The following is a 72,089-nucleotide window of genomic DNA, read 5'->3' as shown; positions in this document are numbered from 1 at the left end:
TGGAAAACCCTGAAAGAACAATTCGGGTTACCACGTATCGTGACCGCCAAATTGCTTAATCAACTGACCAAACTGAAAACGATTAAAAGAGATGATCTCGATAGCCTAAATCAGGTCGTCGTCGTTTTCAAACAGGCCCTTGCGGCATTCGAAAAACAGGGCACGATTTTACAGCAGCGAAATTGGCTGCTAGCCCATACTATTCGAAGCCATTTAGAAGGGCCTCTGAAAGCTGAGTGGGAAAGGTCGCAGCGTCTCACCCCGGACTATCCCTCGCATGTCGAGCTGATAGAGTTCCTGGAGGGGCATGCAAGGGCTCTAACTATGTTAGATGAAGGTCCGAGCAAGCCTGCGACCGAACACCCACCGAAACATAAAGTACGGAGTCACAACTCCGTTCTAGAAAGTCCAGCTGAGAAAACAGTGACGTGCGGATTTTGTGGCCTTGAGCACAGAATGACCAAATGTGGTGCATTCAGAAACTTGACGCCGAACCGCCGCTATCAGTTTATAAAAGATAGCCAGCGGTGCATTCTCTGCTTGTCACCTCAGCATGGAAACGCGCGTTGTCCATCCGAGGAGGGGTGCCCGAAGTGCAAGGGCAGACATCATGCTCTGCTGCATTTTGAGACCTTTCGGAGCGAAACCGAAAGTCGCAAACCTGCGACAACGGTTTCGTCGGACAAACGCCCGAAAAAGCGTTATACGGCTCCACCGAGCCGGCCGCAACCTGCCGAACGAGCAGCTCGTACCACGACGTCACAGGCAACGACGTCACAGCCCGGTACGTCACATTGTACCGCGCTCGGTGCAGACGTACCGAAGGCTGTGTTGTTAGCCACGGCGAGCGTGCGTGTGTACGGAGAGAACGGTGCGTCGCGAATCGCGCGCGCACTGATCGATCAGGGTTCCGAGTCGTCCTTCATCTCCGCGAATTTGACCAATGACCTCAAATTCTCGCGGAGGAAATCCCCAGCCACAGTGACGGGCTTGGGGGGCGGCCGAACCCAACAGATTAAATACAGCGTACAGATGCATTTGGGAACGGTACAAGATACCGCGCCGATAGTCGAGACGAGAGCGTACATCGTACACAAAATTACGAGCTACGCCTCGCCCTTGGCCGGTGCACTCAAATGCGACGCGCTGCGGGATCTGCCGCTTGCAGATCCAAATCCAGCTTCCGGTCAACCGATTGAAGTGTTGATCGGTGCGGACCTGTACGCGCAAATTATTCGACCGGGTTTCCGTCGAATAAGCAGTACAGGTCCAATCGCCCAAGAAACTGCATTTGGCTGGATTCTTTCCGGCCCAATAAATGCTAAGGGCAGTAAAAACAAAACTTTGCGGACGTTGCACTGTAACGTCCTCGAATCGCTGGACACGGCGATTCGCAAGTTTTGGGAAGTCGAAGAACTCCCTTCGACCTCGGTACACACCAAGGCGGAGGAGGAGTGTGAAACGCACTTCCAAAAAACCGTCGCTCGAGATGCGACAGGACGGTTTGTCGTCCGATTACCTTTTTCTTACCCGAGACCGGACGAAGCGTTAGGAAACTCCTATCGAATCGCTCTCTCCGCCCTTGGGAGGTTGAGGAAAAAATTGGACACCGACAAGACCCTCGTAAGAGAATATACGACGTTTCTCGAGGAATATGAGGAGCTGGGTCATATGACTCGCATAGAGCCTATTGACGAGACCAGACTCTATATTCCGCATCGAGCGGTCATACGCACCGAGAGTGCAACGACTAAATTAAGAGTCGTATTTAACGCGACAAGCCGAACTAACGGCGGTCGTTCATTAAATGACATCCTACACGTAGGTCCAAAATTACAGAACGACATCACGTCAGTCTTGACCCGATGGCGTCTGTATGAATACGTGTTGGTGGCTGACATTGAGAAAATGTTCCGACAGATTCTCGTCGCCCCGCAGGATCGTCGTTTTCAATGCATCCTATGGCGCACACCCGAAAACGAACAGCTCAATGCGTTCGAATTAAATACCGTAACGTACGGTACGGCGTGTGCACCATACCTGTCGATGCGAACCCTCCTTGAGTTAAAAAATCAGGACGGGCACAGGTACCCCCTTGCCGCCCCGATACTCGAGCAGGACATTTATGTAGACGACGTTTTTATGGGAGCACCCGATACGTCTTTGTTGGAGAAAATTCGTAACCAAGTTTGCGAGCTCCTACAAAGAGGTGGGTTTAAGCTGCGAAAATGGGCAGGAAATTCGCCATTGTTATTGCGAAATATCCCCCAAAGCGCTCACTCCCACGCCGTCGACCTTACCTTGTTCGATGACAGCGAATTAAAGGTATTAGGTTTACGCTGGATACCGTCCGGCGATTATTTTTATTTCAATCTGCAACGGTTTCAGCCGTCTGCCTTGCCGATGACAAAACGGAATTTGTTTTCGGAGATTGCTAAGTTGTTCGATCCGCTCGGCTGGTTATCACCAGTCGTGATTCGCGCAAAGATTCTGATGCAATCCCAATGGCTGGAAAAAATCCAGTGGGATGATCAAATCTCAGCGAATACGCTCAATACGTGGAATACATTTTGCGTGGATTGGAGCAGCTTAAATAAGCTAAAAATCCCCAGATGGATTAATTATGGAGCCGACACAATTTCCGTGGAAATTCATGGATTTTGTGACGCTTCGCTCGCAGCCTACTCAGCGGTCACTTACTTACGAGTGACCACAATGAGCAATGTCACCTCCTCGACATTGATAATGGCAAAAACGCGAGTGGCTCCAATTAAAACGCAGTCAATTCCTGTACTGGAATTGAACGGCGCCGTGCTGCTCGCCGAGCTTATTGTGCACGTGGAGAAGTCACTTTCATTGAAGGTCGACAGAATAATCTGCTGGACAGATTCCACGATCGCATTGGCATGGTTGAGAAAGCACGCCTCTACATGGAAGGTTTTAATCGCCAACCGTGTGTCAAAGGTCCAAACGTTACTTCCGAAGGCTGAATGGAGGCACGTTCCCACCCGCTTCAATCCCGCGGATCTGAATTCGCGCGGAGTGGAAGCTGCGGAACTCCTTCAATCTAAGCTGTGGATTTCAGGACCAAGTTGGCTAACGGAATCGAAAGATTGTTGGCCGAAAACGCCTTCGTCCATCGAGACCGAAGAAGGGAAGCGCAAAGTGCACGCCCACGTAGCAATTCCGGAGAAAGAATGGGAATTTGTATTTCGATTCTCGACCTGGAATAAGCTACTTCGCGTAACCGCATACTGTCTCCGACTGAGGGGACCGATGCAAGGTGAGCGAAGGTCGTATGATGCGACGATCGTTGACGCGTCTGAGATGCAGCTCGCAAGCGAGAGAATTGTCCGCTACATCCAGCGCACGCATTTTGCAAAGGAATACCGGTGTTTGAAAAACCACCGAAAAATCCCAGCAAAATCAACATTAAAAAGTCTGAACCCTTTTCTCGATGACAAAGACGTCTTGAGAGTCGGAGGCAGACTGGAAAATACAACACTGTCATGGGAAACCAAGCACCCCATAATTTTGCCGAAACATCACGTTTCCACGATGATAATTCGGCAGTGCCACATTGACACGTTGCACGGGGGATTGCAGTTGACCATGTACACAGTAAGACAAAGATTTTGGATTCTCGGCTGTCGAAATGCAGCGCGAACGGTAATCCATGGATGCATGCGATGCGTTAGATGGAGGGCAAAAACCTCCACGCAAATCATGCAGGATTTAATACCTGAGCGTTGCCGCGAGGCGAGAGCATTTTCGAACTGCGGAGTGGATTATGCGGGACCTTTTCGTGTCCGCGACTCCGCCGGTCGAGGAAAAACCGCCCACAAAGCGTACATAGCAGTTTTTGTCTGTTACGCGACACGGGCCATCCACATCGAACTCGTCCACGATTATACGACGAGTGCCTTTTTGGCAGCATTAGATCGATTCATTGCACGAAGGGGAGTTCCGTCCTGCATTTTCAGTGACAATGGAACGAACTTTGTCGGGGCAGATCGAGAATTACGTGAAAATTTCGAAGCAGTGTATAACACGCAAGAAATGCGTAATAAATGCAGTCAAAAAGGAATTAGATGGAAATTTAACCCACCGAGTGCACCGCACTTCGGTGGCATGCAAGAGGCCGGTGTGAAATCAGTGAAATTTCACCTGAAGCGGACTCTGGGTGAATTCACTCCCACAAGCGAAGAGTTACAAACATTGCTTTGTAAAATCGAAGCGAGTTTAAACTCGCGACCGATTGCCGCTTTGAGTGATAGCCCGGACGATTACGCGCCGCTCACACCGGGGCATTTCTTAGTCGGAAGTCCGCTGAACGCGCTTCCGACACAATCAGTGGAAACTGAAAAACTCTCCCGTTTGACACGATGGAGGGCGATTCAAAAATTCCACGAACAAATCTGGAGGCATTGGACACGTGATTATCTCACGCACCTCCAGAATCGTTATAAGTGGCGTACAGCCCAAAAAACATTAAAACTAAACGACTTAGTTTTAGTGCAAAATCCTCTCCTCCCCCCGAATCAATGGGAAATGGGACGAGTAGAGGAGGTATTCACCGGCAGGGATGGAAATGCACGTGTTGTTAAAATACGCACGGAAAAATCCATTTTTACGCGACCTATTACGCGGTTGTGTAAGCTGCCTGTGGAAGAAACCGAGTCGGCGACGGTTAGCGACGCCGACGAGGTCACATAAAAACCATAACATCCAACGGCCGATAGTGATCGAAAGGTGAGAAACGACCGTTTCTAGAAATAAACGGTGTTGATTCTCACCTGACCGTTGTCACTAAAAGTTCAAACGGATTAGTGGGGGTTACGAATCCACCAATCTGAGTTGGATTATTGGTAGGGCGTAACGAGTAATCCGAGCGCCCCCGAATCGTAACGGAATTCGCGGAATCGAAAACCGCTCAGTTCCTAAACGACAGCAATGAGTGACGCAAGCTTTGAAGTCAGTTCGGTCGCCGATAGCCGGGAGGAAGAGCTTTCGATCTCGGGCGACCCCGAGATCGACGAACGGTTCGGACGCATACTTCAGCTGGGCGAAGCTTCTAGATCGGGGGGCTCCACCCAGGTACCCGAACCAGCGGCGGAGCCCGAAATCACACTGTGTTTCGGTAGAGAAACGTTCAAGATCCCGGCACGGATCCCGTTGACCTCCCGAAAATACCACTGCCGGTTTCCCGGAGGGCAGTATGTGATACGATGGGGCCCGGAGGGACAACTCCGGTCCTGTAACTGGAAGGCAGACAAGCCCGCGGACCCCATCCCACCACCCGCGCCGACCACGGCCACGGCCGCCTCCGCGGAGGGAGTCCCGCAGCCGAAAAAGCGGAAACGGAGGAAACCGGCGAAACCCGCCCCGGCCACCCCTGGACCGTCCACCAGCGGCCTGCAGCCGCAGCCCCCAGCGGCCCCGGCCAAGAAAAAAAGAAGGACCTGGCAGCCGGCGTTCGGTCAGATCGCCATGGCGAAAGCCATGGCGGACCAGATGCTGACCACGTCCATGAGGTTCCTTCAACAGGCTGCAGCTGGTCAACCGTAAGTACTTTTGATTTTTTACAATTAAAAGTGCGCGAGTTCTCTCTCTCCGCGTAAAAAAGTGACCGTACGGGACTACCGCGTTCTCCGGGTATTGCACAATTCGTGCAAGGGGGGCGGTATGTTTAAATATGTTAAAAAATTATTTAAAATCGCGTTAGTCTGAAAATATTAAATTCTCGGCTGCGATTCCCGTATCCGTTTGTGTACGTGACACTGCGGAAGGTTAAGCGTTCGTCAGGTTCGTTGAACGTTCGGACGATTTAAAACCGCGGCCGTTTACGTGTTTTTGTACGCCGACCTCACGCGAAGATTCGCTTCACACCGGTTTAAACGGTATCGTGACGTCAGCGTCGAGAGAGAGAACCGTATGATATATTGAAAAGAGATCGACAGCTGAATTCGGCAGCGCCGCGTCGCGACGACAAGGTGCGACCGAGTCTTCGTCTGTCGATCCGCGACGATATTCGCAATGATTCACGAGCCGACTGCCAACGGGAGCGGATCCCAGAAGATCTCGCTCCTCAAGTACGGACTCGCATATAACATTTGGACTTGTTTAACAAAGAATTCTCTCCGTTGCTGCGGTTAGAGTTTCCTAGAACAATCTACCTGCGAGAAAAGGGAGGTCGTCATACACGCTGCGCGTGGCGCGACCGCCTTCGCTAGGAAGGATTGTACGTTGCAGTCGTTGCCGCGACCGCGACGTAAGGGACTCAGGGTGCACCCACCCAGAATCCCTTTAAAGCTATACGGCTTTGGAGCCTCCCAAAGGTCATACCGTTGAATCGGTACCGCCTCGTGGAGTGCTCTTCGTGCAAAGGTCGCCAAAAAACCCTCTCCAAAAACCCGTCGGTGTACGAGTCGACCGTACACCCTACGGAGGAGTTCGGGTTCAAGGTCGCCTCACCTTCCGTCACGCCGCCTACCAAATACGGTCCCCGTGCAACACGGTCGCCGGGTAGGCTTTATAGTGCGGTTGGACCCGCGAGGGATTTTTTGCAAAGGACACTTTACTGTCACGGTCCCCGGTAGAAACGGTCGCCGTGCAGTAATTTTACAGTGTCGCAGGAAATCTCCTCGCACGACGTTCCTACGTCACCCGCACGGAGAGCGTGCTCACGGGATCCACCCATTTGGAGCTTTACGACCTCCATTTGGTGACCCGTCCGTGGCTAAGTCGCCCCCGACAGATACGAGTGAATTCTCTTCTGTTCAGGGCAAAAGTATCGCTGATAATTTCAATAAATAATTATCAGCGTACAAGTACAAATTTACAGTCCACTGATTCACGTTAAACGACAGCTGATTCCCCCCTCCCTGCGCACCGCTGGTCGCTAGGAGAGCGAGACGAGCAGCTGACGAGCGTGTTTACGATACGTGTACGCACGTATTTAATCTGAACAAACCTTTGTTACAGCAACCAAGGTCCATCCCAACCGGGGCAACGCCGGTGAAGCCACACCCCTGGCTGGATTAAAAATTAATTCTTTTTTTGTAATTTATATTTTTTATTTTTTTCATTTCTTTTTTTGTTAAAATTAAATAAACGGCTTGTCGCTTCGCGACAAGCGAAAATTACAAAATAAAAAACTTATCAATCACTCTCCCTAGTATTTCCCTCGTCCGGACCCCGGTTAGAACCCTTAGTTTCTAACAAAATTATAATTTATTAAATTAAGGTTGCGTTAAATTAAAATAATATTTTTTGTGTTTTTTTGTTTTCTGTTATACATACATACATACATACATACATACATACATACATACGTATACAGGGTGTTCGGCCACCCTTGGGAAAAATATTAATGGGAGATTCGAGAGGCCAAAATAAGACGAAAATCAAGAATACCAATTTGTTGATGGTGGCTTCGTTAAAAAGTTATTAACGTTTAAAGTTCCGCCAATACTGAATTTTTTCTCGAAAGTGGGTAAGATTTCGGGAGTATGTCTATTCACCGAAAATAATTATAATTGACCTCCGCAACCGAAAATAATTTTTCCAGAACGATTTGAAACTTTTCAATTTCGCCGAAAAATTTGGGCACCTACCTACCTACCTACCTACCTACCCCCTGTTGAGTTTCCTTAAAAATTCGTTTTTGATTTTTAATAATTTCGCTTGACGTCCTACAGAAAAGTTGTTTAATACGTTTTTGTAGGTACCTATGGGCTCTACTTCAGAAAAAAGTTTCATTGAAATATATTCACTATTATAGGAGTTATGGCTATATAAGTTGAAAATTGGACCATTTTTATGGGGGTTTTTTAACATTACGGGGCCAAGGAACAACCTTTCCAATATTTTTATAATTGTTACATATTCTACACTAAAATACGCGGCGTTTGGCTTTCTTAACATTAAAATCGTCCAATCCGTTCAGAAGTTATGGTGTTTTAAAGATTCGCATAAAATTTACGGGAAGCATTTCTTGCCTGAAATTATATTTTCGGTAAGGAATCTTTTTCTCGAAAATGGTTAGGATTTCGAGGGTATGTCTATCGACCAAAAATTATTATAATTGGTCCCTGCAATCAGAAATAATTTTTTTAGAATGATTTAAAATTTTTTAATTTTGTTGAAAAATTTCACACCTTCTCGAATTTTTTTCTCCAAACTGGGTAGGAATTCCGGGGTATATCTATTCATCAAAAATGATTATAATCGACCCTTGCAATCGGAAATAATTTTTTTAGAACGATTGGAAAAATTTTTTTTTTCGCCAAGAAATTTCACCACCTACCCGAATTTTTTTCTCGAAGGAGGGTAGGATTTCGGGGATATGTGTATTCATAAAAAATGATTGTAATTGATCCCCGCAACCGAAAATAATTTTTCTAAAACGATTTGAAATTTTTTAATTTAATTGTTAATAACTTTTTAACGAAGCCTCCATCAACAAATTGGTATTCTTGATTTTCGTCTTATTTTGGCCTCTAGAATCTCCCATTAAAATTTTTCCCAGGGGTGGTCGAACACCCTGTATACATATAAAAATTGAATTGCTTATGTAGAATTAAAAAAAAATATTCGTTTTTAATAAGTTTTCGGACCATAACTCCCCTTTTCGAGTGAACTGGCTCTGGGTTAGGTCTCATATAACACAGTGGCAGACAACACGGCATTTTATAGGAACCGATCTACCGTGTTATAGGAGGGTTTCAAACTGTATTTCGTTTATTTAATGAAGTTTAATCCTCCTCCGGGGACGGCGGAGCGGAAACAATGTGTCGCGTGAATGGGAATTCGGAACAAAAATCATAGCTTCTAAAGAATTCCAGTCAATTTTCGACCTAAGACCTCTTACACTTTTTTTTTTAAAGAGAATACAAAGATACAACAAACAAATCGATAGACAAAAATTATATATTTTTGTTAAAAAAAAATTGAAACGACCTTGATTTTTTGTTGAATAAAAACTGTTTTGCTAATTTCTACTATTGCAATTTCTTGTCAAGTGTTGTCATTTCTGTGTAACTTTTGTTCGAAAAGTTTTTTCATTGGTTTAGAGGAAGTGTCTGAAATCAGAGGTGCCAGAAGTGCACCGAAGGCATAGTGTGCTCTCTCACACTATGTCAGATCACGCGTACGTGAACTCGTAATGTTTCGGAAAGTCGACAAAGGCAAACTGACGCTGCCCGAAGTAATTTCGGACCGCCTCGTGAGAGTCGAGAGAGAAAGGCTCACATTTGCCTTCTCGCTCTTAACAACTGAAATCCGACCTCCCGTCAACTGCATACGATTTGGAATCTCGAGTCGAGATTCTCGACTGACTGCCCAGGCATTTTTACTTTCCGACGCACATGACGATGTAGGCGCACATAAGCAAAGTACGTAAGTAGTTTGAAATGTTACGTATGTCGAACGTTTCGTTCCTCAAATTTTTCTTGCCACTTGCGTGCATTATGAAATCGCCCTGCTACTTATCTAACCTTTGAAATGGGGGTCACTTCCGTCGCGATGCAGCAGCCTGTTAATTAATACAATTCGGAGAATAGAGCAGCCCGTTAATTAATACAAATCGGAGAATAGTGCACACGGTGATTTCTAACGTACTTTTGAATCCGCCCCACACAGATTTTTTGGTATATAAACCCTGTGATTTCATTACTCGGGGGATCATAATCGTACCATCACGTTAGAGTCAACGTCACGTCTCTTGTCACGCGTATACGATTTGATAGTCAGTGGTATCTTGCGAGATCGGGCTACCGTACCCTTTAGTATCAAACCATATAGAATCCGTGAACCGGCATAAATTCTATTGCGGCCTTTATTTCCAACTGACATACCCCCGCATCGCCAGTGCGTCAACACCGTGCAAGGTCATTTTAGGTAAATATAATCATTCTTTGATCGCGACATAAGATACACGAAACAATTGTATTTTATTTGTTGATTTAAGAATATATCCACTTTTATTATCAAATCAGAGTTACCCAACTTCTTTAACCTACAATTATATAAAGCGATTATTATTAGTTAAACGTTCCCATAATAATATAACCTTACCGCTCGGGTTATATTATATTTAATAATTCACAGTTACGAGTTCAATTAACACATCCCCAAATCCAAATACAACCTCTTACAACCTAGTGGCTCCTCGATTACGCATCGAGTTCGTCCACGCAATCTATTACCATCCTAGCGGCTCCCTGATTTCGCATCAGGTTCGTCCGCATCCTACAGCTCCCTGATTTCGCATCAGGTTCGTCTGTGATTTATCCAACCTCCCAGCAGCTCCTTGATTTCGCATCAGGTTCATCCTCGTTATCAACTATCCTAGCGGCTCCCCGATTTCGCATCGGGTTCGTCCGTGTACCTAACTAACAAATTGATACCATATTCCATACTCTCTCTCGCACTCGCAGGCCACGCGCGCTGCACGGCCCTGGCTCGTAACAGAAACTGGTGACATCGGTGGGATTTAACTATTTTAGAATGGCTACGTAATTTTTGGGTTTCTTGAGAAGTTGAAATTTCTCTTCTTGAATTTAGACGATATACTAGTTTTCGCTAGTTAAGTCAACCAGTTAACTCTTGTTAAGAATATACTAGTTTTCGCTAGTTAATACACATTGTTAATTGGATTTAAATATACTAGTTTTCTCTAGTTGAATTAAAATAAATTATTAAAAATGACAAGTTCACAAGCAAATATTTCGTCGAACGATATTATGAACTTGACATTATCGCTTGCAAATTCAATGTCACTTTTGACACAAAAGACATGCATACAAAACGTTACATCGACGATACCGACTTTCGACGGAGAAACTCCATCTTTATCGCGTTTTGCACAAAGTGTGGAGGATGGGTTAACATTGATACCTGAGGGTTCGGAAGCCGATTATCTGGCGATTGTTCTGACTAAACTCATAGGTCCCGCACGAAGGTGCACCTTAGAGCATAAATTCGTGAGTGTTAGCGAATTGATTAAACATTTAAAAAAGAGATTCGCGCCGGGAAAAAGTTTGTCGTATTTCCAAGTAGACATCGCGGCCCTCAGGAGCTGCCAGCCTTTCAGCTGCAGTACGGGCTTAACGAACCCGGGGTACCCGAGTCATACACACACCGTAAGCCTCCTGTTGGTCGTCACAACGACCCATTCACAATTCCCTATTGGTTTTGTGAATGGTACGTGACGGCAGGAGGAACGGGGGTCTTGGCTTAACCGCCTGGGCCACGAGTATGGCGACTCTATAAAATCGCCCTCCAATCCTAAGCTATGGTGCGCGGCGATGGGATGCATGGTTGGGGGAGAAGGCCCAATCCCAAGCGACCACCTCCGGGGAACCTGCCGAACCCCCGGAGTATTAGGCTTACCCGGGTAAGGCGGCTCTGCCCGGGTGGACCTTTATTTCCGACCATCTCGTGGGATTCTTATGGACACAGAAAATAAAATGGGGATGGGGCGGGTTTTGTCGGTTGGGGAGAACGGAGACGGGGTTGGGGTTAGGGTGGCGGCGCTCGCGCCCCACTCAGCGCCAGGTCCGGCTTCGTGGAGGGTGGAGGAGGACGACGAGACGGCGTCGGTCTCGTCCTTCTCCTCCAGCACGAGCCACATAGGCTCTAAGAGGAAGAGGACGGGGCAGGCCGTCGTCGAGGTGGGCGGGGCGATGAGCCCGTCGGTGAGGCTGAGTTGCCTCAGGGACGAGGTGACCGAGGAGATATCGGAGAGGATCTCCTCGTCCCTGAGGCGGGTGGAGAAAGTCGCCGCTGCCTGCGCCTTTAAGGGGCAGAAAAGCGGTGGCGCGGAGGCCCTGAAGGTCGCGGCGGAGGAAATGAGGGAGGCGGCGCGGGAGCTCAGAGGGCGGAACGCCCGTCTGCAGCTCCTGTTGGAGGAGGAGCGACAGGGGAGGAGGAGGGCAGAGGCGCTGTGGAACAGCGCGGCCCTCCCTCCCATCCTCCCTCCTCCTCCGCCGCCGCGTCCCTCGGCGGAGGTAAATAAGCGGAGTGCGGCGGCAGTGGTGCGGGGCACCGCGGGCCCCTCCACCCGCACTCCGCCCGTGAAGAAGTCCCCGTCCTCCTCAGAAGACGATCTTCTGAGGAGGATTGGGGACATGATTGATGGCAAGCTGGCCGCCTTCCGGGAGGAGCTCCTCGCCGGAAGAGCGGTCAGCAGGAAGGCGGTGCCTCCCCGACCTGTTCCGGTACAGTCGGGGAAGGCAAAGAAGGGCGGAGTGAAGGCTCCGCCCAGCGTTGCGGCACCAGGGCCCCGGGTCGCGACCCCCAAGGGGGGTGGTGTACCCGTGGTCGCGGTGGTCGCGTCCTCCACGGCACCCTCCCAAGGGGGGGTGGCGTGGAGTGAGGTGGTGGGGCGGAAGGCGAAGCGGGCGGCGAGGAAGGCCTCGCAACCGCGGCCTCCGCCTCCGCCGCCGGCGGCCAAGGTAAAGGCCGCGAAGGTCGGGAAGGCACGACCAGGTCGTCCCCCAAAAACGGCAGCGGTGACGCTGACCGTTGCGCAGGGGGGCGACCTGACCCTCGCGGAGGCGATGCGGCTCGCCAGGGAGAATATCTCCCTGGAAGAGCTGGGCATCGCCTCCGTGAGGGCGAAGAGGGCCGTGACCGGGGGTCTCTTGCTGGAGATCCCCGGTGCAGAAGGCGGCGCGAAGGCGGATCGTCTCGCCCAGAGGCTCCGGGAGCAGCTGAGCGAGCGAGGTGTCCGGGTCGCTCGGCCCACGAAGCGCACGGAGATGCGCGTTTGTGGGCTGGACGACTCGGTCAGCGCACAGGATGTGTCCCGTGCCCTTGCGAGGGCGGGGGACTGTCCTGTGGAGGACCTGCGGATCGGAGAGATCCGCAGGTCGCCCTCCGGCCTCGGGACGGTGTGGGCCCGGTGCCCCCTCTCCGCCGCCCGTAAGGTGGCGGAATCCGGGAGGGTGTTGGTGGGGTGGGTTTCGGCGCGAGTGGAAATCCTCGCGCCGCGCCCGCTCCAGTGTCACCGCTGCCTCGAATTGGGGCACGTGAGGCAGTGGTGCACCTCGCCGGTGGACCGCAGCGGTCAGTGTTACCGCTGCGGTGCCAAAGAGCACCGTGCGAGCCAGTGCTCGGCGGCCCCCCACTGCCCGCTGTGTGCGGACATGGGGAGGCCAGCCGATCACAGAGTGGGGAGCAAGAAGTGCTCCCCCCCCTCCCGGAAGGAGAGGAAGAGGCGGGCTGCACCGGATCTTGTCTCAGGGCGGTCGTCGGGGATTATCTCCGCGGCAGGTGGATCGAGTATCCGGGCCGGGATGGTGATATGCGGAGGGAGGTGTACTGCGGTGTTCCGCAGGGGTCGGTCCTCGGGCCACTCCTGTGGAACATCGCGTACGACTCGGTGTTGCGGGCCGGCCTCCCCGACGGCGTCAGCACGGTGTGTTATGCGGATGACACACTGGTGCTGGCCGTCGGGGCGCACTGGGGGAGGGCCATGCGTCGCGCGGAGGAGGGGTCGCAACGCGTCGTCGACCGGATCAGGGGGATGGGGATGACGGTGGCGGTCCATAAGACCGAGGTGATTGCGTTTCATTCACCTCGGCAGGATCCGCCACCCCCTCTGATTCGGGTGGGTGGGGCTGACATCGAGGTGAAGCCCCAGATCAGGTATCTGGGGCTGATCCTCGATAGCCACTGGCGTTTCGAGAAGCATTTCCGCTGCCTGGTCCCCCGGTTGGAAAGGATGGTTGCGGCTCTGGGCCGGATCCTGCCCAACCTGGGGGGCCCGGCGGGCCGAGTTCGTCGCCTCTATGTGGCAATGGTCCAGTCGGTGGCCCTATACGGGGCCCCCGTCTGGGCGGACGACCTGGCTGCCTCCCGGCGCAGCATGACTATGCTGCGTCGGGTGCAGAGGCGCATGGCGCTCAGGGTCGTCCGCGGGTATCGGACCATGTCACATGAGGCGGCGACGGTTCTAGCGGGGATGCCGCCTATGGACCTGCTCGCGCGGTCGCACGCGGTGATGTACCGGCACCGCGTCGACCGTCGCGCGGGGGTGGGGGCGGTCCCGGGCGGGCAGGAACCTGCTTGGGGCGATTTGAAGCGCCAGGCCCGGCAGTCCGTGTTGCTCGCGTGGCAGGAGCGGCTGGCTCTGCCAACCGCGGGGCACCGGACTGTCGGGGCTGTTCGGCCACTCCTGAAGGAGTGGCTGGACAGAGGCCATGGCAGCCTCACCTACCGGCTGGCACAGGTATTTTCCGGGCATGGCAGCTTCGGAAGATACCTGTGCCGGATAGGGAAGGAGCCGACGGCGCGTTGCTGCCACTGCGACGCTGAGCAGGACACGGCGGATCATACCCTGGAGGTATGCCCCGCGTGGGAGGGGGAGCGCCGTGTCCTGGTCGGCGTCGTCGGGCGGGATGTCTCGCTGCCGGGCGTGGTGCGCGCCATGCTCGGCAGCGAGGAGAAGTGGAGGGCCGTGGCCTCCTTCTGCGAGAACGTAATGTTGCAGAAGGAGGCCGCGGGGAGGGAGCGCGAGCTTCAGCGGCGTGCTGAAGCTCGCGCTCGTGCGGTGGCCCGAGGTCGTCGCCCGGTCGCGAGGCGTCGCGGGCGGCCGCCTCGGCGTGGCGGATGACCTAGGCTGGGAGGGGGGTCCTGAGGGGACCCTCCTCCCGCCAGGCGGCGCCGGGTCGGACCGGTTGGGGGTAGGAGTGCCTCCCCCTACCGGTCCGACGCAAGGGGAGGCACCCTCGGCGGTCTGGTGCGGCCATGAACGCCCGGCCGCCGAGGGGTGGAAACGGGGTCGCGGGCGGTTGCGAGTTGGGGCTCGCAGCCGCCACTAAACGCGGCCCCGGGACGGATAGCGGCGGGATGGAGTGGCCCCGTCCCGCCGCTATGAGGCAGTGTGTCTACTGGGGGGACCGATTGTCCCCCCGGGGGATGGGCGCGAAAGCGCGGGCACGGGGAGGATACCGGAAGAATGCTTCGAGCGATTCCCGGTATCCTCCCAAAGCGTGCCGAAGGGTCACCGTGGGGTTTTTAGTGGGTAGGTCCCGCGCCTGTCGTTGTACAGGCGCGGGGAATCCCACACACCCCTCCCACCTCTCCCCAAGGAGGTGGGAGGGAGTCTTTCGAAGATTTTCCCCACGACAAAAAAAAAAAAAAAAAAAAAAAAAAAAGTAGACATCGCGAGTTTACGTATTCGCGAGGGTGAAAGTTTGCGACAGTACGTCGACAGGACTAGTCACCTGGTTTATTGCGCGCGCGGAGCCATTCGAGAAAGATACCGGGACAACGCCGAAGATTTCATCAAGGAGATGGAACGAGATGTTTTGGAAAATTTCATCGAAGGCTTACCGGATCGTATTTCTTGGAAGGTGTCGGCACAATTTAGAGACATACGGACTCTTGAAGATGCTTACGACGCCGTGCTGCATATAGACAGGAAACTAAGGAATCGAAGACAAATGCCCCGGAACGAATCACCTGCACGGTGGTCACGAAAGGATCGTGGAACCGAAGATTATCGCCACCGCGACAATCAAGTGTCGTACCCTGGCTCGCCGAGTCGTTATGACCGAGGGCGGCATGCTAGAACATACGAAGGTCAAGAGGATCGAGAGGAACAACCACATGCGTCGGCATGGCCCGTGCGACAAAGGAGCCCCTCGATTTCCCCTTCGAGGCGTTCTTACGATTTTCCTAAGGATGAAGGAAATCATTATTCCATATTAAAAAATTCCGAAAGATATCGCGAACCGAAATTATATTGTTGGTATTGTGAAACTACGGGACACGACGGGAAATCCTGTAGGAAAAATCCGCGTAATCCAAAAAACCGACGCGACTCGCGGGACTCGTCAGCCGAATCGAACGGGTCTTTAAACTTCAATCGCGCTCACCGTACCGGCGACACGATGAGCGGCAACGAAACCCGTCGTCAAAGAACAGTACACTTCGAAAACGACTCCTTATCAAAGAAACACCTGCCCCACGTCTCGAAACCAAAGTCCCAGAACTGGAATTAGGAAAGGGAACATTTTTAATCGATTGCGGTGCAGCCATCAACTTAGTACGTCTCGATGTTTTAGGAACAAAAGCAATAATAAATTCTCGCGAAGAAATAGAAATAACAGGATTAACCACAACTCCAATTTACACGTTAGGAACCACAATTCTCCATATTCACGATACACCCGCATTTTTCTATATAGTAAGAACTCTTGCAATAGACGCTGATGGACTCATCGGAAGCCCATTTTTAATGCAAGAGGGTGCCGAAATTTCTTATTATCATGGGACCATGGTATTAAGGGACAAACCTATTAGACCATTACGTTTTTCAAACCGCAATGATTTGTTTTCATCTTTAAACTCGCAAACTCCGACTAAACACAGGCTCGAAGCTCGTACGATACAACAAATCGCGGTAAAAATAGCAAACCCGACAGTAAAGAAAGGATATTTACCACGTATTAAAACTCACGATCAACTGTACGTAGGGGAAGCAGCTGTAACAAATAACAACGGAAAATGTCACGTCTTAGCAACGAACACCAGCAGCGAAGACCTCGACGTAGAGATAGAACCACAGATAATAGAACCGTACGATTTTCTAAGCACATCGGACGAAGACCTTTGCTCATATGCAGAACAGCCAACAAAATTCAGGACCACCGAAGATAGGATAGAAAAACTCGTAAATACACTAAATACCAATCATTTAAACAGGGAAGAACGAGCATCCGTCACTGATTTAATAAAAGAATTTCCAGACCGATTTTTTCTGCTTGGAGACAAACTAGGAAAATCAGTCGATTTTAATCATTCGATTCACACCATAGACGAAATACCAGTAAACACAAGACAATATCGATATCCGCCTGTGCATCAGGACGAAATACAAAAACAGGTTAGCGCATTATTATCACAAGGCATAATTACTCCGTCAAAATCACCCTACAACTCACCTTTATGGATCGTACCGAAGAAAGCTGACTCACAGGGAAACAAACGTTGGCGTATGGTAATAGACTTTCGCGCATTAAACGAAAAGACAATCTCCGACAAATATCCATTACCACAAATCACAGAAATTTTGGACCGATTAGGAGGAGCAAAATATTTTTCCGTTTTTGATCTCGCCAGTGGATTTCACCAGATAGAAATGAATCCAAGGGATAAGCAAAAAACAGCATTCACCACACCGCATGGACATTACGAATTTTCAAGAATGTCTTTTGGCTTAAAGAACGCTCCACCTACATTTCAACGCCTCATGGATCAAGTTCTCACTGGATTACAAGGAACAGACCTCTTCGTTTACCTGGACGACATTGTCGTTTACGCTTCATCATTGCAAGAACATAATATCAAAGTTAAAAAATTATTGAACCGCCTTCGGGAACAGGGCTTAACCCTACAAACTGACAAATGCGAATTTCTACGCAAAGAAGTGGCATATTTAGGACATATAATTTCCGAAAAGGGGGTAAGACCGGATCCAAGAAAATTAAAAGCTGTGCAAGATTTTCCCACACCGAAAACGCAGAAGAATATTCAACAATTTTTGGGCTTAGCAGGATATTACAGAAGATTTATACCAGATTTCACCGTGAAGTCAAAACCGTTGATCAATTTACTAGGAAAGGGCATTAAATTTAAATGGACAGAAGAACAAGATCAAAGTTTTAATCAATTACGTAAAGAACTTTGTCAACAACCTATATTGCAGTATCCGGATTTCACCAAACCCTTCATCGTGACTACAGACGCATCCGAATACGCCATAGGAGCTGTACTTAGCCAGGGGGAAATAGGAAAGGATTTATCAATAGCATATGCATCTCGAAGCCTTAATAAACCTGAAAAGAATTATTCGGCAACAGAGAAGGAATGTCTCGCAATGGTTTACGCAGTAAAGTATTTCCGACCCTATATTTATGGAACAAAATTCACCCTTGTCACAGATCACCGTCCCTTAGTCTGGCTACATTCAGTTAAGGACCCGACCTCCAGGCTAATAAAATGGAAATTACGACTTTCGGAATACGAGTATCAGGTTATCCACAAGTGTGGAAAAACGAACATGAACGCGGACGCGTTATCGCGCAACCCCCCATCAGTCTGTCTACCGCTCATTCCACGGGAGTCAAAGGACGATCCCGACTTCCGGGCTCAAGTACCACCGACTACCGATAAGCAATTCATAAGTCACCGTATACAACAGTTACGTCGAGATAGGGAAAACCGACCCAAATACCGGGAGGCTAGTAGTAGCTCGGACGAAGAACAAGGCCCCTCTTATGGAAAAATTCAACACTCGCCGATAATAGCTAGACACCGAACTCTACCCAGCTTATCGCACGAAGTAACATTGCCAGACGAATCTCAGGAAATCATAAACAACTTACTGCCAGCAGCAAACTCTACAAGGAACACACTACCGGAGGAAGATAACAATTTACCCGATGACCTAATGTCCTTTGAAGAACCACTTGAAATCACCAATAATGAAAATACAATTATGGAAAATCCTCGTAAAAATGTATTCAGTACTCCACAGGTAACACCGCATGTTACAGACGAAATTTTACAACTAGCCATAATTCATCCACCTGCAAGGGTTGCAACCGAAGCAAGTGCAGAACGGCTACCTGACGCCTTTGACCACACGCCTGACCCTTACCTACCATACGCATCCGACACAGATGTTTTAACCGACGAAAACGAGCACCGATACACTGCGTCAAAACAATCTTATAAAATAACTGTTTCTTCGAACACCCTCGCTGCGGAAAACGGACATTACGCGCACTTCATATCAGCAGATTGCAACCTAATATCCACCGTAGGAAAAGTATTACTGGACACCGAAATAATTAATAAACCGGATCTTTTGGCAGCGCAACCGAAAAAGGGACACGTATTGACTATAGGCAATGGATTGTTTAAAACCTTCAGTATAGTAATTTCTGACAATTTTTACGACAATATTACGGCAAAAGATGTATCCCATGGGTTAAAGACTCTCAGACATACCCTGGACCAAAATCAAATAAATTCCTTTCGAATCTCTGTAACAGGAGATTTACACAAATTACCAGCTAACAAATTTTACAAAATATTAGAAGAAGTTTTTACCGAAACAGATCAACAAATTACTCTATGCAGCTGTGCTATCACCACACCGTCTGAATCGGATAGATTGGACATAATTCGCGAAGCCCATGATAGTTTAATTGGAGGGCATAAAGGGATAACAAAAACGTACAAACGCATTCGATCAAAATTCCATTGGCCAAAAATGCGCAACGAAATTCAAGAGTACATCAGGACATGCCAAAGTTGCCAAGAACAAAAATTAGTTCGAGCAAAGACTCGCCAACCCATGTTGATCACCGACACACCGCTGGATGCATTTGACAAAATATCACTGGACACCGTGGGACCTCTTCCAATCACGCCTAATGGAAATAGACATATTCTTACCATACAGGACAATCTGACGAAATACTGCGTGGCAGTTGCAATACCTAATATTCGAGCCGCGACCATTGCAGATGCCTTCGCACGACACTTTATCGCAATCTACGGTACACCTCGCGCAATATTAACAGATAAAGGAACTAGTTTCATTGGAAATTTAATGACGAATTTGGCAGAAATATTTAAAATTAAACAAATAACAACTTCCGGATACAGACCACAAACTAATGGATCATTGGAAAGAAGTCACATCGTGCTCACTGAATACCTCAAACATTACATGGATAATTACGAAGATTGGGATTTATTAATTCCTTTTGCAATGTTCTCATATAACACATCCGTTCACGAAGCAACAAATTTCACACCATACGAGTTAATTTTTGGAAAAGTAGCTCGAGAACCCAGTTCCTTCCCAGATAAAGAGAAATTAAAATCATATGGAGACTATTTACAGGACTTGATTTCACACATAACTACAATCCGTAACATTACTTCGAAGAGGCCGAATATCCCGGATCGGTAACGCGGAAGACGGAGTCGTTGCCGATCTCCACCTGGACCGACTACCGGGGCAGCCACCTGTGAACGTAGCCGAGCACTGGTTGGAGGTGGGCTACGTCGTGCCCAAGGTTTAAACCCAGAACACAACGCACCAGTATCGATAAGTACACACCACAACATGATACCACAGACGAGGTATACGAGTAGACCAATCACCTTATGGACTTTTGCGGCCGAATCTGACTGCCATACCGACCTGAAAATTCGGAGGTGATTTTAGCGGCCTCTTCTCATGGATGACGGTCAGTTGAGAAACTATTCACTGAATTAGTATTGATGGGCAGAAAACTGTAGTTGTGCGTAAATACATGTGAGTTGGCAGTGCAGTATTATCAGACGGCAAGCCTGTGGCCAAAGGAAACTGCCCCTCCACTTACACACACAATGCACAACCACCTTGTATATGAGTTCTGGCGTTTCGTATAGCTTCGAGGATTCGAGAAAGGCGGTGAATGTGAGTCTACCCTTCTTGCTCTCAACACAACTGAAATTCGACCTAGCATCACGGCATGCGATATCGAGTCTCGACTGCCCAGGCATTTTTTACTTTCCGACCTATGTATGCGCATATAAGCAAAATACCATAATGTAAAAAAAATTTCAAAATTTTTTTTTACGAAAATACACGTTTCAAGACTCCCTAATCATATTTTAACTATGAAAAAAAGGACATTTTTTTACTATGCTTATGGACGTGCGTTCATATATTTATACTATTTATGCGATTGAGTCTAAACAACCGAATGAATTTCAATGTAATTTTAAATTTTTAAATCTGAAAAAATTTGGAAATACTTTCCTATTTATCCTCTTTGTTTAGCAATTTAAAAAAACGCTGATTCGTTAAAATCAATCATATTAAAATAAAAGACTGGAAAATTTTTCTTCTTTCAATGAAGGAAACTCTTTTACTTAATCTTTTTCGAAGGCGAAGGTGAAAAAGTCGATTTCACCACGGCAACAATGGTTGGACGCGACGCATGGACGTTCCCCCGAAATAGGGGATCGGTTTTTGTTTTCCAGAAACGCGAGTGAGGCGATCGAAAACGCGAAACGCGTTAGTTGGATAACGGAGAGAGTCGCGAGGTTCTGTATGAAATAAAAAGACACGACCCCTAGCAACAGCATGCGTGTTTTGTTTGCCCCACATAGTCATCCAAAGGCTGAAGCTTGAAATTAAAATCAAAATAAAAATTAAATATACAATATAAAATTTTTCTATATTGCAGAAGATAGGGATAAATTATAGTTAATTGTATTATGTAAAATTTATTTCAAGCACTTGAAAAATCATCTTCAGTCTTCTCCATTCATCATCAAGCCTTTCTTTTTTGAATGTAGATTAACTTGTTTTATTTCCAATTAATTTATATTTAATGTTTCTGTTGAGAGTACAATGTCTCCTGCACCACCGTAGGTGCATACGGCACTGGAGACAGCAGAGTGCGCGTGGAGTCATGCGAATTACGAACGACCACGTGTATGCCCTAACGGGTCTTTTACACTTTAGTATTCTTATTTCTCAATAAATGTAGTTTTGTGTTATTTGTAGTATTGTGTTTATCATATCCCTAACTCTAACAGGTTATGGGCCCAGTAATTACGAAAGTTTTAACACAACAGTTAGTGATTTCAAACTTGAAATAATTTGAGGTTAGAATATCCACGTGCACGTTGTGAATTGGCGGGATGGCTTCTAACGAATATAAAATTGAGCGTTTGGCGAGGGATAATTATGAATCGTGGGTCATACATATGAGAGCTATTCTAAGAAAGAAAAAGCTATGGAAATACGTAGACGGATCTGTGGTTAAACCAGGGCCAAATGCCGAAAATAACGATATTCAGGAATGGATAGAGAAAGATGAAGATGCGAGGGCAGAGATAGAATTGGCCATTGCCTCTTCGCATGTAAATCTGGTGAAGAATTGTGAAACGTCACGCCAAACGTGGGAAAAGATTAAGGAAATTTATCAGTCAAGAGGACCTGCCAAGAAGGCCATGTTGTTAAAACAATTAATAACGACAAAAATGAACGAAAACGGTGATGTGAGACTACATTTACGACAATTCTTCGAAATAGTCGACAAACTGGATGATTTGGATACCCATATTAACGATGATTTACTGGCTATAATATTGCTGTACAGCCTACCAAAAATTTACGATAACTTTAGATGTGCGATAGAGTCGAGAGACCAGCTCCCAGCACCAGACATGTTAAGGATTAAAATAATTGAAGAGGGTGATGCGCGTAAGGAAAGCCTTTCGGGTTTTGAAGTACCTAATGCAAATGCAATAACCAGCAAGATAGTCAAAGACCACCATGCAGGGTATCAAGGTAAGCCAAAACCATTGTATCCAAATAAACTAAGATGCTACAAGTGCAATAAGATGGGTCACAAATCGTTTGAATGCAGAACGAAAGATAAGTTTGTGCGAAACAGACACAATAACGATATAGCTATGTTAACCATGGCTAATAATGTAAGTTGTGGAAGAGACTCATGGTGGTGTCTAGACAGTTGAAGCACAAGCCATTTGTGCAATAATCCAGATAAGTTAACAGATATACTTGGCTGTGAATCAGAGAATCTAAAGTTAGCTAACGGAGATTCAATCCGTGTAACCGCCAAAGGAAGGGCTCAAATAAAGATAACACATAGACACGGTGACATCAATAATGCTAATCTTGATAATGTTTTATGTGCACCACAGTTAAGAATGAATCTACTATCAATAGGAAAGATTACAAATAAAAATTTAGAAGTACTGTTTCAAAAAGATAAGGCATTAATCCTAAATAAAAATGGACAAGTGGTGCTGAAGGCGCAGCGGATTGGTGATCTATACTATGTAATAAGTAACAATAAGGAGGAGGAGGTACATCAGATCCGCAACCAATGCAGTGATATGGAAATATGGCATCGGAAATTGGGACACTTAAATTCAAAGGATGTATTAGAATTGGAAAGACGAGGAATAATACCGAATCTGAAAAACAAGGATTCTAACATGAACTGTGATGTATGCCTGAGAGGTAAGCTAGCCAAGTTACCTTTTCCTAAGAAATCTAATAGATCAACCAAATTATTGGAAATTATCCACTCGGACGTGTGTGGTCCAATGCGAATCGAGTCATTGGGAAGATCAAAGTATTTTTTGACGTTTACTGATGATTATTCAAGATATACAGAAGTTTTCTTCATTAGACATAAAGGTGAAGTATTTCAAAAATTTAAGGATTTCAAGGCAAAAGCCGAAAAATTAACAGGCAAAAGTATTAAGTATTTACAAAGTGATAACGGAAAGGAATACATCAATAATGAATTTAACGAATATTTAAGAAGGAATGGTATCCAGCGAAGAATCACGACGCCATATTGCCCGCAACAGAACGGCGTAAGTGAAAGAAAAAATAGAACATTGGTAGAGATGGGCAGATGCCTTCTAATGCAATCCAAACAACCTCCCACATTTTGGGCGGAAGCGATTGCTACAGCAAACTATATTAGAAACCGATGCCCGACCGCAAGTTTGAATGGAAGAATACCATTCGAATTATGGTACAATAAGCTGCCATACACGATGCATTTCAAGGAGTTCGGTCTAGTTGGATATGCCATGAGAGCTGGTACAAATAGTGGCAAATTTGATCCGAGATCTGATAAATGTATATTTATTGGATATAGCGAGGAAACCAAGGGGTACAAGGTATGGTTAATTAATAAAAGAAGATTTGAGATAGTTAGAAATGTCAAATTCATAAATGCAATGATGGATAATGGAAACAACTACGAAGATTTTTACTCAGAGAAAGAGTCGAATCCGCAAGGAACACTCAAAGAGTATCATATTGTCAATGAAGATGAAACGAATGATGAGACAAATCCTCAAACAAATGAAGAAGGTGATGACAATCCTACAAATGAAAATGAAAATAATGAATCCGACGATACAACATTAGGAGAAACTTTAAGAACTCGAAGAGGTCCTGGCCGCCCAAGATTAGAACGGTTAGGGCTAAGGGGGAGACCTCGGAAGTTGTACAACGAAATCATTGTAAGAGAGAATGATGAGACGAATCTCATCGAAGATGGATTTGTATGCGCAACTGAACTAAAGATTGATAATATAATGAAGGATTCCAATGTAAATGAATGGTTAGAGGCTATGAGTTCAGAAATCAAATCTATAATAAAGAACAACGCCTGGGAAATAGTTAACCGACCAACTAATCAAAATATCATAGGCAGTCGGTTTGTACTTACCATAAAAAGAAACTCGGAGGGTATAGCCGAGAAGAAGAAGGCAAGAATAGTTGCCAAGGGTTTTGCTCAAAGATATGGCGTGGACTTTAACGAAACTTCTTCACCGGTAAGTCGTATGAGCTCGATTAGGTTAATAATGTCTTTGGCTTCTAGGTTCAACATGAAGGTAAACCAAATCGACATAACAACCGCTTATTTGAATGGATCTTTAAATGAGGATATTTTTATGGAAGCCCCTAAACACATTAAGACTGGGCTTAAGTATCTTATTGAACACGAAGCAGGAAATAGCAAAACTAAAATGACAGCCGAGAAAATGTTGGCCGAATTGGAAAAGGGAAATCGAGTATGTCGTTTAAGAAAAGCCTTATACGGTCTTAGACAGGCTGGTCGACAATGGTTCCAGGAACTGAGCGAAAAATTATTGAATTACGGTCTGGAGCAATCCAGACATGATCCCTGTGTATTTTTCTGTAATAGGTCACAGAATATAATGATTGTTTGCGTCTACGTTGACGATATTTTAATTTGCTGTCAAGATGATGACAGAATTAATAAATTGAGAGAGCACCTGCAAAAGCACTTCGAGGTTAAAAACCTTGGGGAAATTTCAAACTGTTTAGGTGCTGAATTTAAACGACAGGGCAATACGATCACCATGAAGCAGTCGAATCACATTCAAAACCTGCTGGAAAAATTTAATATGAGCGACGCAAATGCGTGCAAAACGCCGATGGTGACCGGTTTACGATTGGAAAGGGCAACTGAATGTGACAACAAGCCCTACAGAGAACTAATCGGTGGTTTGATGTACCTAGCCACCACGACAAGGCCGGACATTGCTCATGCGGCCAGTGTGCTGAGTCAGTTCAATGACTATCATAATGAAGAGCACTGGATTGCCGCAAAACATGTCCTACGCTATTTAAAAGGAACGAAGGATACTGGCCTGGTATTTGGAGCCAACAAGGATTTGTTGACGGGATATGCAGATGCGGATTATGCCAATGATACAACGGATCGTAAGTCTTATACTGGCTATGTTTTCTCTCTTGGAGGAGGAGCCATACCGTGGGAATCACGAAAACAAAGATCCGTGGCCACGTCCTCCGCGGAGGCAGAATATATTGCAATATCCGAAGCTGCCAAAGAGTTGTTATACTTGAACGATTTTCTACTAGAATTAGGTTTCAACAATCTATCGAGCAAGGTGATTTACAATGATAATCAAAGTGCTCGATTGATAGCAGAAGGCGGTGGACGCTACAGCAGAACCAAGCACATTGATGTCAAGTACCATTTCTTGAAGAGCTTGGTACAGGAGGGGTCCATCATTATACGACATTTGCCGACAAATAATATGATTGCAGATATTCTGACAAAAGGCTTACCAAGAGTGAAACATGAGGAGTTTACGACAGCTATGGGTTTGTCAACATTGAGGGGGAGTGTTGAGAGTACAATGTCTCCTGCACCACCGTAGGTGCATACGGCACTGGAGACAGCAGAGTGCGCGTGGAGTCATGCGAATTACGAACGACCACGTGTATGCCCTAACGGGTCTTTTACACTTTAGTATTCTTATTTCTCAATAAATGTAGTTTTGTGTTATTTGTAGTATTGTGTTTATCATATCCCTAACTCTAACAGTTTCTATAAATTTCAAATCCATTAATCAATTTGAATTTGTGATATTATGTCAGCCAGTTTCGAAAAAATGGTTTCAAGAAAAACGCATTTAAAATTTCTGATATGATTATTAACCGCTGGGTACTCTTCCCTTTAAATGACTATAACTTTGTTACTTCTACGAATTTTAATGAGTCTACGTTTATAATAATTGCTAAATAAGGAGGACGAGTTCCAAGCCAAAGATCAGTTGCAGGGTTTTTAAAAAAGACAGATTGGCATTTTTCTTCTCATTGTTTGCGGCGTGTTTGCGAGGGATGTGTCCGATATATACATATGGATATAATCAATTCATTTTCCTTCAATAATTCTCCATTGCAAAAATTCTACAGTATTCTTACATTTTTTTATATTTTAAAATTTTCCCATATGATTAGAAAGTAGGTATACGACGAAAGCTATACAACTTTATATGTATACAGGGTGTTCGGCTACCCCTGGGAAAAATTTTAATGGTGGATTCTAGAGGCCAAAATAAGACGAAAATCAAGAATATCAATTTATTGATGAAGGCTTCGTTAAACGGTTATTAACGTTTAAAGTTCCAACAGTACTGAATTTTTTTCTCAAAAATGCGCAAGATTTCGGGGGTATGTGTATTCACTAAAAATGATTGCAATTGACCCCCGGAACCGACAATAATTTTTTCAGAACGATTTGAAAGTCTTTTTTTTCCCCGAAAAATTTAGGCACTGACCCCTGTCGATTTTTCTTAAAAATTCGGTTTTCATTTTTAATAAATTTGTTTGACGTCCTACGGAAAAGTTGTCTAATACTTTTTTGTAGGTACCCATGGGCTCTACTCCAGAAAAAAGTTTCATTGAAATATATTCACAATTGTAGGAGTTGTGGCTATTTGAAAATTGGACCATTTTTATGAGGTTTTTCTCATTTTGCGAGGTCAAGGACCAACTTTTCGAATATTTTTGCGATTTGTACATATTCTCCATCAAAATACCCGTAGTTTGCTTTTTTAAACATTAAAATCGTCCAATCCGTTCAAAAGTTATGACGTTTTAAAGATTCGCATGAAAATTCGGGCAGACATTTCTGGCCAGAAATTATATTTTCGGTAAGGAATTTTTTTCTCGAAACTGAGTAGGATTTCGGGGGTATGTCTGTTGACTAAAAATGCTTGCAATTGACTCCTGCAACTAAAAATAATTTTTCCAAGACGAATCGAAAGTCTTTTTTTCGCCGAAAAATTTCAGCACCTATCCGATTTTCTTTCTCGAAAGTGGATAGGATATCGAAGACATGTGCATTCACCAAAAATTATTGTAATTGACTCCCGCAGCCGAAAATAATTTTTCCAGAACGATTTGAAATTTTTGAATTTAATTGTTAATAACTTTTTAACGAAGCCTCCATTAACAAATTGGTATTCTTGATTTTCGTCTTATTTTGGCCTCTAGAATCCTCTATTAAAATTTTTCCCAGGGGTGGCCAAACACCCTGTATATAGTGCATGATCGCTTTGTATGGAAAGTCAATAAATCTTCAAAAAGCGTCCAGGTCCGATTTCGAGAAATGTAAGGTCTGTCAGTCACGATGGCTTTTGCCGTTTACTGACGATTCGAACGTGTGGCGATTGGCGATGCCAGGCCTGCTTTCGAGAAATGTAAGCGACGTCAACGATGCAAAAGCGAGAAGGAAAGCGAGTATCAGCCTGTTCTTCTCGCTTCTTCCGAAACTTTACGAGCTCACGTATACGCAATTGGGCATAGTGTGCGAAAGTGGAATGAGGAGTTCCTGGGGCCCCCGATGCGCGGTTTGATAATACTGATTTCGAGTCGCAAATACGTTTTTGCCGAGTTATTTTTTAAATAAATGATGTATTACAATTTAAAATAAAAAATAGAGGATTTGCGGTGTACGTATCAATGAGATAAATTCTTCGGTATTTTAATAATCTTGAAATTTTTAAATAACCTTAATCGATTGATTATTCCAATGAAATTAATCGATTAATGTCCAATTATGGACCGTACAGCTTTCATTTCGTTAAAAGATAATAAAATTCCTGAAATTTCATTTACTGTCTCACTTCCTCTTTTGTTCATTTCTAAATCTGTTGGTAACGTTGTGAGTGACACGGAAATGGTAATGGGGCTCTAGAGCCCCAGAGAATCGGGCCGAAAAAATACATTAGGTGATAGGTCTACTCGTATACCTCGTCGGTGATGATACTACACACCCCGACACATTTAGCTTTCAATTATTCTACTTTTCGCGACTTTTCTTATTTTCTTTTGTAAATAAGTAACAGGGCGCTTTCCGTCTAATATGAAAGCATCACGCATAACGCGATGTTTCATCTTGGGGGGGAGATGTTACGTATGTCGAACGTTTCGTTCCTCAAATTTTTCTTGCCACTTGCGTACATTATGAAATCGCCCTGCTACTTATCTAACCTTTGAAATGGGGGTCACTTCCGTCGCGATGCAGCAGCCCGTTAATTAATACAATTCGGACAATAGAGCAGCCCGTTAATTAATACAATTCGGAGAATAGTGCACACGGTGATTTCTAACGTACTTTTGAATCCGCCCCACACAGATTTTTTGGTATATAAACCCTGTGATTTCATTACTCGGGGGATCATAATCGTACCGTCACGTTAGAGTCAACGTCACGTCTCTTGTCACGCGTATACGATTTGATAGTCAGTGGTATCTTGCGAGATCGGGCTACCGTACCCTTTAGTATCAAACCATATAGAATCCGTGAACCGGCATAAATTCAATTGCGGCCTTTATTTCCAACTGACATACCCCCGCATCGCCAGTGCGTCAACACCGTGCAAGGTCATTTTAGGTAAATATAATCATTCTTTGATCGCGACATAAGATACACGAAACAATTGTATTTTATTTGTTGATTTAAGAATATATCTACTTTTATTATCGAATCAGAGTTACCCAACTTCTTTAACCTACAATTATATAAAGCGATTATTATTAGTTAAACGTTCCCATAATAATATAACCTTACCGCTCGGGTTATATTATATTTAATAATTCACAGTTACAACCTCTCTCACAAATACAACCTCTTACAACCTAGTGGCTCCTCGATTACGCATCGAGTTCGTCCACGCAATCTATTACCATCCTAGCGGCTCCCGGATTTCGCATCAGGTTCGTCCGCATCCTACAGCACCCTGATTTCGCATCAGGTTCGTCTGTGATTTATCCAACCTCCCAGCAGCTCCTTGATTTCGCATCAGGTTCATCCTCGTTATCAACTATCCTAGCGGCTCCCCGATTTCGCATCGGGTTCGTCCGTGTACCTAACTAACAAATTGATACCATATTCCATACTCTCTCTCGCACTCGCAGGCCACGCGCGCTGCACGGCCCTGGCTCGTAACAGAAAAAAAAATTTTGTAAAATTTATTTTACGAAAATAAATGGGTTTTAAAACCCCCTGATCATATTTTAATTATTGAAACAAAAAAAAGAAATTTTTTTCTTATTATTATTCTTATATGTGAGCGTAACATATGTATATTATTAATACGATTTTTCAACATCAATATTTTAAGATTGAAAATTAATAAATTAAAATGAGAATCCACTCTTTGCCAGTATCGTGCACGCTGTGGGATTTTTCAATAAGAAGAGTTCTTATTTTTATAACATAAACAAAACTTAGTAGTAGAATTAATAGTTGCAGAAATTAATTAATAATGATTTTCCTCGATATGTTTTTAGATAACCGTATATCAATTATCAATTTGTTATGACGAACTAAATATTATATGTTTGATTTGGCTTAACTTTGCATAAAAAAATAATTGTATCGATCCATCAAAATTAATAACGTGCACCATCAAACCGTTTAAACCACAAAAGAAAAGTGATCCCGTTTACCAGTTTAATACAAAGTATGGGTTGGATTAAAAATTTTAAAAGGACATAGTCGAATATTTTTAAAGGTACAAAACATAGCGTTTCATTTTCATCAGAACAGTAACATGAGTTAGCAGGTAATGTCATAAAACTGTTTTACCCGGTTATACCCCTTTTTACCTCAAGTATAAGGTAAAAAGTACGAGGTACGACTATCCGAAAATCGTTCACATTTTATCAATGTAAATGAAGCGGCTATTCCATTCCATCATCATCATTAAATAGAAAATTTTGTAATTTCTGTGAAAACAGAACTTTCGTTAGATGTACGTAGTGCTTGAAATTTTTATGTTTTGACTGTTTTTACGAAAAGTACCATCCAGATTCATGTACTTCGTACATTGAAAATAACATATTATGTTATAAATGTAATTTTGGTTAAATTCAACTTTAAAAAAGAAATATTCGAAGGGCATGCAAAAATATAATGTCACATGTTATGTACGATTGTGCGAGAATATGATTGAAAAAATAAAAAAAAGATTTGTTCTACCAGGGTTCGAATCTGCAGAGCAAAAGAAGAAGCTCGAACTTGCAGGCAAACACCTTATCACTCACGGCCACGCTGATTAGTGGTGAATAGAATATAGTTCTATTTCTGAAAATAGTACCTGTAATAACTTTAATAATACATATCTTAAAGTAAAACCTAACCCAAAACCGGGTGCCATTCCAACTTTTCCTTGTTAGAACCGAGTTTTCAATTTGTCTTAGCGAAAAATACAGCTGGTTAATAACCTGCTTACCTGTTTTCAATTACCAAACATTTATTTCTCAATTAACCCTTTGCGAGTGAGACCATTTTGCAGATTATTCTGAAACATTTGTGGTATTCGTTTTCAATGCGATTTAAGTAAGCATGTAATGTATAAGATTTCATCTCATTTAATTTTTTCTTTTCTAGAGAAGGCAGAGAACAAATTTATTTAATTTTTTTTTACAGAAAATTTAAATCTTGCCAAGATTTATATGAAACATTTAAAAGATTTTTCATAAATTATGCCTATGGATCGGAAGGAACAACTATAAAACAAGTTGTAAAAAATTTTTCAAATCGTTCTAAAAATATTATTTTCAGCTGTGAGGGTAAATTACAATCATTTTTGGTCATTACACATACCCCCGAGATCCTACGCATTTTCGAGAAAATAATTCCTTACCGAAAATCTAATTAGGTGACAGAGAAAAAAACAAATTTCAAATCGTTCTGGAAAAATTATTTTCGGTTGCAGGGGTCAATTACAATCATTTTTGGTCATTACACATACCCTCGAAATCCTACCCACTTTCTAGAAAAAAATTCCAGAAGGTGTGAAATTTTTCGACGAAATTAAGATATTTCAAATCGTTCTGAAAAAAATATTGTTAGCTGTGGGGGTCAATTACAATCATTTTTGGTGAATAGACATACCCCCGAAATACTACCCACTTTCTAGAAAAAAATTCGAGAAGGTGTGAAAACGGTTGTTTGACGGAAAAAAAAATTCAATTCAAATCGTTTTGGAAAAATTATTTGCGGTTGCGGGGGTCAATTACAATCATTTTTGCTGGAATAGACATACCCCCGAAATCTTGCGCATTTTCGAGAAAAAATTTCAGTACCGACGGAACTTTAAACGTTAATAATTACTTTTTAACGAAGTCTCCATCAACAAATTAGAAAATTATTTTCTCCTATCTATTGTAATTAAGAGTCAAATTTAAGAAATAAACGGCTTAATCGTATAAGGCGACTAAGCGAAAATAAATTCAACTTGCACCGATTATTTTCCATTCTCACAGCGTTCCTTCCCTCGAGATCCGGACGAGGTTAGGTTAGGCGAGGTGTTTGAACCTCCTCCCCTTAAAACATATTGCTTTAACAGTATAATAAAAAATACTTAACTGTCCAATTACATCTACTCTTACATCCAATGAAATCTACTTTAATATCCAAAGAAAATAACTAAAAAATCATTTTAAGTTCCACGTTACCCTTTTTTTAATACTTCTTTATTTATTTATTTATTTATTTACGGGTTTGTACACCCTTTGTTGATATAATACAGTTGCATAATATGTATAAAAGTCACATTAATTGCGTATAATATGAGATGCAGTGCGTACAACACTAATGACATGCTATTTGAAGGAATACGGAGAACTGTTAAAGAAGTCCATATGCTGGCTAAACTGGTTAGCTTGGACATATGGTTAATACAATTATTGTATGTATAATGTCGTTTAAATGTTAGAATATAAAATAATTCCATATTTCCATATAATCCATATAATTCCATATTTATACGTAACAACATATCATATATAGTTCTACGTTGTACTTTTCTAAGAAAATAAATTTTTCACGTGAAATTTTCTGCATAAACTTCTTAAATAACTCTATTCTTGGTAAAAAAAAAAGAAAAAAAAACAACACCAAGCTGTAGTAAGAATGTTAAATAAGCATCACATGAAAGCATCACATGACTACTTTTTAATACAGAAAAGTATTAATAAGAAAGAATTGAGAAGTAATATATGAAAGATGAATTGTGGTCTGGTTAGGTCTGGGTTAAGTTAATAAAAGAAGGATAGACTTTTCAAATTTCAAATAAAGAAAGAAAGAAAGAAAGAAAGAAAACGAAGATAAGCCAAATGAAGAAGGGAATGACGAATCTATTTAACCTCTGAAAAAATAGATACAATAATAAAGAGAGACAAGGTTTTTTAATCTGTGTAATCTCAAAATTCAGAGATAAAAAATAAGAAAGAATGTTTAACCAAATGTATTACCAAAAGTAGTTGACTTAATTGATATTGGCAACTTCGTCTTCATTGATTTCACTTATCTTATAACAGAATTACCTAATTCTGATATAGATTTATTAGATAATTTATTAACAGAACATTTTACAAAAGATTACTTTAGAAAAGTATTGAAATTACATGAAAAAGAAGATATCAAGGTAAAGAGGTTTGAAAATTTAGTATATAAAAAATATAGTAAGATATTTAAGATAATCGACAAATGATACTTACCGATTGGGACATCCCAATTACTTTTTTTGTAAAAATGAAACGAATTTCGAATTTTTGGTCATAGAAAATGAAAATATAAAGGCACGAAGAGGACTGTTTTTATGCAAAATAAATTAAATTATTATTTATATATATATATATATATATATATAAGTTTAATTATGATTTTTATCTTCTAAAGTGTGATAAAACTGTAAGATAAAAGATGAATTAAGTTCAAAGTCCCTAAAATTTTCCAAATCATAGATTTAAAAATGATTTAGATATTTACATGATTTTAGTGTGGGTTTATATTCATACAAGTATATAAATATCTAAATGGGCAAGTTAAAGAACGATATACATGTTGATAGTATAATAATATCCCTTTATTCCTCATAAAAATTCGCAATTGAATTCCTTTTATTCCATTCTTAAAAAATCCATCCCAAAATATATTATCAAAGCTAGTAATAAATTATTCGAACAAGGTGATAACAGATTTAAATATCAGAGACTGATAGTGTTAAGAAAAGATAATATTAATACTATTTTGACACACTTATTTGATTTTAATATTAATTATAGATACTTTGATTATTGATTTATTAAAACATAAAGTTAACTAAAAGTCCCAGTAGATTATAAATATTTTAAAGAGCATGAATTAGCATAGAATTTCATAAAAATTTTGACGAGTGATAGAAGTAACTTGAATAATCTGAATTTTGTAGCTTTTACTATATCTTTGGATATGGAATCGCAGATTCATTTTATTAGTAGTGTGACTAATAATATTAAGTTCTATGTTATCGAACTATTATTTTTATTAATATAAAACTAGAGATAGTACTGACGATTTACTCGGACTCGTTAAAGTAAGTGGCCCAAGTGGGAAGAATATTAAGATAGATAGATAGATAGATAGATATTGGTAAAAATATCCTTCTTGTCTTTATATAGGAAATCTTTAATATTAAAAATAAACTCTTTCTGTAAAATCATCATACTTATCATCATAATTTATAAAATTAAAGTCAACGCATCTAATAATGAAAGGAGAAACTGACTTTATATCTTGTGTATTCTTTTACCGATGAATTATGAACAAACTGAACTGAAGTATTTTATAGGACTTGTCAAGAACGTTTTTTTCTTTTTTCATGTATTTATTTTTACTTTTGAAGTATGGAAAACAAAACTTACAGAGGCTTTGTTTACTTAAATGTTAAAACTTACCTTTTGTAAAACCCGGCGATATCGACTGTATAAATCGCCTTACGTTCGTGTCCGTAAGTGAGGTAGAGTACGTGCTCGATTTAGGTTATGTAAGTAAATTTCACGTGCTACTCTCTCGACGTATACTTTTACACGAAAAGTTTCGTGTATTTTGTGAGCAGCATCCCATGCTTGTCGCCAAATTGAAGTGTCCTTGAATTCGGAAGACTGGTTACGTGTGAATCTTCGTTGATCGTCTACCTTCAACTCCATTAATAACAACTCGTGAATACAGGTGTTACGTCGGGATTCCGTCGACATTTGTAAAAGAGAATTTCCCTATACAGGGATGCTTGTCCCCTACAACACGGCATCATATCCCCTATAACACGCTTTCGCTCTAACACGATAAGAAAATTGCGAAAACCTTTGTACAACACTGTACTCCTACAGCACTGGATAACATGATTTTTGCTTAACATATTTAAAAACTAAATTAGCTTAAAATAATGACGCGAAAGAATAATGAAAGAAATATAGTGGCTTTACATGAAAAAATATATTATTAGAAATTATAATTTATTAAATTAAGGTTGCGTTAAATTAAAATAATATTTTTTGTGTTTTTTTGTTTTCTGTTATACATACATACATACATACATACATACATACATACATACATACATACGTATACAGGGTGTTCGGCCACCCTTGGGAAAAATATTAATGGGAGATTCGAGAGGCCAAAATAAGACGAAAATCAAGAATACCAATTTGTTGATGGTGGCTTCGTTAAAAAGTTATTAACGTTTAAAGTTCCGCCAATACTGAATTTTTTCTCGAAAGTGGGTAAGATTTCGGGAGTATGTCTATTCACCGAAAATAATTATAATTGACCTCCGCAACCGAAAATAATTTTTCCAGAACGATTTGAAACTTTTCAATTTCGCCGAAAAATTTGGGCACCTACCTACCTACCTACCTACCTACCCCCTGTTGAGTTTCCTTAAAAATTCGTTTTTGATTTTTAATAATTTCGCTTGACGTCCTACAGAAAAGTTGTTTAATACGTTTTTGTAGGTACCTATGGGCTCTACTTCAGAAAAAAGTTTCATTGAAATATATTCACTATTATAGGAGTTATGGCTATATAAGTTGAAAATTGGACCATTTTTATGGGGGTTTTTTAACATTACGGGGCCAAGGAACAACCTTTCCAATATTTTTATAATTGTTACATATTCTACACTAAAATACGCGGCGTTTGGCTTTCTTAACATTAAAATCGTCCAATCCGTTCAGAAGTTATGGTGTTTTAAAGATTCGCATAAAATTTACGGGAAGCATTTCTTGCCTGAAATTATATTTTCGGTAAGGAATCTTTTTCTCGAAAATGGTTAGGATTTCGAGGGTATGTCTATCGACCAAAAATTATTATAATTGGTCCCTGCAATCAGAAATAATTTTTTTAGAATGATTTAAAATTTTTTAATTTTGTTGAAAAATTTCACACCTTCTCGAATTTTTTTCTCCAAACTGGGTAGGAATTCCGGGGTATATCTATTCATCAAAAATGATTATAATCGACCCTTGCAATCGGAAATAATTTTTTTAGAACGATTGGAAAAATTTTTTTTTTCGCCAAGAAATTTCACCACCTACCCAAATTTTTTTCTCGAAGGAGGGTAGGATTTCGGGGATATGTGTATTCATAAAAGATGATTGTAATTGATCCCCGCAACCGAAAATAATTTTTCTAAAACGATTTGAAATTTTTTAATTTAATTGTTAATAACTTTTTAACGAAGCCTCCATCAACAAATTGGTATTCTTGATTTTCGTCTTATTTTGGCCTCTAGAATCTCCCATTAAAATTTTTCCCAGGGGTGGTCGAACACCCTGTATACATATAAAAATTGAATTGCTTATGTAGAATTAAAAAAAAATATTCGTTTTTAATAAGTTTTCGGACCATAACTCCCCTTTTCGAGTGAACTGGCTCTGGGTTAGGTCTCATATAACACAGTGGCAGACAACACGGCATTTTATAGGAACCGATCTACCGTGTTATAGGAGGGTTTCAAACTGTATTTCGTTTATTTAATGAAGTTTAATCCTCCTCCGGGGACGGCGGAGCGGAAACAATGTGTCGCGTGAATGGGAATTCGGAACAAAAATCATAGCTTCTAAAGAATTCCAGTCAATTTTCGACCTAAGACCTCTTACACTTTTTTTTTTAAAGAGAATACAAAGATACAACAAACAAATCGATAGACAAAAATTATATATTTTTGTTAAAAAAAAATTGAAACGACCTTGATTTTTTGTTGAATAAAAACTGTTTTGCTAATTTCTACTATTGCAATTTCTTGTCAAGTGTTGTCATTTCTGTGTAACTTTTGTTCGAAAAGTTTTTTCATTGGTTTAGAGGAAGTGTCTGAAATCAGAGGTGCCAGAAGTGCACCGAAGGCATAGTGTGCTCTCTCACACTATGTCAGATCACGCGTACGTGAACTCGTAATGTTTCGGAAAGTCGACAAAGGCAAACTGACGCTGCCCGAAGTAATTTCGGACCGCCTCGTGAGAGTCGAGAGAGAAAGGCTCACATTTGCCTTCTCGCTCTTAACAACTGAAATCCGACCTCCCGTCAACTGCATACGATTTGGAATCTCGAGTCGAGATTCTCGACTGACTGCCCAGGCATTTTTACTTTCCGACGCACATGACGATGTAGGCGCACATAAGCAAAGTACGTAAGTAGTTTGAAAAAAAAATTTTGTAAAATTTATTTTACGAAAATAAATGGGTTTTAAAACCCCCTGATCATATTTTAATTATTGAAGCAAAAAAAAGAAATTTTTTTCTTATTATTATTCTTATATGTGAGCGTAACATATGTATATTATTAATACGATTTTTCAACATCAATATTTTAAGATTGAAAATTAATAAATTAAAATGAGAATCCACTCTTTGCCAGTATCGTGCACGCTGTGGGATTTTTCAATAAGAAGAGTTCTTATTTTTATAACATAAACAAAACTTAGTAGTAGAATTAATAGTTGCAGAAATTAATTAATAATGATTTTCCTCGATATGTTTTTAGATAACCGTATATCAATTATCAATTTGTTATGACGAACTAAATATTATATGTTTGATTTGGCTTAACTTTGCATAAAAAAATAATTGTATCGATCCATCAAAATTAATAACGTGCACCATCAAACCGTTTAAACCACAAAAGAAAAGTGATCCCGTTTACCAGTTTAATACAAAGTATGGGTTGGATTAAAAATTTTAAAAGGACATAGTCGAATATTTTTAAAGGTACAAAACATAGCGTTTCATTTTCATCAGAACAGTAACATGAGTTAGCAGGTAATGTCATAAAACTGTTTTACCCGGTTATACCCCTTTTTACCTCAAGTATAAGGTAAAAAGTACGAGGTACGACTATCCGAAAATCGTTCACATTTTATCAATGTAAATGAAGCGGCTATTCCATTCCATCATCATCATTAAATAGAAAATTTTGTAATTTCTGTGAAAACAGAACTTTCGTTAGATGTACGTAGTGCTTGAAATTTTTATGTTTTGACTGTTTTTACGAAAAGTACCATCCAGATTCATGTACTTCGTACATTGAAAATAACATATTATGTTATGAAGGAGTTTGCTCTTCCCTCTATGTTGCATGCATATAGTATGCCCGTGATGCGCGCGCAGGTTGCCACTCGCTGCTTAGATGTATCTCCCGGTGTGTGCGTGTTTTGAGACCCGCGTGTTCTGATGAACATGTAATGTTATAGTTTTACTTATTCAATTATGTTTTATGTTATATTTGTGTCGTTGTGAAATAAACCTACGTGCATTCCACCTCGTACGCCTAATTTCCTTTTTCAATGGTTATGGGCCCAGGAACGTAAAGGGCGGATGACCTAACCTAAAACATGCCACGTGGTCAAGCACACGCGACCGGTAAGTCTGATCAGTTACTAAAGTAAATTAAAGAAAAGAAGTAAATAATACGCGAAACGATGGCTGATAGTGGCAAGCAATCAAGTTTCCAAATCGCGAGGTTGTCAGACGACAATTACCGAACGTGGAAGATCGAAATGAAATGGTACCTCAAGAGTAAGGGGTTACTAGACCACGTGCTTACGAAAACTACATTAGATGAGACGACCACAGCTGAACAAAGTAGAATAAGTCAAATACAAGATGATAAAGCGATAGCAGCTATTGGATTGCACATTGAACCCAACCAACAAGTTCATATTGAAGATTGCACAAGTGCCTACGATGCATGGAAAGTCCTAGAACAAATACATCAGCCCAAATCTAGAGTAAGAATATTACAGCTAAAGAAACAACTCTACCAGTCTAAAATGAAGGAAGACGAATCAATGTCGTCATATGTGTCTCGAGTGAAAATTGTTGTCAGAAATCTCAACGAAGCAGGCTGTGAAGTCAAAGATGATGACACTGCATATACTTTACTAGCTGGATTGCCAAACGACTATGAAAACTTAAACATGTCTTTAGCTAATTTACCGGATGAACAATTTACCTCATCAGAGATAACAAAAATATTACTGACTGAGTATGATAGGCGCAAATCCAGATGCACAGACAACAACGAAGACCGCATGGAAGCATTGAACCTACGGAAGGGATTTAAGCAGACAACACACAAAGGTACATATCAAACGCATAAACCAAAACCTCTATTTTGCTCACATTGTAGGAAAACGGGACATAATATACAGAATTGTTGGTTTAAAAGCAAGACTAAAAGTCAAAATCACAATTACCAAAGAAAGGAAAGCAACGAAGGATTTTTGGTATCCCTTAACAATATAGACATAGAAGATACATGGATCCTTGATAGCGGATGTACACACCATGTATGTAAGCGAAGAGATTGGTTCGTAAAACTCAAGGAAACTCACCTGGGACCAATCAACACAGCTGCTGAATGTAACGGAGAAAAGAGTCTCACACTGGAAACCAAAGGAATAGGTGATATCATAATAAAAGCCTTTGTTGGTAATAGAACACAGGAAATAACGTTACATAATGTATATTACGTACCTCGTATTAGAAAAAACTTATTGTCTGTTTCCCAAATCGAGCGAAGAGCTAAAGAAATTGTATTTGAAAACGGAAAGGCAAGTATTTATGATACAGGCAGAAATAGAAAACTTATGTGCATAGCTGATAGAAAAAACGACTTATACGTAGTTCGCGCGAAAACGATTACAAATCAGAGAGAAACTTTGGAATCTCATAGTGTAGCCATACAAGATAGTAAATTATGGCACCATAGATTCTGTCATATAAACATGAAGACAATTCAAAAGACAGCAAGTCGAGTTCGCGGACTAGAAAATACAAAAATTGGAGAAGATGCATGCGAAGATTGTTATATCGGGAAGTCAACAAAAATGCCTTGTCGGAAGACTGGAAATAGACAGTCCAAAGATGTTTGCGAGCTGATCCACTCGGACATTTGCGGACCCATGCCTACGAAATCGTTAGGTGAGAAACAATATTTTGCAACGTTTGTTGACGACTATTCAAAACATGTTACAGTTGTCTTTCTCAAGACAAAGGACGAGATCAAGCATTATGTTAAAAAATATATAGCCAGCGCGGAACTTGAAACTGGAAAGAAAGTGAAGAGATTTCGTTCCGACAATGGAAAAGAGTATTGCAACCAAGACCTAAAGACCTATTTCGAAGAAAAGGGCATTAAACATGAAAGGTCGAACGTAGAGACTCCCCAAATGAACGGGATAGCTGAGCGTATTAACAGAACGCTACTTGATCTAACTAGATCAATGTTGAAGTCTGCTAGACTGCCTAAAAAATTTTGGGCTGAAGCTGTCGCTACAGCAGCGTATGTTAGAAATCGTGTAATTCACACTTCCAATAAGGATCAAGTCCCACTTGCTATTTGGTCAGGAATAATTCCAAGCGTAAAACATTTAAAAGCATATGGAGCATTGGCTTACGCACATTTACCAAAGCAAGGACAGAGGAAGTTGGACGATAGAGCTACTGCAGCCGTATTAGTTGGCTACGCAACGCAAACGAGAGGCTACCGCCTATGGTGCCCAAAGAAACGAGATGTAATAGTAACTAAACATGTACGTTTTATAGAAGATAAGATGGGATTTGAATGGTTGCACCGCGAGGACATAGATTATAAATGCGATACCGACGTGTATAACGATACTTGGTCGGAAAAAGAGGAAGAAACACAGACTGAAACAAGGATCGCGGGCACGAAGGAAATAATGCAACAAAGAACCCCAACTAGAGTCGATAACCCGACTAACGAGATAGTGGGGGTGGAAAATGCTCGATCAAAGAAGAAAGTTGGAAGACCAAAGAAAGTCATACGGAATCCATATGGAAGAAAAGGGAAACCTCGTATCCAAGAAGACCAAATGAGCAACTCTGAAGAAGAGGACAGGGAGAGTGTAGAACTAAACCTTATGGAGATCGCGGAACCAAATACCCTAGATGAAGCCTTATCGTCTCTGCAAGCAAAGCAATGGGAAAAGGCCATGGAGGATGAAGTGAATAGTCTGATGCAGAGAAAAACCTGGAAGACCATAGACAGCGTACCAGCTGACCGGGAGGTCATAGGTAGTAGATGGGTATTCAAACTCAAAAGAGACTGTGATGGTAACGTACTTAGATATAAGGCCAGATTAGTGGCGCAGGGGTTCTCCCAACAGAAAGGGGTTGATTACAACGAAACCTATGCGCCAGTAGCTGGTTTCTCAATAATACGATTGTTATTAGCTATTTCAGGTATTTTCGGTTGGCACACTAGACAACTGGATATAAAATGCGCGTACCTTTACGGAAAGCTTGAGGAAGAGATATTTATGAAGCTACCTCCGTCTGGCAAATGTAAAGAAGAGAAGATAGTAAAATTAGAAAAGCCCATTTATGGACTCAAACAGTCCGGTAGAAATTGGAATGCTGAACTGGATAGCTTCTTTACAGAACAAAGGTTTGAGAGATTACGATCATCTAATTGCGTTTACGTAAAAGGATATTGGGTCATAGCTGTAATCTATGTAGACGACATTTTTCTATTTTCAAAAGAGTTAACGGTAATAGATAATTTTGTTAAGGTCATCAGCGAGAAATATGAAACCAAAGATCTCGGGGAAATAAGTCATGCGTTAGGTGTTAAGATAGAGAGAAACGATAATTCAATTATATTTAGTCAAACACCATATTTAGATTCTTTGTTACGCAAATACAACATGAAAGATTGTAGGGGCGCGGCAACTCCGTTAGAACCCGGTATAAAACTTGTAAAGAGTTCATTATCAGAGCAATTAAACGATAACATAAAGGCAGCGTATCGAGAGTTAATAGGATCGTTAATGTACATAGCCCTACGAAGTAGACCAGATATTCTGTTCGCCGTGACAAAGTTATCACAATTCAATTCATGCCCGAGCGAAATACACTGGACTCAAGCTAAGCATATCTTGCGTTACTTATGTAAAACCGAAAATTATGTTATGCGTTACGAAACAGACGGAAAGCCCGAAATTAAAATATTTTGCGACGCAGATTGGGCAGGCGATATAGACGATCGGCATTCGTTTACAGGTGTGGTTGTATTGATAGGATCCAACCCTGTACAATGGATGTCATCCAAACAAAAATGTATATCCATGTCGACCATGGAAGCAGAATATATCGCGTTAGCGTCCGGTGCAAAGGAAGCAATATGGTTAAAAATGTTTTTAAGCGAACTAGAACTTTACGACTTCTTCTCTGGAATTAGCAATATATACTGCGATAATAAATCGGCAATAGAATTCTCAAAGAGTCGCATAGAAAATCGACGAACTAAACACATAGATATAGCATATCACGTTATAAGAGAAGAACTCGAAAAGAAATCGGTCACATTATCATATATCGCCTCTAACGAAAACTTGGCGGACTTAATGACGAAAGGCCTAAAGTGTATAGCTCATAAGGCTTGTACCAAACAACTAAGATTAGGAATAGCAAAAGTGGGGGATTGAAGGAGTTTGCTCTTCCCTCTATGTTGCATGCATATAGTATGCCCGTGATGCGCGCGCAGGTTGCCACTCGCTGCTTAGATGTATCTCCCGGTGTGTGCGTGTTTTGAGACCCGCGTGTTCTGATGAACATGTAATGTTATAGTTTTACTTATTCAATTATGTTTTATGTTATATTTGTGTCGTTGTGAAATAAACCTACGTGCATTCCACCTCGTACGCCTAATTTCCTTTTTCATGTTATAAATGTAATTTTGGTTAAATTCAACTTTAAAAAAGAAATATTCGAAGGGCATGCAAAAATATAATGTCACATGTTATGTACGATTGTGCGAGAATATGATTGAAAAAATAAAAAAAAGATTTGTTCTACCAGGGTTCGAATCTGCAGAGCAAAAGAAGAAGCTCGAACTTGCAGGCAAACACCTTATCACTCACGGCCACGCTGATTAGTGGTGAATAGAATATAGTTCTATTTCTGAAAATAGTACCTGTAATAACTTTAATAATACATATCTTAAAGTAAAACCTAACCCAAAACCGGGTGCCATTCCAACTTTTCCTTGTTAGAACCGAGTTTTCAATTTGTCTTAGCGAAAAAAACAGCTGGTTAATAACCTGCTTACCTGTTTTCAATTACCAAACATTTATTTCTCAATTAACCCTTTGCGAGTGAGACCATTTTGCAGATTATTCTGAAACATTTGTGGTATTCGTTTTCAATGCGATTTAAGTAAGCATGTAATGTATAAGATTTCATCTCATTTAATTTTTTCTTTTCTAGAGAAGGCAGAGAACAAATTTATTTAATTTTTTTTTACAGAAAATTTAAATCTTGCCAAGATTTATATGAAACATTTAAAAGATTTTTCATAAATTATGCCTATGGATCGGAAGGAACAACTATAAAACAAGTTGTAAAAAATTTTTCAAATCGTTCTAAAAATATTATTTTCAGCTGTGAGGGTAAATTACAATCATTTTTGGTCATTACACATACCCCCGAGATCCTACGCATTTTCGAGAAAATAATTCCTTACCGAAAATCTAATTAGGTGACAGAGAAAAAAACAAATTTCAAATCGTTCTGGAAAAATTATTTTCGGTTGCAGGGGTCAATTACAATCATTTTTGGTCATTACACATACCCTCGAAATCCTACCCACTTTCTAGAAAAAAATTCCAGAAGGTGTGAAATTTTTCGACGAAATTAAGATATTTCAAATCGTTCTGAAAAAAATATTGTTAGCTGTGGGGGTCAATTACAATCATTTTTGGTGAATAGACATACCCCCGAAATACTACCCACTTTCTAGAAAAAAATTCGAGAAGGTGTGAAAACGGTTGTTTGACGGAAAAAAAAATTCAATTCAAATCGTTTTGGAAAAATTATTTGCGGTTGCGGGGGTCAATTACAATCATTTTTGCTGGAATAGACATACCCCCGAAATCTTGCGCATTTTCGAGAAAAAATTTCAGTACCGACGGAACTTTAAACGTTAATAATTACTTTTTAACGAAGTCTCCATCAACAAATTAGAAAATTATTTTCTCCTATCTATTGTAATTAAGAGTCAAATTTAAGAAATAAACGGCTTAATCGTATAAGGCGACTAAGCGAAAATAAATTCAACTTGCACCGATTATTTTCCATTCTCACAGCGTTCCTTCCCTCGAGATCCGGACGAGGTTAGGTTAGGCGAGGTGTTTGAACCTCCTCCCCTTAAAACATATTGCTTTAACAGTATAATAAAAAATACTTAACTGTCCAATTACATCTACTCTTACATCCAATGAAATCTACTTTAATATCCAAAGAAAATAACTAAAAAATCATTTTAAGTTCCACGTTACCCTTTTTTTAATACTTCTTTATTTATTTATTTATTTATTTACGGGTTTGTACACCCTTTGTTGATATAATACAGTTGCATAATATGTATAAAAGTCACATTAATTGCGTATAATATGAGATGCAGTGCGTACAACACTAATGACATGCTATTTGAAGGAATACGGAGAACTGTTAAAGAAGTCCATATGCTGGCTAAACTGGTTAGCTTGGACATATGATTAATACAATTATTGTATGTATAATGTCGTTTAAATGTTAGAATATAAAATAATTCCATATTTCCATATAATCCATATAATTCCATATTTATACGTAACAACATATCATATATAGTTCTACGTTGTACTTTTCTAAGAAAATAAATTTTTCACGTGAAATTTTCTGCATAAACTTCTTAAATAACTCTATTCTTGGTAAAAAAAAAAGAAAAAAAAACAACACCAAGCTGTAGTAAGAATGTTAAATAAGCATCACATGAAAGCATCACATGACTACTTTTTAATACAGAAAAGTATTAATAAGAAAGAATTGAGAAGTAATATATGAAAGATGAATTGTGGTCTGGTTAGGTCTGGGTTAAGTTAATAAAAGAAGGATAGACTTTTCAAATTTCAAATAAAGAAAGAAAGAAAGAAAGAAAGAAAACGAAGATAAGCCAAATGAAGAAGGGAATGACGAATCTATTTAACCTCTGAAAAAATAGATACAATAATAAAGAGAGACAAGGTTTTTTAATCTGTGTAATCTCAAAATTCAGAGATAAAAAATAAGAAAGAATGTTTAACCAAATGTATTACCAAAAGTAGTTGACTTAATTGATATTGGCAACTTCGTCTTCATTGATTTCACTTATCTTATAACAGAATTACCTAATTCTGATATAGATTTATTAGATAATTTATTAACAGAACATTTTACAAAAGATTACTTTAGAAAAGTATTGAAATTACATGAAAAAGAAGATATCAAGGTAAAGAGGTTTGAAAATTTAGTATATAAAAAATATAGTAAGATATTTAAGATAATCGACAAATGATACTTACCGATTGGGACATCCCAATTACTTTTTTTGTAAAAATGAAACGAATTTCGAATTTTTGGTCATAGAAAATGAAAATATAAAGGCACGAAGAGGACTGTTTTTATGCAAAATAAATTAAATTATTATTTATATATATATATATATATATATATAAGTTTAATTATGATTTTTATCTTCTAAAGTGTGATAAAACTGTAAGATAAAAGATGAATTAAGTTCAAAGTCCCTAAAATTTTCCAAATCATAGATTTAAAAATGATTTAGATATTTACATGATTTTAGTGTGGGTTTATATTCATACAAGTATATAAATATCTAAATGGGCAAGTTAAAGAACGATATACATGTTGATAGTATAATAATATCCCTTTATTCCTCATAAAAATTCGCAATTGAATTCCTTTTATTCCATTCTTAAAAAATCCATCCCAAAATATATTATCAAAGCTAGTAATAAATTATTCGAACAAGGTGATAACAGATTTAAATATCAGAGACTGATAGTGTTAAGAAAAGATAATATTAATACTATTTTGACACACTTATTTGATTTTAATATTAATTATAGATACTTTGATTATTGATTTATTAAAACATAAAGTTAACTAAAAGTCCCAGTAGATTATAAATATTTTAAAGAGCATGAATTAGCATAGAATTTCATAAAAATTTTGACGAGTGATAGAAGTAACTTGAATAATCTGAATTTTGTAGCTTTTACTATATCTTTGGATATGGAATCGCAGATTCATTTTATTAGTAGTGTGACTAATAATATTAAGTTCTATGTTATCGAACTATTATTTTTATTAATATAAAACTAGAGATAGTACTGACGATTTACTCGGACTCGTTAAAGTAAGTGGCCCAAGTGGGAAGAATATTAAGATAGATAGATAGATAGATAGATATTGGTAAAAATATCCTTCTTGTCTTTATATAGGAAATCTTTAATATTAAAAATAAACTCTTTCTGTAAAATCATCATACTTATCATCATAATTTATAAAATTAAAGTCAACGCATCTAATAATGAAAGGAGAAACTGACTTTATATCTTGTGTATTCTTTTACCGATGAATTATGAACAAACTGAACTGAAGTATTTTATAGGACTTGTCAAGAACGTTTTTTTCTTTTTTCATGTATTTATTTTTACTTTTGAAGTATGGAAAACAAAACTTACAGAGGCTTTGTTTACTTAAATGTTAAAACTTACCTTTTGTAAAACCCGGCGATATCGACTGTATAAATCGCCTTACGTTCGTGTCCGTAAGTGAGGTAGAGTACGTGCTCGATTTAGGTTATGTAAGTAAATTTCACGTGCTACTCTCTCGACGTATACTTTTACACGAAAAGTTTCGTGTATTTTGTGAGCAGCATCCCATGCTTGTCGCCAAATTGAAGTGTCCTTGAATTCGGAAGACTGGTTACGTGTGAATCTTCGTTGATCGTCTACCTTCAACTCCATTAATAACAACTCGTGAATACAGGTGTTACGTCGGGATTCCGTCGACATTTGTAAAAGAGAATTTCCCTATACAGGGATGCTTGTCCCCTACAACACGGCATCATATCCCCTATAACACGCTTTCGCTCTAACACGATAAGAAAATTGCGAAAACCTTTGTACAACACTGTACTCCTACAGCACTGGATAACATGATTTTTGCTTAACATATTTAAAAACTAAATTAGCTTAAAATAATGACGCGAAAGAATAATGAAAGAAATATAGTGGCTTTACATGAAAAAATATATTATTAGAAATTATAATTTATTAAATTAAGGTTGCGTTAAATTAAAATAATATTTTTTGTGTTTTTTTGTTTTCTGTTATACATACATACATACATACATACATACATACATACATACATACATACGTATACAGGGTGTTCGGCCACCCTTGGGAAAAATATTAATGGGAGATTCGAGAGGCCAAAATAAGACGAAAATCAAGAATACCAATTTGTTGATGGTGGCTTCGTTAAAAAGTTATTAACGTTTAAAGTTCCGCCAATACTGAATTTTTTCTCGAAAGTGGGTAAGATTTCGGGAGTATGTCTATTCACCGAAAATAATTATAATTGACCTCCGCAACCGAAAATAATTTTTCCAGAACGATTTGAAACTTTTCAATTTCGCCGAAAAATTTGGGCACCTACCTACCTACCTACCTACCTACCCCCTGTTGAGTTTCCTTAAAAATTCGTTTTTGATTTTTAATAATTTCGCTTGACGTCCTACAGAAAAGTTGTTTAATACGTTTTTGTAGGTACCTATGGGCTCTACTTCAGAAAAAAGTTTCATTGAAATATATTCACTATTATAGGAGTTATGGCTATATAAGTTGAAAATTGGACCATTTTTATGGGGGTTTTTTAACATTACGGGGCCAAGGAACAACCTTTCCAATATTTTTATAATTGTTACATATTCTACACTAAAATACGCGGCGTTTGGCTTTCTTAACATTAAAATCGTCCAATCCGTTCAGAAGTTATGGTGTTTTAAAGATTCGCATAAAATTTACGGGAAGCATTTCTTGCCTGAAATTATATTTTCGGTAAGGAATCTTTTTCTCGAAAATGGTTAGGATTTCGAGGGTATGTCTATCGACCAAAAATTATTATAATTGGTCCCTGCAATCAGAAATAATTTTTTTAGAATGATTTAAAATTTTTTAATTTTGTTGAAAAATTTCACACCTTCTCGAATTTTTTTCTCCAAACTGGGTAGGAATTCCGGGGTATATCTATTCATCAAAAATGATTATAATCGACCCTTGCAATCGGAAATAATTTTTTTAGAACGATTGGAAAAATTTTTTTTTTCGCCAAGAAATTTCACCACCTACCCAAATTTTTTTCTCGAAGGAGGGTAGGATTTCGGGGATATGTGTATTCATAAAAGATGATTGTAATTGATCCCCGCAACCGAAAATAATTTTTCTAAAACGATTTGAAATTTTTTAATTTAATTGTTAATAACTTTTTAACGAAGCCTCCATCAACAAATTGGTATTCTTGATTTTCGTCTTATTTTGGCCTCTAGAATCTCCCATTAAAATTTTTCCCAGGGGTGGTCGAACACCCTGTATACATATAAAAATTGAATTGCTTATGTAGAATTAAAAAAAAATATTCGTTTTTAATAAGTTTTCGGACCATAACTCCCCTTTTCGAGTGAACTGGCTCTGGGTTAGGTCTCATATAACACAGTGGCAGACAACACGGCATTTTATAGGAACCGATCTACCGTGTTATAGGAGGGTTTCAAACTGTATTTCGTTTATTTAATGAAGTTTAATCCTCCTCCGGGGACGGCGGAGCGGAAACAATGTGTCGCGTGAATGGGAATTCGGAACAAAAATCATAGCTTCTAAAGAATTCCAGTCAATTTTCGACCTAAGACCTCTTACACTTTTTTTTTTAAAGAGAATACAAAGATACAACAAACAAATCGATAGACAAAAATTATATATTTTTGTTAAAAAAAAATTGAAACGACCTTGATTTTTTGTTGAATAAAAACTGTTTTGCTAATTTCTACTATTGCAATTTCTTGTCAAGTGTTGTCATTTCTGTGTAACTTTTGTTCGAAAAGTTTTTTCATTGGTTTAGAGGAAGTGTCTGAAATCAGAGGTGCCAGAAGTGCACCGAAGGCATAGTGTGCTCTCTCACACTATGTCAGATCACGCGTACGTGAACTCGTAATGTTTCGGAAAGTCGACAAAGGCAAACTGACGCTGCCCGAAGTAATTTCGGACCGCCTCGTGAGAGTCGAGAGAGAAAGGCTCACATTTGCCTTCTCGCTCTTAACAACTGAAATCCGACCTCCCGTCAACTGCATACGATTTGGAATCTCGAGTCGAGATTCTCGACTGACTGCCCAGGCATTTTTACTTTCCGACGCACATGACGATGTAGGCGCACATAAGCAAAGTACGTAAGTAGTTTGAAAAAAAAATTTTGTAAAATTTATTTTACGAAAATAAATGGGTTTTAAAACCCCCTGATCATATTTTAATTATTGAAGCAAAAAAAAGAAATTTTTTTCTTATTATTATTCTTATATGTGAGCGTAACATATGTATATTATTAATACGATTTTTCAACATCAATATTTTAAGATTGAAAATTAATAAATTAAAATGAGAATCCACTCTTTGCCAGTATCGTGCACGCTGTGGGATTTTTCAATAAGAAGAGTTCTTATTTTTATAACATAAACAAAACTTAGTAGTAGAATTAATAGTTGCAGAAATTAATTAATAATGATTTTCCTCGATATGTTTTTAGATAACCGTATATCAATTATCAATTTGTTATGACGAACTAAATATTATATGTTTGATTTGGCTTAACTTTGCATAAAAAAATAATTGTATCGATCCATCAAAATTAATAACGTGCACCATCAAACCGTTTAAACCACAAAAGAAAAGTGATCCCGTTTACCAGTTTAATACAAAGTATGGGTTGGATTAAAAATTTTAAAAGGACATAGTCGAATATTTTTAAAGGTACAAAACATAGCGTTTCATTTTCATCAGAACAGTAACATGAGTTAGCAGGTAATGTCATAAAACTGTTTTACCCGGTTATACCCCTTTTTACCTCAAGTATAAGGTAAAAAGTACGAGGTACGACTATCCGAAAATCGTTCACATTTTATCAATGTAAATGAAGCGGCTATTCCATTCCATCATCATCATTAAATAGAAAATTTTGTAATTTCTGTGAAAACAGAACTTTCGTTAGATGTACGTAGTGCTTGAAATTTTTATGTTTTGACTGTTTTTACGAAAAGTACCATCCAGATTCATGTACTTCGTACATTGAAAATAACATATTATGTTATGAAGGAGTTTGCTCTTCCCTCTATGTTGCATGCATATAGTATGCCCGTGATGCGCGCGCAGGTTGCCACTCGCTGCTTAGATGTATCTCCCGGTGTGTGCGTGTTTTGAGACCCGCGTGTTCTGATGAACATGTAATGTTATAGTTTTACTTATTCAATTATGTTTTATGTTATATTTGTGTCGTTGTGAAATAAACCTACGTGCATTCCACCTCGTACGCCTAATTTCCTTTTTCAATGGTTATGGGCCCAGGAACGTAAAGGGCGGATGACCTAACCTAAAACATGCCACGTGGTCAAGCACACGCGACCGGTAAGTCTGATCAGTTACTAAAGTAAATTAAAGAAAAGAAGTAAATAATACGCGAAACGATGGCTGATAGTGGCAAGCAATCAAGTTTCCAAATCGCGAGGTTGTCAGACGACAATTACCGAACGTGGAAGATCGAAATGAAATGGTACCTCAAGAGTAAGGGGTTACTAGACCACGTGCTTACGAAAACTACATTAGATGAGACGACCACAGCTGAACAAAGTAGAATAAGTCAAATACAAGATGATAAAGCGATAGCAGCTATTGGATTGCACATTGAACCCAACCAACAAGTTCATATTGAAGATTGCACAAGTGCCTACGATGCATGGAAAGTCCTAGAACAAATACATCAGCCCAAATCTAGAGTAAGAATATTACAGCTAAAGAAACAACTCTACCAGTCTAAAATGAAGGAAGACGAATCAATGTCGTCATATGTGTCTCGAGTGAAAATTGTTGTCAGAAATCTCAACGAAGCAGGCTGTGAAGTCAAAGATGATGACACTGCATATACTTTACTAGCTGGATTGCCAAACGACTATGAAAACTTAAACATGTCTTTAGCTAATTTACCGGATGAACAATTTACCTCATCAGAGATAACAAAAATATTACTGACTGAGTATGATAGGCGCAAATCCAGATGCACAGACAACAACGAAGACCGCATGGAAGCATTGAACCTACGGAAGGGATTTAAGCAGACAACACACAAAGGTACATATCAAACGCATAAACCAAAACCTCTATTTTGCTCACATTGTAGGAAAACGGGACATAATATACAGAATTGTTGGTTTAAAAGCAAGACTAAAAGTCAAAATCACAATTACCAAAGAAAGGAAAGCAACGAAGGATTTTTGGTATCCCTTAACAATATAGACATAGAAGATACATGGATCCTTGATAGCGGATGTACACACCATGTATGTAAGCGAAGAGATTGGTTCGTAAAACTCAAGGAAACTCACCTGGGACCAATCAACACAGCTGCTGAATGTAACGGAGAAAAGAGTCTCACACTGGAAACCAAAGGAATAGGTGATATCATAATAAAAGCCTTTGTTGGTAATAGAACACAGGAAATAACGTTACATAATGTATATTACGTACCTCGTATTAGAAAAAACTTATTGTCTGTTTCCCAAATCGAGCGAAGAGCTAAAGAAATTGTATTTGAAAACGGAAAGGCAAGTATTTATGATACAGGCAGAAATAGAAAACTTATGTGCATAGCTGATAGAAAAAACGACTTATACGTAGTTCGCGCGAAAACGATTACAAATCAGAGAGAAACTTTGGAATCTCATAGTGTAGCCATACAAGATAGTAAATTATGGCACCATAGATTCTGTCATATAAACATGAAGACAATTCAAAAGACAGCAAGTCGAGTTCGCGGACTAGAAAATACAAAAATTGGAGAAGATGCATGCGAAGATTGTTATATCGGGAAGTCAACAAAAATGCCTTGTCGGAAGACTGGAAATAGACAGTCCAAAGATGTTTGCGAGCTGATCCACTCGGACATTTGCGGACCCATGCCTACGAAATCGTTAGGTGAGAAACAATATTTTGCAACGTTTGTTGACGACTATTCAAAACATGTTACAGTTGTCTTTCTCAAGACAAAGGACGAGATCAAGCATTATGTTAAAAAATATATAGCCAGCGCGGAACTTGAAACTGGAAAGAAAGTGAAGAGATTTCGTTCCGACAATGGAAAAGAGTATTGCAACCAAGACCTAAAGACCTATTTCGAAGAAAAGGGCATTAAACATGAAAGGTCGAACGTAGAGACTCCCCAAATGAACGGGATAGCTGAGCGTATTAACAGAACGCTACTTGATCTAACTAGATCAATGTTGAAGTCTGCTAGACTGCCTAAAAAATTTTGGGCTGAAGCTGTCGCTACAGCAGCGTATGTTAGAAATCGTGTAATTCACACTTCCAATAAGGATCAAGTCCCACTTGCTATTTGGTCAGGAATAATTCCAAGCGTAAAACATTTAAAAGCATATGGAGCATTGGCTTACGCACATTTACCAAAGCAAGGACAGAGGAAGTTGGACGATAGAGCTACTGCAGCCGTATTAGTTGGCTACGCAACGCAAACGAGAGGCTACCGCCTATGGTGCCCAAAGAAACGAGATGTAATAGTAACTAAACATGTACGTTTTATAGAAGATAAGATGGGATTTGAATGGTTGCACCGCGAGGACATAGATTATAAATGCGATACCGACGTGTATAACGATACTTGGTCGGAAAAAGAGGAAGAAACACAGACTGAAACAAGGATCGCGGGCACGAAGGAAATAATGCAACAAAGAACCCCAACTAGAGTCGATAACCCGACTAACGAGATAGTGGGGGTGGAAAATGCTCGATCAAAGAAGAAAGTTGGAAGACCAAAGAAAGTCATACGGAATCCATATGGAAGAAAAGGGAAACCTCGTATCCAAGAAGACCAAATGAGCAACTCTGAAGAAGAGGACAGGGAGAGTGTAGAACTAAACCTTATGGAGATCGCGGAACCAAATACCCTAGATGAAGCCTTATCGTCTCTGCAAGCAAAGCAATGGGAAAAGGCCATGGAGGATGAAGTGAATAGTCTGATGCAGAGAAAAACCTGGAAGACCATAGACAGCGTACCAGCTGACCGGGAGGTCATAGGTAGTAGATGGGTATTCAAACTCAAAAGAGACTGTGATGGTAACGTACTTAGATATAAGGCCAGATTAGTGGCGCAGGGGTTCTCCCAACAGAAAGGGGTTGATTACAACGAAACCTATGCGCCAGTAGCTGGTTTCTCAATAATACGATTGTTATTAGCTATTTCAGGTATTTTCGGTTGGCACACTAGACAACTGGATATAAAATGCGCGTACCTTTACGGAAAGCTTGAGGAAGAGATATTTATGAAGCTACCTCCGTCTGGCAAATGTAAAGAAGAGAAGATAGTAAAATTAGAAAAGCCCATTTATGGACTCAAACAGTCCGGTAGAAATTGGAATGCTGAACTGGATAGCTTCTTTACAGAACAAAGGTTTGAGAGATTACGATCATCTAATTGCGTTTACGTAAAAGGATATTGGGTCATAGCTGTAATCTATGTAGACGACATTTTTCTATTTTCAAAAGAGTTAACGGTAATAGATAATTTTGTTAAGGTCATCAGCGAGAAATATGAAACCAAAGATCTCGGGGAAATAAGTCATGCGTTAGGTGTTAAGATAGAGAGAAACGATAATTCAATTATATTTAGTCAAACACCATATTTAGATTCTTTGTTACGCAAATACAACATGAAAGATTGTAGGGGCGCGGCAACTCCGTTAGAACCCGGTATAAAACTTGTAAAGAGTTCATTATCAGAGCAATTAAACGATAACATAAAGGCAGCGTATCGAGAGTTAATAGGATCGTTAATGTACATAGCCCTACGAAGTAGACCAGATATTCTGTTCGCCGTGACAAAGTTATCACAATTCAATTCATGCCCGAGCGAAATACACTGGACTCAAGCTAAGCATATCTTGCGTTACTTATGTAAAACCGAAAATTATGTTATGCGTTACGAAACAGACGGAAAGCCCGAAATTAAAATATTTTGCGACGCAGATTGGGCAGGCGATATAGACGATCGGCATTCGTTTACAGGTGTGGTTGTATTGATAGGATCCAACCCTGTACAATGGATGTCATCCAAACAAAAATGTATATCCATGTCGACCATGGAAGCAGAATATATCGCGTTAGCGTCCGGTGCAAAGGAAGCAATATGGTTAAAAATGTTTTTAAGCGAACTAGAACTTTACGACTTCTTCTCTGGAATTAGCAATATATACTGCGATAATAAATCGGCAATAGAATTCTCAAAGAGTCGCATAGAAAATCGACGAACTAAACACATAGATATAGCATATCACGTTATAAGAGAAGAACTCGAAAAGAAATCGGTCACATTATCATATATCGCCTCTAACGAAAACTTGGCGGACTTAATGACGAAAGGCCTAAAGTGTATAGCTCATAAGGCTTGTACCAAACAACTAAGATTAGGAATAGCAAAAGTGGGGGATTGAAGGAGTTTGCTCTTCCCTCTATGTTGCATGCATATAGTATGCCCGTGATGCGCGCGCAGGTTGCCACTCGCTGCTTAGATGTATCTCCCGGTGTGTGCGTGTTTTGAGACCCGCGTGTTCTGATGAACATGTAATGTTATAGTTTTACTTATTCAATTATGTTTTATGTTATATTTGTGTCGTTGTGAAATAAACCTACGTGCATTCCACCTCGTACGCCTAATTTCCTTTTTCATGTTATAAATGTAATTTTGGTTAAATTCAACTTTAAAAAAGAAATATTCGAAGGGCATGCAAAAATATAATGTCACATGTTATGTACGATTGTGCGAGAATATGATTGAAAAAATAAAAAAAAGATTTGTTCTACCAGGGTTCGAATCTGCAGAGCAAAAGAAGAAGCTCGAACTTGCAGGCAAACACCTTATCACTCACGGCCACGCTGATTAGTGGTGAATAGAATATAGTTCTATTTCTGAAAATAGTACCTGTAATAACTTTAATAATACATATCTTAAAGTAAAACCTAACCCAAAACCGGGTGCCATTCCAACTTTTCCTTGTTAGAACCGAGTTTTCAATTTGTCTTAGCGAAAAAAACAGCTGGTTAATAACCTGCTTACCTGTTTTCAATTACCAAACATTTATTTCTCAATTAACCCTTTGCGAGTGAGACCATTTTGCAGATTATTCTGAAACATTTGTGGTATTCGTTTTCAATGCGATTTAAGTAAGCATGTAATGTATAAGATTTCATCTCATTTAATTTTTTCTTTTCTAGAGAAGGCAGAGAACAAATTTATTTAATTTTTTTTTACAGAAAATTTAAATCTTGCCAAGATTTATATGAAACATTTAAAAGATTTTTCATAAATTATGCCTATGGATCGGAAGGAACAACTATAAAACAAGTTGTAAAAAATTTTTCAAATCGTTCTAAAAATATTATTTTCAGCTGTGAGGGTAAATTACAATCATTTTTGGTCATTACACATACCCCCGAGATCCTACGCATTTTCGAGAAAATAATTCCTTACCGAAAATCTAATTAGGTGACAGAGAAAAAAACAAATTTCAAATCGTTCTGGAAAAATTATTTTCGGTTGCAGGGGTCAATTACAATCATTTTTGGTCATTACACATACCCTCGAAATCCTACCCACTTTCTAGAAAAAAATTCCAGAAGGTGTGAAATTTTTCGACGAAATTAAGATATTTCAAATCGTTCTGAAAAAAATATTGTTAGCTGTGGGGGTCAATTACAATCATTTTTGGTGAATAGACATACCCCCGAAATACTACCCACTTTCTAGAAAAAAATTCGAGAAGGTGTGAAAACGGTTGTTTGACGGAAAAAAAAATTCAATTCAAATCGTTTTGGAAAAATTATTTGCGGTTGCGGGGGTCAATTACAATCATTTTTGCTGGAATAGACATACCCCCGAAATCTTGCGCATTTTCGAGAAAAAATTTCAGTACCGACGGAACTTTAAACGTTAATAATTACTTTTTAACGAAGTCTCCATCAACAAATTAGAAAATTATTTTCTCCTATCTATTGTAATTAAGAGTCAAATTTAAGAAATAAACGGCTTAATCGTATAAGGCGACTAAGCGAAAATAAATTCAACTTGCACCGATTATTTTCCATTCTCACAGCGTTCCTTCCCTCGAGATCCGGACGAGGTTAGGTTAGGCGAGGTGTTTGAACCTCCTCCCCTTAAAACATATTGCTTTAACAGTATAATAAAAAATACTTAACTGTCCAATTACATCTACTCTTACATCCAATGAAATCTACTTTAATATCCAAAGAAAATAACTAAAAAATCATTTTAAGTTCCACGTTACCCTTTTTTTAATACTTCTTTATTTATTTATTTATTTATTTACGGGTTTGTACACCCTTTGTTGATATAATACAGTTGCATAATATGTATAAAAGTCACATTAATTGCGTATAATATGAGATGCAGTGCGTACAACACTAATGACATGCTATTTGAAGGAATACGGAGAACTGTTAAAGAAGTCCATATGCTGGCTAAACTGGTTAGCTTGGACATATGGTTAATACAATTATTGTATGTATAATGTCGTTTAAATGTTAGAATATAAAATAATTCCATATTTCCATATAATCCATATAATTCCATATTTATACGTAACAACATATCATATATAGTTCTACGTTGTACTTTTCTAAGAAAATAAATTTTTCACGTGAAATTTTCTGCATAAACTTCTTAAATAACTCTATTCTTGGTAAAAAAAAAAGAAAAAAAAACAACACCAAGCTGTAGTAAGAATGTTAAATAAGCATCACATGAAAGCATCACATGACTACTTTTTAATACAGAAAAGTATTAATAAGAAAGAATTGAGAAGTAATATATGAAAGATGAATTGTGGTCTGGTTAGGTCTGGGTTAAGTTAATAAAAGAAGGATAGACTTTTCAAATTTCAAATAAAGAAAGAAAGAAAGAAAGAAAGAAAACGAAGATAAGCCAAATGAAAAAGGGAATGACGAATCTATTTAACCTCTGAAAAAATAGATACAATAATAAAGAGAGACAAGGTTTTTTAATCTGTGTAATCTCAAAATTCAGAGATAAAAAATAAGAAAGAATGTTTAACCAAATGTATTACCAAAAGTAGTTGACTTAATTGATATTGGCAACTTCGTCTTCATTGATTTCACTTATCTTATAACAGAATTACCTAATTCTGATATAGATTTATTAGATAATTTATTAACAGAACATTTTACAAAAGATTACTTTAGAAAAGTATTGAAATTACATGAAAAAGAAGATATCAAGGTAAAGAGGTTTGAAAATTTAGTATATAAAAAATATAGTAAGATATTTAAGATAATCGACAAATGATACTTACCGATTGGGACATCCCAATTACTTTTTTTGTAAAAATGAAACGAATTTCGAATTTTTGGTCATAGAAAATGAAAATATAAAGGCACGAAGAGGACTGTTTTTATGCAAAATAAATTAAATTATTATTTATATATATATATATATATATATATAAGTTTAATTATGATTTTTATCTTCTAAAGTGTGATAAAACTGTAAGATAAAAGATGAATTAAGTTCAAAGTCCCTAAAATTTTCCAAATCATAGATTTAAAAATGATTTAGATATTTACATGATTTTAGTGTGGGTTTATATTCATACAAGTATATAAATATCTAAATGGGCAAGTTAAAGAACGATATACATGTTGATAGTATAATAATATCCCTTTATTCCTCATAAAAATTCGCAATTGAATTCCTTTTATTCCATTCTTAAAAAATCCATCCCAAAATATATTATCAAAGCTAGTAATAAATTATTCGAACAAGGTGATAACAGATTTAAATATCAGAGACTGATAGTGTTAAGAAAAGATAATATTAATACTATTTTGACACACTTATTTGATTTTAATATTAATTATAGATACTTTGATTATTGATTTATTAAAACATAAAGTTAACTAAAAGTCCCAGTAGATTATAAATATTTTAAAGAGCATGAATTAGCATAGAATTTCATAAAAATTTTGACGAGTGATAGAAGTAACTTGAATAATCTGAATTTTGTAGCTTTTACTATATCTTTGGATATGGAATCGCAGATTCATTTTATTAGTAGTGTGACTAATAATATTAAGTTCTATGTTATCGAACTATTATTTTTATTAATATAAAAATAGAGATAGTACTGACGATTTACTCGGACTCGTTAAAGTAAGTGGCCCAAGTGGGAAGAATATTAAGATAGATAGATAGATAGATAGATATTGGTAAAAATATCCTTCTTGTCTTTATATAGGAAATCTTTAATATTAAAAATAAACTCTTTCTGTAAAATCATCATACTTATCATCATAATTTATAAAATTAAAGTCAACGCATCTAATAATGAAAGGAGAAACTGACTTTATATCTTGTGTATTCTTTTACCGATGAATTATGAACAAACTGAACTGAAGTATTTTATAGGACTTGTCAAGAACGTTTTTTTCTTTTTTCATGTATTTATTTTTACTTTTGAAGTATGGAAAACAAAACTTACAGAGGCTTTGTTTACTTAAATGTTAAAACTTACCTTTTGTAAAACCCGGCGATATCGACTGTATAAATCGCCTTACGTTCGTGTCCGTAAGTGAGGTAGAGTACGTGCTCGATTTAGGTTATGTAAGTAAATTTCACGTGCTTCTCTCGACGTATACTTTCACACGAAAAGTTTCGTGTATTTTGTGAGCAGCATCCCATGCTTGTCGCCAAATTGAAGTGTCCTTGAATTCGGAAGACTGGTTACGTGTGAATCTTCGTTGATCGTCTACCTTCAACTCCATTAATAACAACTCGTGAATACAGGTGTTACGTCGGGATTCCGTCGACATTTGTAAAAGAGAATTTCCCTATACAGGGATGCTTGTCCCCTACAACACGGCATCATATCCCCTATAACACGCTTTCGTTCTAACACGATAAGAAAATTGCGAAAACCTTTGTACAACACTGTACTCCTACAGCACTGGATAACATGATTTTTGCTTAACATATTTAAAAACTAAATTAGCTTAAAATAATGACGCGAAAGAATAATGAAAGAAATATAGTGGCTTTACATGAAAAAATATATTATTAGAAATTATAATTTATTAAATTAAGGTTGCGTTAAATTAAAATAATATTTTTTGTGTTTTTTTGTTTTCTGTTATACATACATACATACATACATACATACATACATACATACATACATACATACGTATACAGGGTGTTCGGCCACCCTTGGGAAAAATATTAATGGGAGATTCGAGAGGCCAAAATAAGACGAAAATCAAGAATACCAATTTGTTGATGGTGGCTTCGTTAAAAAGTTATTAACGTTTAAAGTTCCGCCAATACTGAATTTTTTCTCGAAAGTGGGTAAGATTTCGGGAGTATGTCTATTCACCGAAAATAATTATAATTGACCTCCGCAACCGAAAATAATTTTTCCAGAACGATTTGAAACTTTTCAATTTCGCCGAAAAATTTGGGCACCTACCTACCTACCTACCTACCTACCCCCTGTTGAGTTTCCTTAAAAATTCGTTTTTGATTTTTAATAATTTCGCTTGACGTCCTACAGAAAAGTTGTTTAATACGTTTTTGTAGGTACCTATGGGCTCTACTTCAGAAAAAAGTTTCATTGAAATATATTCACTATTATAGGAGTTATGGCTATATAAGTTGAAAATTGGACCATTTTTATGGGGGTTTTTTAACATTACGGGGCCAAGGAACAACCTTTCCAATATTTTTATAATTGTTACATATTCTACACTAAAATACGCGGCGTTTGGCTTTCTTAACATTAAAATCGTCCAATCCGTTCAGAAGTTATGGTGTTTTAAAGATTCGCATAAAATTTACGGGAAGCATTTCTTGCCTGAAATTATATTTTCGGTAAGGAATCTTTTTCTCGAAAATGGTTAGGATTTCGAGGGTATGTCTATCGACCAAAAATTATTATAATTGGTCCCTGCAATCAGAAATAATTTTTTTAGAATGATTTAAAATTTTTTAATTTTGTTGAAAAATTTCACACCTTCTCGAATTTTTTTCTCCAAACTGGGTAGGAATTCCGGGGTATATCTATTCATCAAAAATGATTATAATCGACCCTTGCAATCGGAAATAATTTTTTTAGAACGATTGGAAAAATTTTTTTTTTCGCCAAGAAATTTCACCACCTACCCAAATTTTTTTCTCGAAGGAGGGTAGGATTTCGGGGATATGTGTATTCATAAAAAATGATTGTAATTGATCCCCGCAACCGAAAATAATTTTTCTAAAACGATTTGAAATTTTTTAATTTAATTGTTAATAACTTTTTAACGAAGCCTCCATCAACAAATTGGTATTCTTGATTTTCGTCTTATTTTGGCCTCTAGAATCTCCCATTAAAATTTTTCCCAGGGGTGGTCGAACACCCTGTATACATATAAAAATTGAATTGCTTATGTAGAATTAAAAAAAAATATTCGTTTTTAATAAGTTTTCGGACCATAACTCCCCTTTTCGAGTGAACTGGCTCTGGGTTAGGTCTCATATAACACAGTGGCAGACAACACGGCATTTTATAGGAACCGATCTACCGTGTTATAGGAGGGTTTCAAACTGTATTTCGTTTATTTAATGAAGTTTAATCCTCCTCCGGGGACGGCGGAGCGGAAACAATGTGTCGCGTGAATGGGAATTCGGAACAAAAATCATAGCTTCTAAAGAATTCCAGTCAATTTTCGACCTAAGACCTCTTACACTTTTTTTTTTAAAGAGAATACAAAGATACAACAAACAAATCGATAGACAAAAATTATATATTTTTGTTAAAAAAAAATTGAAACGACCTTGATTTTTTGTTGAATAAAAACTGTTTTGCTAATTTCTACTATTGCAATTTCTTGTCAAGTGTTGTCATTTCTGTGTAACTTTTGTTCGAAAAGTTTTTTCATTGGTTTAGAGGAAGTGTCTGAAATCAGAGGTGCCAGAAGTGCACCGAAGGCATAGTGTGCTCTCTCACACTATGTCAGATCACGCGTACGTGAACTCGTAATGTTTCGGAAAGTCGACAAAGGCAAACTGACGCTGCCCGAAGTAATTTCGGACCGCCTCGTGAGAGTCGAGAGAGAAAGGCTCACATTTGCCTTCTCGCTCTTAACAACTGAAATCCGACCTCCCGTCAACTGCATACGATTTGGAATCTCGAGTCGAGATTCTCGACTGACTGCCCAGGCATTTTTACTTTCCGACGCACATGACGATGTAGGCGCACATAAGCAAAGTACGTAAGTAGTTTGAAAAAAAAATTTTGTAAAATTTATTTTACGAAAATAAATGGGTTTTAAAACCCCCTGATCATATTTTAATTATTGAAGCAAAAAAAAGAAATTTTTTTCTTATTATTATTCTTATATGTGAGCGTAACATATGTATATTATTAATACGATTTTTCAACATCAATATTTTAAGATTGAAAATTAATAAATTAAAATGAGAATCCACTCTTTGCCAGTATCGTGCACGCTGTGGGATTTTTCAATAAGAAGAGTTCTTATTTTTATAACATAAACAAAACTTAGTAGTAGAATTAATAGTTGCAGAAATTAATTAATAATGATTTTCCTCGATATGTTTTTAGATAACCGTATATCAATTATCAATTTGTTATGACGAACTAAATATTATATGTTTGATTTGGCTTAACTTTGCATAAAAAAATAATTGTATCGATCCATCAAAATTAATAACGTGCACCATCAAACCGTTTAAACCACAAAAGAAAAGTGATCCCGTTTACCAGTTTAATACAAAGTATGGGTTGGATTAAAAATTTTAAAAGGACATAGTCGAATATTTTTAAAGGTACAAAACATAGCGTTTCATTTTCATCAGAACAGTAACATGAGTTAGCAGGTAATGTCATAAAACTGTTTTACCCGGTTATACCCCTTTTTACCTCAAGTATAAGGTAAAAAGTACGAGGTACGACTATCCGAAAATCGTTCACATTTTATCAATGTAAATGAAGCGGCTATTCCATTCCATCATCATCATTAAATAGAAAATTTTGTAATTTCTGTGAAAACAGAACTTTCGTTAGATGTACGTAGTGCTTGAAATTTTTATGTTTTGACTGTTTTTACGAAAAGTACCATCCAGATTCATGTACTTCGTACATTGAAAATAACATATTATGTTATAAATGTAATTTTGGTTAAATTCAACTTTAAAAAAGAAATATTCGAAGGGCATGCAAAAATATAATGTCACATGTTATGTACGATTGTGCGAGAATATGATTGAAAAAATAAAAAAAAGATTTGTTCTACCAGGGTTCGAATCTGCAGAGCAAAAGAAGAAGCTCGAACTTGCAGGCAAACACCTTATCACTCACGGCCACGCTGATTAGTGGTGAATAGAATATAGTTCTATTTCTGAAAATAGTACCTGTAATAACTTTAATAATACATATCTTAAAGTAAAACCTAACCCAAAACCGGGTGCCATTCCAACTTTTCCTTGTTAGAACCGAGTTTTCAATTTGTCTTAGCGAAAAAAACAGCTGGTTAATAACCTGCTTACCTGTTTTCAATTACCAAACATTTATTTCTCAATTAACCCTTTGCGAGTGAGACCATTTTGCAGATTATTCTGAAACATTTGTGGTATTCGTTTTCAATGCGATTTAAGTAAGCATGTAATGTATAAGATTTCATCTCATTTAATTTTTTCTTTTCTAGAGAAGGCAGAGAACAAATTTATTTAATTTTTTTTTACAGAAAATTTAAATCTTGCCAAGATTTATATGAAACATTTAAAAGATTTTTCATAAATTATGCCTATGGATCGGAAGGAACAACTATAAAACAAGTTGTAAAAAATTTTTCAAATCGTTCTAAAAATATTATTTTCAGCTGTGAGGGTAAATTACAATCATTTTTGGTCATTACACATACCCCCGAGATCCTACGCATTTTCGAGAAAATAATTCCTTACCGAAAATCTAATTAGGTGACAGAGAAAAAAACAAATTTCAAATCGTTCTGGAAAAATTATTTTCGGTTGCAGGGGTCAATTACAATCATTTTTGGTCATTACACATACCCTCGAAATCCTACCCACTTTCTAGAAAAAAATTCCAGAAGGTGTGAAATTTTTCGACGAAATTAAGATATTTCAAATCGTTCTGAAAAAAATATTGTTAGCTGTGGGGGTCAATTACAATCATTTTTGGTGAATAGACATACCCCCGAAATACTACCCACTTTCTAGAAAAAAATTCGAGAAGGTGTGAAAACGGTTGTTTGACGGAAAAAAAAATTCAATTCAAATCGTTTTGGAAAAATTATTTGCGGTTGCGGGGGTCAATTACAATCATTTTTGCTGGAATAGACATACCCCCGAAATCTTGCGCATTTTCGAGAAAAAATTTCAGTACCGACGGAACTTTAAACGTTAATAATTACTTTTTAACGAAGTCTCCATCAACAAATTAGAAAATTATTTTCTCCTATCTATTGTAATTAAGAGTCAAATTTAAGAAATAAACGGCTTAATCGTATAAGGCGACTAAGCGAAAATAAATTCAACTTGCACCGATTATTTTCCATTCTCACAGCGTTCCTTCCCTCGAGATCCGGACGAGGTTAGGTTAGGCGAGGTGTTTGAACCTCCTCCCCTTAAAACATATTGCTTTAACAGTATAATAAAAAATACTTAACTGTCCAATTACATCTACTCTTACATCCAATGAAATCTACTTTAATATCCAAAGAAAATAACTAAAAAATCATTTTAAGTTCCACGTTACCCTTTTTTTAATACTTCTTTATTTATTTATTTATTTATTTACGGGTTTGTACACCCTTTGTTGATATAATACAGTTGCATAATATGTATAAAAGTCACATTAATTGCGTATAATATGAGATGCAGTGCGTACAACACTAATGACATGCTATTTGAAGGAATACGGAGAACTGTTAAAGAAGTCCATATGCTGGCTAAACTGGTTAGCTTGGACATATGGTTAATACAATTATTGTATGTATAATGTCGTTTAAATGTTAGAATATAAAATAATTCCATATTTCCATATAATCCATATAATTCCATATTTATACGTAACAACATATCATATATAGTTCTACGTTGTACTTTTCTAAGAAAATAAATTTTTCACGTGAAATTTTCTGCATAAACTTCTTAAATAACTCTATTCTTGGTAAAAAAAAAAGAAAAAAAAACAACACCAAGCTGTAGTAAGAATGTTAAATAAGCATCACATGAAAGCATCACATGACTACTTTTTAATACAGAAAAGTATTAATAAGAAAGAATTGAGAAGTAATATATGAAAGATGAATTGTGGTCTGGTTAGGTCTGGGTTAAGTTAATAAAAGAAGGATAGACTTTTCAAATTTCAAATAAAGAAAGAAAGAAAGAAAGAAAGAAAACGAAGATAAGCCAAATGAAGAAGGGAATGACGAATCTATTTAACCTCTGAAAAAATAGATACAATAATAAAGAGAGACAAGGTTTTTTAATCTGTGTAATCTCAAAATTCAGAGATAAAAAATAAGAAAGAATGTTTAACCAAATGTATTACCAAAAGTAGTTGACTTAATTGATATTGGCAACTTCGTCTTCATTGATTTCACTTATCTTATAACAGAATTACCTAATTCTGATATAGATTTATTAGATAATTTATTAACAGAACATTTTACAAAAGATTACTTTAGAAAAGTATTGAAATTACATGAAAAAGAAGATATCAAGGTAAAGAGGTTTGAAAATTTAGTATATAAAAAATATAGTAAGATATTTAAGATAATCGACAAATGATACTTACCGATTGGGACATCCCAATTACTTTTTTTGTAAAAATGAAACGAATTTCGAATTTTTGGTCATAGAAAATGAAAATATAAAGGCACGAAGAGGACTGTTTTTATGCAAAATAAATTAAATTATTATTTATATATATATATATATATATATATATATAAGTTTAATTATGATTTTTATCTTCTAAAGTGTGATAAAACTGTAAGATAAAAGATGAATTAAGTTCAAAGTCCCTAAAATTTTCCAAATCATAGATTTAAAAATGATTTAGATATTTACATGATTTTAGTGTGGGTTTATATTCATACAAGTATATAAATATCTAAATGGGCAAGTTAAAGAACGATATACATGTTGATAGTATAATAATATCCCTTTATTCCTCATAAAAATTCGCAATTGAATTCCTTTTATTCCATTCTTAAAAAATCCATCCCAAAATATATTATCAAAGCTAGTAATAAATTATTCGAACAAGGTGATAACAGATTTAAATATCAGAGACTGATAGTGTTAAGAAAAGATAATATTAATACTATTTTGACACACTTATTTGATTTTAATATTAATTATAGATACTTTGATTATTGATTTATTAAAACATAAAGTTAACTAAAAGTCCCAGTAGATTATAAATATTTTAAAGAGCATGAATTAGCATAGAATTTCATAAAAATTTTGACGAGTGATAGAAGTAACTTGAATAATCTGAATTTTGTAGCTTTTACTATATCTTTGGATATGGAATCGCAGATTCATTTTATTAGTAGTGTGACTAATAATATTAAGTTCTATGTTATCGAACTATTATTTTTATTAATATAAAACTAGAGATAGTACTGACGATTTACTCGGACTCGTTAAAGTAAGTGGCCCAAGTGGGAAGAATATTAAGATAGATAGATAGATAGATAGATATTGGTAAAAATATCCTTCTTGTCTTTATATAGGAAATCTTTAATATTAAAAATAAACTCTTTCTGTAAAATCATCATACTTATCATCATAATTTATAAAATTAAAGTCAACGCATCTAATAATGAAAGGAGAAACTGACTTTATATCTTGTGTATTCTTTTACCGATGAATTATGAACAAACTGAACTGAAGTATTTTATAGGACTTGTCAAGAACGTTTTTTTCTTTTTTCATGTATTTATTTTTACTTTTGAAGTATGGAAAACAAAACTTACAGAGGCTTTGTTTACTTAAATGTTAAAACTTACCTTTTGTAAAACCCGGCGATATCGACTGTATAAATCGCCTTACGTTCGTGTCCGTAAGTGAGGTAGAGTACGTGCTCGATTTAGGTTATGTAAGTAAATTTCACGTGCTACTCTCTCGACGTATACTTTTACACGAAAAGTTTCGTGTATTTTGTGAGCAGCATCCCATGCTTGTCGCCAAATTGAAGTGTCCTTGAATTCGGAAGACTGGTTACGTGTGAATCTTCGTTGATCGTCTACCTTCAACTCCATTAATAACAACTCGTGAATACAGGTGTTACGTCGGGATTCCGTCGACATTTGTAAAAGAGAATTTCCCTATACAGGGATGCTTGTCCCCTACAACACGGCATCATATCCCCTATAACACGCTTTCGCTCTAACACGATAAGAAAATTGCGAAAACCTTTGTACAACACTGTACTCCTACAGCACTGGATAACATGATTTTTGCTTAACATATTTAAAAACTAAATTAGCTTAAAATAATGACGCGAAAGAATAATGAAAGAAATATAGTGGCTTTACATGAAAAAATATATTATTAGAAATTATAATTTATTAAATTAAGGTTGCGTTAAATTAAAATAATATTTTTTGTGTTTTTTTGTTTTCTGTTATACATACATACATACATACATACATACATACATACATACATACATACGTATACAGGGTGTTCGGCCACCCTTGGGAAAAATATTAATGGGAGATTCGAGAGGCCAAAATAAGACGAAAATCAAGAATACCAATTTGTTGATGGTGGCTTCGTTAAAAAGTTATTAACGTTTAAAGTTCCGCCAATACTGAATTTTTTCTCGAAAGTGGGTAAGATTTCGGGAGTATGTCTATTCACCGAAAATAATTATAATTGACCTCCGCAACCGAAAATAATTTTTCCAGAACGATTTGAAACTTTTCAATTTCGCCGAAAAATTTGGGCACCTACCTACCTACCTACCTACCTACCCCCTGTTGAGTTTCCTTAAAAATTCGTTTTTGATTTTTAATAATTTCGCTTGACGTCCTACAGAAAAGTTGTTTAATACGTTTTTGTAGGTACCTATGGGCTCTACTTCAGAAAAAAGTTTCATTGAAATATATTCACTATTATAGGAGTTATGGCTATATAAGTTGAAAATTGGACCATTTTTATGGGGGTTTTTTAACATTACGGGGCCAAGGAACAACCTTTCCAATATTTTTATAATTGTTACATATTCTACACTAAAATACGCGGCGTTTGGCTTTCTTAACATTAAAATCGTCCAATCCGTTCAGAAGTTATGGTGTTTTAAAGATTCGCATAAAATTTACGGGAAGCATTTCTTGCCTGAAATTATATTTTCGGTAAGGAATCTTTTTCTCGAAAATGGTTAGGATTTCGAGGGTATGTCTATCGACCAAAAATTATTATAATTGGTCCCTGCAATCAGAAATAATTTTTTTAGAATGATTTAAAATTTTTTAATTTTGTTGAAAAATTTCACACCTTCTCGAATTTTTTTCTCCAAACTGGGTAGGAATTCCGGGGTATATCTATTCATCAAAAATGATTATAATCGACCCTTGCAATCGGAAATAATTTTTTTAGAACGATTGGAAAAATTTTTTTTTTCGCCAAGAAATTTCACCACCTACCCAAATTTTTTTCTCGAAGGAGGGTAGGATTTCGGGGATATGTGTATTCATAAAAGATGATTGTAATTGATCCCCGCAACCGAAAATAATTTTTCTAAAACGATTTGAAATTTTTTAATTTAATTGTTAATAACTTTTTAACGAAGCCTCCATCAACAAATTGGTATTCTTGATTTTCGTCTTATTTTGGCCTCTAGAATCTCCCATTAAAATTTTTCCCAGGGGTGGTCGAACACCCTGTATACATATAAAAATTGAATTGCTTATGTAGAATTAAAAAAAAATATTCGTTTTTAATAAGTTTTCGGACCATAACTCCCCTTTTCGAGTGAACTGGCTCTGGGTTAGGTCTCATATAACACAGTGGCAGACAACACGGCATTTTATAGGAACCGATCTACCGTGTTATAGGAGGGTTTCAAACTGTATTTCGTTTATTTAATGAAGTTTAATCCTCCTCCGGGGACGGCGGAGCGGAAACAATGTGTCGCGTGAATGGGAATTCGGAACAAAAATCATAGCTTCTAAAGAATTCCAGTCAATTTTCGACCTAAGACCTCTTACACTTTTTTTTTTAAAGAGAATACAAAGATACAACAAACAAATCGATAGACAAAAATTATATATTTTTGTTAAAAAAAAATTGAAACGACCTTGATTTTTTGTTGAATAAAAACTGTTTTGCTAATTTCTACTATTGCAATTTCTTGTCAAGTGTTGTCATTTCTGTGTAACTTTTGTTCGAAAAGTTTTTTCATTGGTTTAGAGGAAGTGTCTGAAATCAGAGGTGCCAGAAGTGCACCGAAGGCATAGTGTGCTCTCTCACACTATGTCAGATCACGCGTACGTGAACTCGTAATGTTTCGGAAAGTCGACAAAGGCAAACTGACGCTGCCCGAAGTAATTTCGGACCGCCTCGTGAGAGTCGAGAGAGAAAGGCTCACATTTGCCTTCTCGCTCTTAACAACTGAAATCCGACCTCCCGTCAACTGCATACGATTTGGAATCTCGAGTCGAGATTCTCGACTGACTGCCCAGGCATTTTTACTTTCCGACGCACATGACGATGTAGGCGCACATAAGCAAAGTACGTAAGTAGTTTGAAAAAAAAATTTTGTAAAATTTATTTTACGAAAATAAATGGGTTTTAAAACCCCCTGATCATATTTTAATTATTGAAGCAAAAAAAAGAAATTTTTTTCTTATTATTATTCTTATATGTGAGCGTAACATATGTATATTATTAATACGATTTTTCAACATCAATATTTTAAGATTGAAAATTAATAAATTAAAATGAGAATCCACTCTTTGCCAGTATCGTGCACGCTGTGGGATTTTTCAATAAGAAGAGTTCTTATTTTTATAACATAAACAAAACTTAGTAGTAGAATTAATAGTTGCAGAAATTAATTAATAATGATTTTCCTCGATATGTTTTTAGATAACCGTATATCAATTATCAATTTGTTATGACGAACTAAATATTATATGTTTGATTTGGCTTAACTTTGCATAAAAAAATAATTGTATCGATCCATCAAAATTAATAACGTGCACCATCAAACCGTTTAAACCACAAAAGAAAAGTGATCCCGTTTACCAGTTTAATACAAAGTATGGGTTGGATTAAAAATTTTAAAAGGACATAGTCGAATATTTTTAAAGGTACAAAACATAGCGTTTCATTTTCATCAGAACAGTAACATGAGTTAGCAGGTAATGTCATAAAACTGTTTTACCCGGTTATACCCCTTTTTACCTCAAGTATAAGGTAAAAAGTACGAGGTACGACTATCCGAAAATCGTTCACATTTTATCAATGTAAATGAAGCGGCTATTCCATTCCATCATCATCATTAAATAGAAAATTTTGTAATTTCTGTGAAAACAGAACTTTCGTTAGATGTACGTAGTGCTTGAAATTTTTATGTTTTGACTGTTTTTACGAAAAGTACCATCCAGATTCATGTACTTCGTACATTGAAAATAACATATTATGTTATAAATGTAATTTTGGTTAAATTCAACTTTAAAAAAGAAATATTCGAAGGGCATGCAAAAATATAATGTCACATGTTATGTACGATTGTGCGAGAATATGATTGAAAAAATAAAAAAAAGATTTGTTCTACCAGGGTTCGAATCTGCAGAGCAAAAGAAGAAGCTCGAACTTGCAGGCAAACACCTTATCACTCACGGCCACGCTGATTAGTGGTGAATAGAATATAGTTCTATTTCTGAAAATAGTACCTGTAATAACTTTAATAATACATATCTTAAAGTAAAACCTAACCCAAAACCGGGTGCCATTCCAACTTTTCCTTGTTAGAACCGAGTTTTCAATTTGTCTTAGCGAAAAAAACAGCTGGTTAATAACCTGCTTACCTGTTTTCAATTACCAAACATTTATTTCTCAATTAACCCTTTGCGAGTGAGACCATTTTGCAGATTATTCTGAAACATTTGTGGTATTCGTTTTCAATGCGATTTAAGTAAGCATGTAATGTATAAGATTTCATCTCATTTAATTTTTTCTTTTCTAGAGAAGGCAGAGAACAAATTTATTTAATTTTTTTTTACAGAAAATTTAAATCTTGCCAAGATTTATATGAAACATTTAAAAGATTTTTCATAAATTATGCCTATGGATCGGAAGGAACAACTATAAAACAAGTTGTAAAAAATTTTTCAAATCGTTCTAAAAATATTATTTTCAGCTGTGAGGGTAAATTACAATCATTTTTGGTCATTACACATACCCCCGAGATCCTACGCATTTTCGAGAAAATAATTCCTTACCGAAAATCTAATTAGGTGACAGAGAAAAAAACAAATTTCAAATCGTTCTGGAAAAATTATTTTCGGTTGCAGGGGTCAATTACAATCATTTTTGGTCATTACACATACCCTCGAAATCCTACCCACTTTCTAGAAAAAAATTCCAGAAGGTGTGAAATTTTTCGACGAAATTAAGATATTTCAAATCGTTCTGAAAAAAATATTGTTAGCTGTGGGGGTCAATTACAATCATTTTTGGTGAATAGACATACCCCCGAAATACTACCCACTTTCTAGAAAAAAATTCGAGAAGGTGTGAAAACGGTTGTTTGACGGAAAAAAAATTCAATTCAAATCGTTTTGGAAAAATTATTTGCGGTTGCGGGGGTCAATTACAATCATTTTTGCTGGAATAGACATACCCCCGAAATCTTGCGCATTTTCGAGAAAAAAATTCAGTACCGACGGAACTTTAAACGTTAATAATTACTTTTTAACGAAGTCTCCATCAACAAATTAGAAAATTATTTTCTCCTATCTATTGTAATTAAGAGTCAAATTTAAGAAATAAACGGCTTAATCGTATAAGGCGACTAAGCGAAAATAAATTCAACTTGCACCGATTATTTTCCATTCTCACAGCGTTCCTTCCCTCGAGATCCGGACGAGGTTAGGTTAGGCGAGGTGTTTGAACCTCCTCCCCTTAAAACATATTGCTTTAACAGTATAATAAAAAATACTTAACTGTCCAATTACATCTACTCTTACATCCAATGAAATCTACTTTAATATCCAAAGAAAATAACTAAAAAATCATTTTAAGTTCCACGTTACCCTTTTTTTAATACTTCTTTATTTATTTATTTATTTATTTATTTACGGGTTTGTACACCCTTTGTTGATATAATACAGTTGCATAATATGTATAAAAGTCACATTAATTGCGTATAATATGAGATGCAGTGCGTACAACACTAATGACATGCTATTTGAAGGAATACGGAGAACTGTTAAAGAAGTCCATATGCTGGCTAAACTGGTTAGCTTGGACATATGGTTAATACAATTATTGTATGTATAATGTCGTTTAAATGTTAGAATATAAAATAATTCCATATTTCCATATAATCCATATAATTCCATATTTATACGTAACAACATATCATATATAGTTCTACGTTGTACTTTTCTAAGAAAATAAATTTTTCACGTGAAATTTTCTGCATAAACTTCTTAAATAACTCTATTCTTGGTAAAAAAAAAAGAAAAAAAAACAACACCAAGCTGTAGTAAGAATGTTAAATAAGCATCACATGAAAGCATCACATGACTACTTTTTAATACAGAAAAGTATTAATAAGAAAGAATTGAGAAGTAATATATGAAAGATGAATTGTGGTCTGGTTAGGTCTGGGTTAAGTTAATAAAAGAAGGATAGACTTTTCAAATTTCAAATAAAGAAAGAAAGAAAGAAAGAAAGAAAACGAAGATAAGCCAAATGAAAAAGGGAATGACGAATCTATTTAACCTCTGAAAAAATAGATACAATAATAAAGAGAGACAAGGTTTTTTAATCTGTGTAATCTCAAAATTCAGAGATAAAAAATAAGAAAGAATGTTTAACCAAATGTATTACCAAAAGTAGTTGACTTAATTGATATTGGCAA

Source organism: Colletes latitarsis, chromosome 14, assembly GCF_051014445.1.
Source record: "Colletes latitarsis isolate SP2378_abdomen chromosome 14, iyColLati1, whole genome shotgun sequence".
Classification (NCBI taxonomy): Eukaryota; Metazoa; Arthropoda; class Insecta; order Hymenoptera; family Colletidae; genus Colletes; species Colletes latitarsis.
This window is presented reverse-complemented; position numbering follows the sequence as displayed.